This window comes from Rhinolophus ferrumequinum, chromosome 14, assembly GCF_004115265.2.
Source record: "Rhinolophus ferrumequinum isolate MPI-CBG mRhiFer1 chromosome 14, mRhiFer1_v1.p, whole genome shotgun sequence".
NCBI lineage: Eukaryota > Metazoa > Chordata > Mammalia > Chiroptera > Rhinolophidae > Rhinolophus > Rhinolophus ferrumequinum.
The window spans coordinates 68,662,453-68,734,541 of NC_046297.1; positions in this window are offsets into that span (position 1 = coordinate 68,662,453).

Here is a 72,089-nt window from a genome sequence, read left to right on the forward strand (position 1 = left end):
GGGCAGTTTTGTTTCTAGGGGATACTTGGCAATGTTTAAGATATTTTTGGTTTTCACAGCTATTGGGAGGGCAAGCTACTGGCATCCAAGTGTGCTGCTAAACATGCTACAATGCACGGGGCACCTCCCCATAATGAAGAAGGATCTGGACCCAAATGTCAGCAGTTCTGAGGTTGAGAAGCCCACTGTCCAGTGATCACCTGAGGGAGAGAACCTGGCTGAGTCACTCTTACCTCTTCTGGCCTCACATACTAGGCTGCTCAGACACCATTCTTTAATGTGTAAATGGCTGAATGAAAGATGACGGTACCTCGTGATTGAGCCAATATTTCTAGTTTCAAAACACTGAGACTGAACACTTTTCCAGCTGCTTGGTTGGTATATGATTTTATGCCAGGTTTATTCTGGATATCAGCTATCAAAAGTAGTTGTGATGTGACCACCGTGTTTCCCGGAAAATAAGACCTAACGGGAAAATAAGCCCTAGCATGATTTTTCAGGATGACATCCCCTGAACATAAGCCCTAATGCGTCTTTTGGAGCAAACCTTAATATAAGACCCGGTCTTATTTTGAGGGAAACATGGTATGAGGAGCAAATTTATTATTGAGCAAGAAATGGGTTGCAGATTAAGTGTCTTAGCTAATCTCTTGGGCATTGCTCTGTAGTTGGTCTACTCTTTGTTGATCCCATAGAATTTTATCTGTTCCATTGGGTGGGCTTTTTAGTTCCTGGTACCCTCTTTGTTTCAACCTGAGCTCGCCCTGATCTTGGAATGATCTCCAGATAGTTGGATCAAGGTGTGGCAAAACAGACCTATGGGAGTCAGCATTTCCACATCTCCTGTGTAGTGAGTTCAACAGGGGTCCCCCCAAGTCCTAAGCCCCCAGTATTTGTAAATGTGACCTTATTTGGTAAAAGACTCTTTGCAGATGCAATTAAGTTAGGAATCTCAATATCAGGTCATTTTGATTTAGGGTGGGCTCCACATCCAATGACATGTACCCTTATAAAGGGAAGGCCAAGAGAGCTTGTCTAATGAAGATGCTTCTGGAAGGGACTAGCATTTGAATCGGTGGACTCAGTCATGCAGATTGCCCTCCCCAGTGTGGGTGGGCATCACCAATCCACTGAAGGGATGGATAGAATAAAAGGCAGAGGAAGGAGGAATTCACCCCTTCTGCCTGACTGCTGAGCTGGGACACTGGTCTTCTCCTGCCCTCTACTCAGCATCGTCTCCCCTGGTTCTCAGGCCTTTGGACCTGGACAGAACTACACCACTGGGTCTCCTGGGTCTCCAGCTGGCAGAGGGGAGACTGGTACTTCTCTGCCTCCATTAATCCCTGCTCCTCTGGAGAAACCAAAAACACTCCCTCAGAGCCTTCAGAAAAAGCCAACCCTGCTAACAACTCAATTCCATACTTCTGCCTTCCAGAATTATGAGAGAATACGTTTCTGTTCTTTTAAACCACCCAGTCGGTGGTGATTTGTTACAGCAGCCTTAGGAAACTAATACTTCTGCATCCGTCCTTGTGCTTCCGGGTCCCAACTCCTCGGACGGCATCATCCACCTGCCTGTTGTTCGAGTCTGAATCAAGTTCTGACTCTTCCACCCCCACTGGACCTGCGGCATCCAGCAAACTTAACGAGTTCTCCAAACCTTCGCCCTTAATAGCTCTTCACTCTTTCCCTGCACTCTGCTCCACCCTGCACCGTCCGGTTGGAGGCCTCAGTAATGTCCACTTCCGTTACTGCAGCAGCCCCCACCCCAACTCTTCTCTCCGCGCTCGGCCCGTCTCCCCTCCATCCTGCTGCTCTCAGCTGCAAAGCTGACGTGATCCCTCTTAAAACTGCATCACGTCTTCCGTGGAGTCATCAAGAACCATTCAAACTCCTCAGCATACATATCTTTCTTGATCATCCTTTCATTAATTTTCTTTTCCTCTTCATTTTTATGATTTAAAAACCATTTAATTAGCCCCTCCCGTGCTCCAGTCCTTGTGCTTGGCTCTGGGCGTACACGGAGGAATCAAACCAAGTTTATGCCTGAGTTGGGGGGAAAGATACAGATAATGACTTCATTCCAATAGAAGTAAGTGAAGGATGAGAAATGATTGGTGTTACGAGAGTGACTGATGGGAAGTGGGATTGCTAAATGGCTAACCTAGTTTGGGGACAGAGAAATCCTCCCCTGAGGAAGCAGTGCTGACAGCTGGGAGATGAGCTCACAGAAGAGAGGAGAACGCTGTTACTGTGCCTGATGTGTGATTCCACAGCCCTGGACGAGAGGGGCAAGGAGTCATCAGGCCTTCTCAACATTGGCCTGATGGCAAAAGAACAAAAAACTCACAAACACATCATCATCTCATACGTTTTCTTAAATGCAAAATCTAATACGTAAAGAAAGCCTCAAGCTGCAGGAGACATGGAACTGAAGCGAAATAAATTGTGCCCCACGCCAGGAACGCGGGTCTCCGGCCCCGGTTAACGAGCTCCGCCCAGCAGACGATTAGGGGATGGGGAACAGCAGACACAAAAGGAAAATGCGGGTTGCGAACAGTTGACTTCATTTTTCTGCCCTCATAGTAGCCTCCAAGGTCAGCTTGTTTCCCGCTCGCCCTGCCCCCAGCTCTACTGAAGTATAATTAACAAAATAAATGGTAAGGTATTTAAAGTGTACACTGTGATGCTTTGATATGGGTAACATTGTGGAAGAATGCTCCCCATCTGATTATCATACCCTCACCTCACACCCCGAAAATAAGACCTCGTCGGACAATCAGCTCTAATGCGTCTTTTTGGAGCAAAAATTAATATGACCATATAGTATAATATAATATAATATAATATAATATAATATAATACAATACAATACAATATAATATCAGGTCTTATATAACATAATATAAGACTGGGTCTTATATTAACTTTTGCTCCAAAACACACGTTAGAGTTGATGGCCGGCTGGGTCTTATTTTCAGGGAAACACAGTGTCCATCCCTCTTGTAGAACACAGTGTTAGTAACTACAGCCCCACGTTACACAGTAGGTCCACAGGCCTATTCATCTGGCAGCTGACAGTTTGCGGCCTTTTACAACCTCTCCCTATTTCCCCCACCCCTCAACCCCCGGCAGCCAACCACTTTTCTACTCTTTTTCTACGAGTTAGATTTTTCTGCTTTTTGCTTGTTTTTATTCCCAAGTATTTCCTTGAAATCTCTGTAGGCCAGTGTTGTGTGCTGGGAGATTAACCTGATTTACAGGAACCAAAGAGGCTGGTTTGTATTGTTAAGGGAGTAATCTGGCCCAACGAATAAAAACCAGTCGAACATCGAGAATCATGAATTTGCTTTGGGCTCACAGACAAAGTAGAGAGAGCCTTGTGGAGTGCAAACAATAGCATTCTTGTTAGACTGTCTGGGTGGGTCCTGGTTCCTTGTCTTATAAACCATTATACAAATTGATTAACTTCTTTGATCTTCAAATTTCTGATGTATGCGATGGGGACAATGAGAAAGGGCCCTGACACATGGGGAGGGGGCGGGAATGAACAATGAAGCAGAAAACGTATGTGAACAGGGACTAACAAAGCCTTACATAAATGTAGCTCATTATTGACATCTCTGGGCCTCAGTTTCCTCACTTATTAAAGGGAATATTAGGCCAATGTCTGAGGTTGCTTTCAGTTCTCAGGTTGCCAGCTTAATGAGGGCACAGTGTGGTCTGCTTACATTACAGGGAGCAGGTCCTGACCCCCTAACTTGCGATGCGTTAATGGAGAATAGCACAGAACCAAGATGAAGAAGCCAGAGTCTGCCCTCAAAGTGGTTCACAACATTACGGGTAAGATGGGCAAACAAATAAATTAATCCCAGTAGGAAGTGAAGGCCAAGGGTGGGAAGTGGGGAGCTGTATGTGCAAGAGGAAGTAGAGAACAGCCTGAATGCACAACCGCCTTTCTCAAGGTTCCATACTGGATCACTTCTAAAGCTTTCAATCTTGGCATCTCAGATTGGCACCTGGGGGGGGGTGTGTTTGTGGGGGTGGCAGTTTGGACATCCAGTTTTTCAATTCCCTCTTGGTAGTATTGTAAGAAACGAGTCCCACGGCAGGAAGGAAAGGTGTGGGCTTTCAGATCTCATCCTAGCAGTGAAGTCCTAGGTGCCATGCTTGCCTTGCCTCTCAGGTCTGAGGGAAGATTAAGTGTCTTACTCAGAGTCAAAGAATCGGGAAGTACTTTAGAGTCGGGCAGATGGGTTCTTAGGGAACCGCTAGTCCATTGTGAGAAGTAGAAGCCCCAGGGATGAGAGCTCTTTCTTTACTATGAAGCTGTCTTCTCCAAACCTTCTCCCTGCTCTGTGTCATCTACTGTAGCTTCGTAACCTTGACTGCACGCTGGAATCATGGGGAGAGTGAAGGTCTCCAGGCTGAACCACTGACCAATTGAGTCAGAATCTCTGAGGGTGGGACCAGGATATCAGTATCCTTAAAGCTCCCCAGGGGTTTGCAACGTGCAGCCAGGCCTGACACTTCTCTTCAGCTCTGGCTTTCCCCATGTTGCTCAGTCATCGACATCCCACTTCTATCCTGAAGACTCAACCCTGTCCGATTCCCGAGTCAGGGTGAGGAAGACAGGCTCACCCCAGGGGTGGGGTCCAGAATGGGACGCATGCCCGTACCCAGTACCTGGGGCCACCCAAGTCCACCTCTGACTTCACCTCCTGTGTCTGTCCCCCGACTCACTCTACATCGGTTCGCCTGGCCTCCCTTTGGTTCATCTAACAACCAACCACAGCCCCACCTCAGGGCCCTGGCAGCTGCGCCCTCCTTTGGCTCGCAGCTTTTTCCCTTCGACAGTTGAACGGTGGCTCCTTTTCAACTATGCCGAGCTCGGCTCACAGTCACCTTCTTGACCTTTTCTCTTCTCTCCTCTCAGCCCCTGGCCCTCTCCCTTGGAATCCCTGGTTTATTTTTCCCATCCTACTGACTCACTGACGTTATCTGCCTACTTGGTGATGGTTTATTTCACTCCATAAGGAAGTAAACTTGGTGAAAGTGGGGCTTGTTTGCTCCGGGGTGAGGACCCATGGTTGCCTCCCAAGAGTTTTCATAAATACTACAATTGGTTGATTTCTTCTGCCGCTCACCCAGGCTGTTACCCTCACAGGTACCATTGACCTATCTCCCTCTTTGCTCATTTTTGTTTCCCCACGGTCCTCCTCCCCCTATAGTTCATTACACACAGGAGGTGGGCATTCACTGGCTTGGTGTGACCTACAAAATCTTCCAGCACCAAGGGATGGACCCAGAAAGTGTTAAATATATAGAATCTTACACTCACAGAAGCAACATATGCCTTGAAAACCATTTTTTTCCCTCCCTTCTCCATTATCACCAAGTTTGGGGAAGATTTTTTTGGAACAAAATGTTTTAGTGATGAGCTGTTTGTATGCTCTGCTGCATTTCCTTCCTTGAGGGGATTTATTAACTTAAAAATGGAAACTCTCCCTTGTGAAAAGTATTTAAATATGTTTTCAAAACATGCTGGACTGCAGTGTGCAGACCAGTGATAGCCAGCGCCCCCTCCTTCTCTCCAGCCCCTCAGCCCTGGGGCCTTTCCTGCGGGCACACGGATGAGGGGATCTCCAGAGCCCAGGTCCTGCGTGTAAAGCTTGAACCATCTTGGTCACGAAATAGGAAGGGATACAAGTAAAAGGAACTGGAAAGAAATTTTCGGGCCCTAAACCTGCACAACGCCACAAGGAACGAGGGCAGAACCACCTGAGCCAGGACGACAGAGCCTACTACAGGTGATGCAATTACACACAGAATCCACAGCATCCCCTTCCCTGGGCATTCCGCACTCTGCAGAAGCATCCCAAACTTCAAAAACACAAAACAACTTTTCCATCTTCCATCTGTTCTCTCACGAGACTCTCAGACAATTAGGAGCAAGGGGTTCTGATATGATGGTTCTTGCTTTGGCAGAAGGAAACTGAGACTCAGTAGAGTGTCCGGGTGACCTGCCGAAAGTCACGCAGGTGATGGGCCTGTAAACTGCAGCTCACACCCGCAGCCCTGTGTGCCTGAGTGCATGACGGGTCCCTGGGTGCCTGAGTTCTGGCAAAGCAAGGCGGTGAGTGATAGAGTGATGGTCACAGCTGCTCGGTTCAGCTGCCAAGTCCGGATTCACCGGGTGGATGGCCCCTGAGTGAATCGCTTCCCCTTTCGCACTAGCAGATGTTTGTTCTGAACTGGGTGACCAAGATTCTTTCCTCTCCTCCCATCCTGCGTCTCTCCAACACTTTGGATACCGTTCACCGTAAAACCATAAAACCATAGTGAGGTCTTATTGTTAGAGTTACTTTGAGGGGTTTAAAGGAATTTAATATAAACATGGATGCCTAAATTCTGACGATAAGATTGTCCCTGCGTAAAGGGCAACTCTTTGCTGGGACTTATACATAAAAAGGAATTAAAATTAAGGGGAAAAAAATGGAATCAGAAGCCTTAGGTACAACTCCTGGCTTGTCTCTGCTAGCTGGTCACCTCTCAGAGCTTCAGCTTCCTCATCTGTGAGTCGTGCATGGTATTAATACCTTCCTTTCAGGGTCATTAAAAGACTGCATGACATAATGGACGTGGAGATGCCGCGCACAGCAGGCTGGCATCAGAAAGTGGAAGCACCTGGTGCCTGGGATGGGTTTCCCTGCCCCCCTAAGCTTGATGTCCCTTCACGGTGGGGGACCCGCTGGATGCGCTCCCTTTGCTTATTTTCCAGCTCCGCTCCAGGCACAGTCGTGACCCCTCTGGCAGGAGGGCTGACTACATGACAATGGACATGGTAACTCAGCTGAGACCTAACTTTGCTTTAGAGAGCAGTGTGCTCACTCACAGGCAGAAGGCTCTGGGCGCCGCAGGTCTCTGGCCCTGTGTGTGGCAGGAAGGTGGCCCTGGGCCATCCCTGACTAGGGCCAGGAGACAGGTTGGCCTCCTTCTGCAGTTCATTTAACAGGCTCATTTGGCCCTCACGCTCAGGGGACGTTTTGACCTCGATCTGCCTTGCTATTCATGCAACTGCTCAGTTTGTTGAGAACCTGAGTAGGAAAGAGGAGCGCAATTTAGTGTTGCACCCCGCCCCCAAGGCCTTGAGACCCCCAACCCAATTCCCACTGGACTATGCCTGGACTTATTCCTTGACACCTGACTTTGAGAAAGACTCTGCATCTCCTTTCTGGGATCCTTGAGGGGAGCAGGTGACACAACCTCATCCGTCACTTCCTCCGCTGTTTCGTAACCCTCCCTGACGCGCTCTCCGTCTGGGGCTAGCCTACATTCCACCTGTGCCATTTATTAGGCCCATTCCCTCCAGGCTCATGGCACCTGGCCTGATTCAAGGGAAGATGAATACCGTGCTCATAATCCCTCTCTCCTTTCTTACAAAGTCACCCTTCTGCCTGGAATCAGTCGTTCTTTAGAGAGAGTGCCAGAAATGCAGCGTTTGTCGGGTTATCTTTCCCAAGCACAACCAAATCTCGGATTCATAAACTACCACAATTGGAAAAGCGTACAGGACCGACCCTCTGGATAGGCTGGGCCTCCCTCTAGGCACTAAGCTCTTAAAGATGCTGCAGGTCAGCTCAGTCTGCTCCTTTGTCTGGTGTGGCTGGGTGCACACAAGCTGGCAAGTTTATTACAGACACGCACGGTTCCAGGACTCCACACCCGGCCCTGGCTGATTAACCAAGCCTTTCCAGGTCCAACCACAACACATCACAGAACATTCCAGGTCTGACAGCTCCTGGGGAATAAGTGTCTCTGTGTGTTCCAGAGATATTCCATGGACCCTGGGTAATAATCTGGTGACTTGTGCTGGGAGCTGAGCCCTCTATTCAATTCAAGGATGACTTCAGCTCTTGATTTCATTAGTTCCTCCTCTGACCAGAATCCTTTGCTCTGGAATTGAATTATCTACCCTCGTCATTGCAGCTCACTGTATCAGTCAGGATAGGCTCGGTCGAGCTGCAGTAAGGACTGCACAATCTCAGTGTCTGAATACATCAGTTAGCAGGGAGGGCTCTGCTCGTGGTGGCCATTTGGAGACCAGGCTGATAGAACAGACACCATGACAAATATTACCACTTGCCATGTCAGAAGGAATGGGGATTGAGATGAATTGTGCATGAATCCTTGAACCTTATGCCTAGAAGTGACCCAGGTCACCTTTGCTCGGACGTCACAGGCCAACAAGTCATATGGACATACCTAACTCCATCAGTGGTGGAAACAGCAATCCCGCCATGGGTCTGCAAGCAACGAGCCAGAAACATTGGGCAGACAGCAACAGGGATTTTCACCTCACCAGCTTTCCTTCTCTGTCCAGAAAAGGAAACATTCTATAAACCACCTATTAAAATGGGGAAACTATCCAAGCACGTATTTTAATTCACTTAAAGGGGGCAAACTTTGACCCAATTAGGGAAAGAGATTTTCCCAAGATCACACAGTGAGTCAATGGCATGTTATTACTAGACACCAGATCTGCTGACATTTGTTTTTTTCCCCTTTTTGGACCACAATGTCATGTGGACATATTGTTTTGTGGATTTATCCATCTCCATTTGGGTTTCTGAATCAATAAGGCTGTTACCAATTTTAGCACGATTGGCTGGGGGTATTGATACTGTGGTTGACAATCAGTGAGGGACCTATTTAATTCACTAACCCCCACCCCCCGGGCTTGGAAAATGGAAAATCAGGATGATTTTCATCATGGGAACATGCATTTGCATCTAAAGAGCAATGCTGCCTGTATGTCCTCTGAAAATGCCCAGCCTCAGGGGTAAACTGAGCTCCCCCAATGGTCCAGGGCGCTTAAGTAGGAAATGCCATTGGACAATTAAATCAGACAATAATAGCAATAGCATTGCAAGTCTTCTCAATGCTGTGTGCTCTTCTCCTTGTTATGTGTTCATGAACTGATTTAATCATCATGCTAATTTGGCAGGTAGGGATTGGTAGCCACCGGTTTACAGTTGAAAATATTGATGGTCACAAAGCTTAAATTACTCGCTGAGAGAGTAAAACTAATGATTAGAGAGAATAACTTTATCATTATCACCATATCCACTTATTGGCTAGAAAATCCCAGATCAAAATTACTGTGGTCATATATTATTTTTCAGTCGTCTCCCCAAGTGGTGCCGTATACACCCTATGAGTGGAGGGAGCAGGTCTGTGTTGTCACCATCAGAGCCACCACTCCTAGCGCTGTGCCTGCCACACTATAGACATTCTATAAACAAGAAGTTTAAATAATTATAGATCCGGGCTTGCCTGGGTCCCTGGCAGAGACGTGAGTTTCACCTTCTGCCTGGTTTAGTCAGTTTGCCTTGGATGCTGCCTTTGCCCTCTGCCATCTCCTTCCCTCCGTAAGCCCCATCCATTTCTTTGGCGTATCTTTGGCATCTGCACACTGCATATCTTCCTTTTAAAGTTTTTATATCTCTCTCCCTTGTTCTTACCCTTATTCTTGCCTCTCTTGCTCTCTCTCCCTTTCCAGCCCCTCTCATCCTTGTGTTCTCTGCTTTAATGATCAAGATATAGAAGCGCCACCTCCAAAACATCTGAAGAATGGCTCATTGCTGGGTAGTTTGATTCTGAGACGAGAACACACGCCTTGAGTTCACGCCAGGACCCAGGCTTTGATGTGGCATCGTGCGACCTCATTTACCGTTTCTGCTCATTAGTACGCTGAAATCCCCTTTCATTACTTCACTCATCCAATTTTTATTTTGTAATTTAACTGTGGAATGTAATAATTGGGTTTAGCGTATCCAGGCCTTCCTGCAAATGGATACGGCCTGAATCTTTGGTCTGGACTGCCCCGTGACTTGTTATTAATGAGTGTTATTAAGGAGTGAATTTATCAGGTGTGTACTGTGCCCACTGTGTGCCAGGCATTGCGCTGGTCACGGTCACGTGATGAGTAGGACCAGGACACACGCCTTCCAGCAAAAAGCTCACCAATTATTGGGGGAGAGAGACACATAAACAGAGAGTCATTTAGTCTTGTTGGCTGAGGTAGGTACACTCTGAGATGGCCCCCAATTATCCTCACCGTCTGGTGTTCGTGTCCTTGTGTAATCACCTCCCTGTAAAGGACCCGTGACGTCCTCTGTGCAATGGAAAACAGGAAAGATGACCGATGGCACTTGATCACGTGATATGAGTGTAATGCCCATCTTGCTCTCTGACACTCCCTTGCTGGCTTCAATGAAGCCATGGTCGTGAGAACTGCCCTACGGAGAGGCCCGTGGAGTGAGAAATGATGGGCAGTCTCGAGCCAACAGCCAGTAAGAAACCGAGGCCTTCAGTTTGATGGTCTGCACGGAAGTAGGTTCTGCCGGTAACCACTGGAATGATGAATGGTTGGGATGAGAACTGAGCCCTGGCTGACGCTTCATTTGCAGCTTTGTAGAGACACCGCTGAACTGGGCTCCTGACCTACAGGAAATGTAAGATAACGCGTGTGTATAGCTTTAGGACTTTAAGTGGGTGGTAATACCCTTATGTGGCAGTGGATAACTAGCGCAGAGCTTGAGGACATCTTCCTGAGGAAGCAATGCATGGACGCTGCCTGAACGCAGGAGTAGGGGTTAGTCAGGTAGCAGGGGTAGGAGTGGGGTCCTCAGGGAGAAGGACATTTACCACAGGGGCCAGAAAGGCCTGGGCTGTTGGGGCCCCCGAGGCAGCACCAAATGAAATGGCTGCTAGTTGACGTGCTCTGATTTGCAAAAACGTCTGTATTATTAGGTTTGGCCTGCTCTAATTTAAGCCCAGTCCTACTTGGGCTTAAATTTGGACACGGAGAAGATCCTATCTACTCTCACTTTGACTCATCTAACATGTTTTGTTTTTTCCCTTAAAAAATTTAAGACGGTCTGCCTTTATGAAATGTTCTTCATTTCCCTGCATACATTTAAAAGGTCGGCATTTCTGCAGGCAGGTCCGAGCCTCACAGACGTGGATTTCACACGGTCACGGCAAAAGAGAGCTTCAAGGGCCACAGAGTGCTCCCACCTCGCCGAGCCTGCTGCACGCCGGAAGGACACTTTGGAGAGTGGCAGCCAAGTCAGCCTTAGCTGTCAGTACCCAGGCTTGAGCCGCGAACGGTCCCATTTCCCACTAAGCCCCTTACCTACGTCTCCTTCCACGTGCTTCCTGTCTCTGAGCCCATCACGTTCCTCCTGCACAGATCCAGCCCCTGCCTGTGGGCCTGACCCCAGCCTGTTCTGCGAGGTCTCATCATCACTCACCAATCACTTCCTCCCAAGTCCGTGACCTTTTGCTTCCTTCTGACCTTTTCCTTTTAGCCTGCAAAGATGGCCCAGCATGTCCACCTCTGAAACAACATTCTCTCTGGCCCCTGTTCACATTTTTCAGGTTCTGCTGTTAGTTTTTCAGTCTCCCTCTTGTCCTTCTCCAGGGTGGCCCTTGAATGAGAGGTGAATTCTCCCTGGTTCCTTTTCCTCGCCTCCCATCTCCTCCTTAAAGCACTGAGGGCTGATAGGCTGATTCCCGTCCGCCCAGCCCTGCAATTCGCTGGTACCCGAGTCTCAGCTTCTCTGCAGCAGGTGACCCGGTACACCACACCCGTTTCTTCCTGCTACTTCCTTTGCCCTGGACTGCCATGTCAGAGCCCTCCCCTTGTGTGATCCTTTGCTCTGATTGGCCCTTCTCTCTCTCCTTTATTTGTCCTTCCCCCTCTGTTCCCCAATCTGCCTCTTAATTAAATAAATATCCGTGTTCCTCTGAGTCTGTCCTTCCTGCCTCGTGTCCTGGGTGGACGGGCACCTCTTCTCCTGCATTTATCCTCCATCATACACGAATGGCCGTCAGATCTGTGTTTCCAGCGCTGACCTCTGTGGACCGACCACACTAGCCTCATCGCCAGACACTCGCACATGCAAGAAGCTCTGTTTGTATAGAATTGGCTTCCCACGAACACCAGGGCGCTGGGGCTCCCTCTGCCTTTGATTCACCCCATTGCCTGTGCTGCGCCCCCCGCCTGCCCTTCCTCAACCTTGCTTACTTCTACTCATCTTTCAAGACTCAGTTCAGGCATTGGCTTCTCTTAGAAGCCTCATGAGCTTCTGGCAGGGACTAGATAACCTCCCCTCTTCCCACCACGTTCCCACTCTGGTGGCATTGCTATTTCTGGCTGTTTCTTATTGCTTCCCATTTGTCTGTGAACTTCTGGGAGGGACTGGCTTCCACTCTTCTATAACCAGAGACTAACACTGTGCTACTCACTCATTCATTCATTGAAAAAGGAATGTCATGGTGCCCTCCTAGGCCCTGGGGATCAGTGGACGGGTGATAGTCACAGCACGTTGGGAGACACAACAGGAAGGTTACAACTTCCTGGGACTCGTGTTTGCAACGGGGTATCATGGGACTTTGGAGAAGTGCCACCTAATTCAGACAGGGTGGTCGGCGAGGTTTCCCGAAGCTGAAAACTGAGGGAAGGATAGGAGTCAGCTCGCTGATGCACTTATCACAGGAGGCAGAGAGGTGGGGATGTTGCAGGTGGAAGGCACAACTGTGCAGAGGTGACCGAGAACGTGAGTTACTAAAACAAAGTGAAAGTAGCCCCCCCGGCTCGATCTGATGTTTGACATGGGATCTGCAGAGAGAGAAGGCTGGAGAGGATGTACAGCTCTGACGGCAGTGTGGGGGACGGGTAGAGAGGGCCAGAAGGCACCAGGAAGCCCAGGAGGAGGGTCTGAGGCAGCTCAGGGAAGAGGGGATGGTGCAGAGTGCTCTCTGATTCTGGCCTGTATTGATCTGCCCTCATCCGAGGTGTGAACAGACAAGAGGCCCTGCTCACCTCCCTGCCATCACCTCTTTTACCCCCCAGCACCGAGCTACCCTTGTTCTTTGCTCCCCCAGGCTTTTGAACTTGCTGCGCCTTCTGTTTGCAGTGCTCTCTCCGGGTTTGGGCGTGAAGGGCTCTTGCTCACTCTCACATCACAGGCGCTCACGACCTCTGTCCCTCTGCGCCACAAGGTCGGGGAGCCGGGCCACTTCTCAGGATAGAAGTGGCTGAGACACATCAGCATCTGCCTCTGACTACAGCCAGCCTGCGGTCTTCCTTCTTAATAGAGGATGGAACCACCTTCTAATTCACAATTCTGCTGTTGGGGCTTCCTGTATCTGGAGTGTACTCTGTGTTGGTTTTGAGTGACCACACTGACTGCGGGTTTTGCTGGCTTCAAGGAACAGGAAGAGAACAGATGTGTCTGCTTCACTTTTCTCAGTTTGCCTTGATCAGAAGCAATCAAGGCAATGGGACTGCCGCTGGGATCTGTGGGGAAATCAAGCTTCCGCTGGCCTTCGCGCTGTCTAAGCCGAGATGCGTGAGAATTACAGAAGGCAGCCCACATCGCAGCTGGCCCAGACGCAGCCTTCCTAAGGCTGATAATAATGGCAGGCTCAGCAGGACAATTTAGAAGGAAATTTATCTGTTTCTGGAAGCACGGAAAAGAACCAAGAGGGATATTTATGTGAGATGTTACCTTCCCTGTGTTTTCTTTCAAAAGCTCTGATGATTTCCTTTTGTCTTTTTGTGCAGATGCCCAGAGATGTGTCTCCAGCCCACCTCCCCTAGCAGCACATGACTTTCTGCCTTGGTAGCCTGATGCGGTGGGCTGTGGAGAGGGGCGCCACAGGCAGAAAATGGCTTTCTCCCTCTAAACAGAAAATCCTTCCATTTGCTCTGCCGTGCTCACCTCTCTGACATCGCCTCTTTTATTCCCCCAATTCCCAGCTACCGCTGTACACTTTGCCCCTAAGACCTTTGCATGTGCTGTTCCTTCTGCTGGGAGTGCTTGTCCCCCTGGGTTTCTGCACGGAGAACTCCTGCTCATTTGCACATTACCGCCAGAATCAACTTCTCCTCAATGTCACCTTCCTCGATCGTGACCGTTAACTTTATGTGCCGATGTGGCTGGGCCATGGTGCCCAGACATGTCATCAGACATGACCCTGGCTGTTTCTGTGAGGGTGTTTGTCTGTGATGAGTCAACATTTAAATCGGTGGACTGTGGGCAAAGCAGATGGCCCTCTCTAGTGTGGTGGGCCTCATCCAATCAGGTGAAGGTCTTTATAGAGCAAAGACTAATCTCCCCTGAGCAGGAAGGGCTTTTGTCAGCAGACGACCTTCAGACAGACTTCACTGGCAACACTGCTCTTCCCTGGGCCTGTTGGCCCTAATGGCAGGTTTTGAACTTGCCAGCCTCCACAATTATAGAAGTGAACTCCTTAAAATAAAGCTACACACACACAAAGACACACACACGCACCACACACACCCTACTGGTTCTTTTTCTCCAGAGAATCCTGACGGATACATCACCTGCCTAAGGTCTCGCTTCTCCTCCCCCACCAGTTGCTCTGCTTTATCACTGCCCTGTTTCCATTCCTAAGACTTGTCACTCTCTGAAGTTATCTTGTTTATTTCTTTGCTTCCTCATTCACTGCTTTTCTTCCCCAATAGATCGTGTGCTCCCAAAGGAGAGCCACTGTTCTTGTCCTGTAGATGGTTCTAACCTCAGAACCCAGCACAACTTCTGGCCCCTGAAAGGAACTCCGTAGATAATTAAGTGAAATGAACGAGGGCTTTTGTGCTTAAAAACAAGCATGCACACGAAAACGTGCACCCAATCGTTCACCGCAGCATTACCCCTCATAGCCCCAATGAAAACAACCGAAAATGCCCACCGATTGCTGCATGGGTAAACGAAAGTGGCAGACCCATCGTACGGACTATTATTCAGACATGAACCTTGAAAACGTGCTCAGTGAAAGAAGCCAGACACCAAAGGCCGCATGTTGTATGATTACACGTAAGTGAAATGCCCACAATAGGCCAATTCACGGAAACAAAGCCAATTAGTGGTTGCCAGGGGCTTGGAGGGGGGAGTAGAAATAGGAAGGGATGGGTACGAATGGGTACAAGGTTTCATTTTGGGGTGATGAGAATGTTCCGGGATTAGATAGCGCCGCTGGCTGTGCAACACTGTACATATACTAAAAGCCATTGAAATGTATACTTTAAATGGTGACTTTTACCTCAATTAAAAGAAAGATGTAGGCTTCCACTCTCTCATTTAATCCTGACACCCACCGTGTGACTGGATCCACCAGTTAAGACTGAGCAGAGAGTAAAAATGACAGTCCTAGGGTCCCACAGCTGGCAAGTAGCAGAGTCAAGGACGCCATCCACGTGCGTCTGGCCACAACGGGTTTAGAATCCACCTGCGTTTGTCCACACCCTTGAAATGCTTCGATTCAGTTTCCTATTGACTGTGATCATGGGGGCTGCTTGATGGGTCTCAGCCTTCCCCCATCTTCCCTTCTCCACCACGGTGACTATCAGTGAGGAAGCATGTACCTCGCCATGGAACTCTCACCCCAAAACTCCCTGAATGGAGGCCCGAGGCACCCCTAACAGTGAATACCTAGCAGCAACGGCCCCTTATCTTTCAAACGATATCACTCACCCCCATGTACGTTACGGCATTATCCACGATGGCCAAGATATGGAAACAACCTAAGTGCCCATCAATGGATGAATGGATGAATAAGACATGGGACACACACACACACACACACACACACACACACACACACACACGGAATATTATTCAGCCATGAGAAAGAAGGAACTCTTGCCATGTGTGACAGCTTAGATGGACCATGAGGGCATTATACTGAGTGAGATAAGTCAGACGGACAAATACCGTATGGGATCACTTACATGGAATCTTAAAAAGCCAACCTCGTAGAAACCAAGAGAAGAACGGCAGTTACCAGGGGTTGGGGGATGGGGGAATGGGAGAGATGCTGGTCAAAGGTTACAAACATGCAGTTAGAAGAGAGTAAGTTCTCGAGATCTAATGCACGCAGTGTGACTAGTCAGTAATATTGTACTACATACTTTTCAGTGGCTAAGAGACTGGACCTTAAATGTTCTCACCACCAAAAAGAAATGATAATTATGTGACACGATGGAGGTGTTCGCTAAGACACAAGGGCAATCATATTGCAATATATAAACGCATCAAATCAACGCATTGTACACCTTAAACTCACACAATGTCATGTGTCCATTGTATCTCAATTAAAAAATAAAACGAACAACTCCATCAGCCACTAGTCTCTCCACTCCTCTCCCTTTGAAACCTGCGCTTACTCACTATTAGCTATTCTCTGTTCCATGAGTAGTTTTCCTACTGTCCCACGTGAGCAACTACTCTCAATAGAACCCACTCTCTGGACTCCCCTTCTTTCCTCTCTTAGCTAGTGAAAGTCTCAGCTCAAATATCACCTTTGTGGTAGGTTTCCTCTCTACCTGTCCATTGCAATTCATCTTTTCATTCCCTGCACTACTTTTTCTTTTTCCAGCAGCACCTCAGCCTTTGTCACCTGCCATTTCTCGCTAGATGGTGGGGTGTTGAGTCCTGGGGAAGAACTCTGCTCTTGGCAACCTGAGTGTTGAACCAACGGAGGGTACTGTAAGGAGTAAGGCAGTTGGAGGCCGATATACCTCTGATAGGGAAGAAAGTGGCGTTTATCTACATCTGTGGGTCAGGAACTTTCCTAATTGTAAACACCCCAGAGTTAGGCAAACACACGTGGACTCTGAGGAAGCCTTTTCACGCTTCCTGGAGGCCAGAGCCTGGTCCCTGGAGCAATGGGCCAGAATTAACGCTCCCCATATGTACCTAGCCCCTCTCAAAGGATCCGTTTGAAGGCTGTGGAAGCCTTGAGTCCCAGACCCAAGAACCCCTCCAAACCTGCTGCACATGTGCTGGGACGGAGCGGCAGAGGGGACGACGAGAGGCAGGAGGGGTGGGCCGGCGGGCCCTCGGCACACGGACCACACGTCACACGGGTGGAACAGCCCCGCCCACTCCACACAACGCTCGCTGGCCTCTGTCACTAGGCTCTGGCGTCGGTGTAAGAATACAGCGTGAGAACCATCAAGGTTCAACCAGTGCATAAAAAATACCTTGCATGTTCTCACTACGAAAAAGACATGATAGTGCTGTGACATGTCCTTTGACGCATACAAATGTTTAATGTAGATGAAGTATAATTTATCTATTTTTCCTTTGGTTTCTTGTGATTTTGGTGTCTAGCTAAGAAACGGTTGCCTAATCTAAGGTTATGAAGATTTATACGTATGTTTTCTTCTAAGATTTTTATAGTTTTAGCCATGACAGTTAATGCTTTGATCCATTTTGAGTTAATTTATGTATATGATGTTGAGATGAGAGTCCACCTTCCTTTTGCATGTCAGTATGCAAAACTTCCTTTTGCAAAACAGTATCCAAGTGATGTCTCATCTCTTGTTGAAAAGTCTGTTTTTTCTCTATTGAATGATCTTAGCACGCTTGTTGAGTAAAGAATATAACGCATTTTTTTTCAACTGGGTGAAGTACTGAAAAAAAAATGACTAAATTATCTTTGTCTATCCTTACCATAAGTGTCAAGGTCATTATCATAATCTCTATTTTAAAGTTAAAGAGAATGCAGCAAGGATCGTTGAAGAAACTTGCTTCAAATCCACCTGGCTGGCTAGAGGCAGGATTGGGATGAAAACTCCAGTTCTCCTGAGTCCTACATTATTATTCCGTTATATATGAGTTACATCCATCCAGATCAATGACTATCTATTGTAAACCAGTCTGCATTATTTAAAATGTAGAGAAATTATTTTAAATGGATAGAGAAAAATCTATCAATTTTCTACAGCCCACGGGAATTGAGACTACACTTTCAATTTCAAAATAATAATAAAGCTAGAGCTATTTCTAAGACTGTTTCATATATTAGTTCATCCTCACAGCAACCCTATAGGGGGGATAAGTCTATTTTCCCCTTCCATACGTCAGGAAAAGGAGGCATGGTGAGGTGACGTAACCCACTCAAGATCACACAACTGGTGGGTGTGGCCAAGATGGATTCAAAGGATGCCAGCTGAAGCCCTGAGAGTGGGCACACATCACTGTGTGCACCTGCCCCTTGGGTCTCCTTGGTCGAGAACCTATCATTCGCTCTTAAACCTAAAGTCTTCTTGCAGGGCTTAACATGCCCACAGAGTGGAGGCGTAAGCTCATGAGTTTTGGAGCAGGATGCCGGGGTTTGAGTCTTATCACTGCTTTTTACTAACTGTGTAGCCATGACAGAGTTATTTAAGCTTTCTGTGCCTCAGAGACTCATCTGTGAAATGGGAGATAATTACCTATTTTATTGGGTTGTTGCTGGAAATAAAAACATGTAAAGTGCTTATCATAGTACCTGGCACAGAGTGAGGGCTCATAAACATTAATGGCTGTTGTTATTATTACTGTTATTTGCCAAGATGGAAAGAAATGACTGAGGAAGGCATCGTGTGCTGTGCTGTAAGCCCTGGACTGGGAGCTGGGCCACCTGACTTCCAGTTCCAGTTCTGCCATCCAGAGTGGTGCAACCTTGATTGGTCAGTATTTACAGGGACTGAGTTCCCTTAGGAAACAAGCTTGCTGATCAGGCCCTCTATGCTCTGGTCCAGGCACGTATCCACATTTCCTCCCCCTCCAAATTCCTGCCCCCCAATGGCTGGCATGCCCTGAACCTATCACTTAGGTCCCCATACCTGCTCTTTTCCAATTGCTGTAGGCTCATGCGTTCAACTCCTTTTGTGAACCCAGTGCTTGGAGCATAGTAGGTGCTCAATAAATAGCTCCTGACTCACTGTCTGCTACTTGTCACAAGCACATTTGGCATCTCCTAGGAAGCTTGTCACAAACACGGCAGGCTGGTGAGTGCCCCCAGGTCTCCTTTACCCTGGATAATGCTGAGTCATGTGCCAACCACCCACTCAGCCGTCATTTCACAGAGAAGCCATCCCCCCAGAAAGTCCTCATCTCCGGTGTCCTCCCCCACCATGTCCTGGGTAACTCTCCAAGTCTACCTCTCTGTGTTCCAATCAGGAAGCCAACGGCAGCTTCTGTAAGGGCACTTCTCGGGGAACGTGGTGATTGAAGCAGATCATGAGTGAGGGAGAGAGATTGAGGTGAGTGAGGTATGGAACAAAGACTCAGGAATAAAAGAACAAAAGTATAAAAAAGGGGGGCGGTTGTTTGTTTGGTTGATGTTTTTTTTTAAACACTGAATTGTGTACCTCTTCTTGCTTAGGTGGCTTTTATTCTGCATCCAGGGATGCAGGCTCTTGGAAGTCTTTTTTCTTTCTTTCTTCTTTCTTCTTTCTTTTTCCTTCCTTCTTCCTTCCTTCCTTCTTTCCTTCCTTCCTTTCTTCTTTTTCCTTTTTTTTTCCTTCTTTCTTTCCTTCTTTTTTTTTTTTTTTTTTTTTTTTTTTTTTTTTTTTTTTTTTTAAGTTTTTTTTTTGTTTTTGCAGGACCCATCAGCTCCAAGTCAAGTAGTTTCAATCTAGTTGTGGAGGGCGCAGCTCACAGTGGCCCATGTGGGGATAGAACCGGCAACCTTGTTAAGAGCACTGTGCTCTAACCAACTGGGCTAACCATCCACCCCGTCTTTTGGTTTCTGTGAGGAGCCCCCCCTATCCCAGCTCCCTTGGCACACCGACTCCTCCTCTGTCCTTTAGAAAGAGTGAGGTACACACCTCATGCCATAACAACTCACAGTTTAAAAGCCCATGTGGTATACCAGGGACTGTGTAATGGTTATATCTGAGTTATCATACATAACCGCATAGCCAGTCCCACAGGGAGCATCTCTATGGGTCCTGCTTTGAAAGTGGGTAAACTGAGGCTTAGAGGAGTGAGTGAGTGGGAAATTGCAGCCTCCCACGGGTTAGGGTGGCTCAGGGTCCCCCTTAACCATGCCCCCATATCCTGTCTTGCCTCTTCATTGCGTGGCAAAGGAAAGGGCTTTTCCAGGCCCCTCCCTCCATCTGAGGGGGGAAGGAAGGCGAGGTCCCAGAGCTCGGAGGGGTCCCTGCAGAAATGGGCCGTGGCTGAGCTTTGCTGAGGAGGCAGCAGAAAGCCTTTGGGCTGCGGTGGTTTCACTTTCCCACTATTAGGTGGGGACAGTTTCCTCATCTCTTGTTCATCATACAAAAATTAAGGGTTATTATTTTTAAAGACTTTAGCTCCTGCCTCACGTGTGCTCCTTACACGTGAAACAGAGAAGGCAGGCCTGGAGGAGGACATGAAATCTTAGGGTGGATTAAAGGGAGAGGAAAGGTGGATGCAAAGAGCAGGACAGGCCTGGGACTGGGCCCTCAGCCGCACTGTACGCCTGAATTCTGAGAAAAGCGGACAGAGGCTTCCAGGGCTTAGACTGACAGAGTGCAGGGGTCACGTGGGCTCGTGTCCGCCAGTACCATAGCCCGTCGTCCGTTGTGTCCCTGTGAACAGACTCGTTTCTCTGAACCCTGCTGGACTCTGACCACTCCAAGGCAGGACTTTGCTCTACTGCATTTCTAAGGCTTAATCAGCACATGAAGGGTACACACATATTAATATGGGTTGAGGGGAGGCAACAGCAAATCCTGGCCAAAGATAGAACTGGGAGATGGGGCCTGCCTGTGTGACGTGCACAGAAGTATTCTGTGCATCAAAGGCCCGACCTAAGTGGCAAAGAGGGAAAGGTCTGAGCCCAGACGTCAGTGTTCACGAGTCCACTTGCTCCCAGATCAAGCCACACCGTCTGTTATCAGCTTTTGTTAAAAAATAAAGCTGCCATTGTGACCTCTATCTGTTTATTTATCTCTTAATTTGTTCTTAAATTGGGTGGAGAGTGGGAGAGCTGTTTAATTAGGCCACTTGAAACTCCAGCATCATTTAGCTTTACAATAATAATAATTATGATTATTAGTTTGCATCTCAGTGTTTCTCAAAGGCTGAAACCTTGAAACGTGTGCACTAGTGTCACGTGTGGGGGTGAGAGACGCTGTTAACATGCAGATTCCTGGGCGTTTTTCCAGACCCAGTCAGAATTTCTGAGGGGAAAAAAAGAACGGCCCAGAGTTTTTCATTCTAACAATCACTCCGGTAATTCTTTGGCAAACTAGACGTTGAAAGCCACTGCATTTTCTTACCTAATTTCCAGTAGAATCACACAAGGGAGGTAGACATATGTACATTACAGACAGCGGGTGCCAAAAAATATATACACATTTTAAGAAAGGAAAAAACTATTAAAATTGTAACACTCGACATACCCCGATAACAAAAGAGGACTACAAGTCCCGTGTGACGTCTGCCATGACAAGAGGCGCTCAAAGTGGTTCCCATCAGCGTCCAGACACTTCTGATGATGGCGAACTACTGCTTGAGCAACGTGACCAAAGTGTCCACTTGGAAACATTTTTTTGGCACCCCCGGTATATGTATATAATAGATACACATATAAATATGAATAAGTAAATATATATTTATATATATATTTTATTTTACAGGTGAAGGAGCTCAGGCTTAGAGATGAAAATCAATAATTAACTGCCCACTGCTACGCAGCCTGAGTGGCAGGACTATTACATCTGCATTTCCTCGTAACTTATCTGCCTTGCTTTCCCCAAATTCGAGCTGTTCTGTGTCCTTAGGACTGTGTAGAGCTCTGAGGCTCAGAAGATGTACTAAAATGGTTTCTGAACTCACATTAGCTATAATTTAATTGGGTACACTGATGAAAAGGGAGCAAATGATTTGGGGTGTGGGCACATGTTCAAAGATAAGGGGCATATATGTCGTAGGAGTAACGGGAGTTTGGGGAGAGGAGAGCAGATGTGGCCTCAACTGGAAAAAATCCAGGAAGAAAGTAGGACTTCTGATTGATTGTCTAGAATGAGTCAGATGGGCATAGGTGAGGGGAGTGGAAAAGAAGGTTCCAGGTGGAGGGGGTAGCCTGGATGAAGCATCTTAAGGAAGTGTGAGAGCCCTTCCAGCCTGTGCCACATCAGTCACACAGCTGGCAGGCTGTAATGCCTTGGGCCTGGCTTATTAAGCACATTTGAAAATTGGGTGAATTGCTTGATTTGGTAAAAAATTACACGGTACATTTAATCAGGCCTCCTTTAAGGAACAAATGTCATTAAACACCCCTTAATTAGCTACCCCTGCAGCCTGACTGGGTGAAAATGATATCCTTGACAAACTACAAAACATTTTTAAGGTCAAATATGGAGAAGAAAAATACCACTGGATGCCCTCGGGTAATAGGCCCATAAAAGCTTGCCTCATTTTCATTCACTGAAAAGATTCATTCTGGATTGCAGCTAATCAGAATGTGATGGGCTTTCTTTGGAGCAGAATCTTAAGACCAAGGTGTGTTGGTCTTTATGCTAAAGGAGAGAAAAACAAAAGATCCAGAAAAACAGACACACACACATTCAATAATACACTTGTTTATCAGCCTGCTGATTTGTTATGGGAATAAAAATGTCTACTTGCGCTATTAACTCAGGATACTGTGGGATATTATAGCAATCCTGGTCTGGCTATGCCGGGACAAAAAGCAAATCAGAGAATGTTAAAGAGATGAAGGGGACGGCGCTATCAGGTTTCTTCTGTGTAATGTACACTCTCTGCACAGAGAAGAACACACATCATATGTGTGCAGCCTAATAAAATTTCAGCTGAAATCACCCGTGTCCCTAGCACCGCCAGATCAAGAAACCAAGCCCCCTAATACTTTCTTTCCGTCCTCTCCTGCTGCCTCCATCCTCTGGTAATTATTGTCCTGACTTCTCACAGCAGAGGCTGATTTTCCCCCGCTCCTTTTCTTCATTTGGTGGCACCATGCAGTGTGTACCCTTCAGTGTCGGGCTGCTTTCGCTCAGCAGTGTGAGATACTCATCTGTGCTGCTGTGTGTGCTGCAATTTCTTCACTCTCATTGTTGTATTGTGTTCCGCGAATACGCCACCATTTATTGACATATTTTCAGCTCATGGATATGTGGGCAGTTTTACATTCCTAGGTACTACCGTGTTTCCCTGAAAATAAGACCTCGCTGGACCATCAGCTCTAATGCATCTTTTGGAGCAAAAATTAATGTAAGACCCGGTTTTATTTTAATATAAGACCGGGTCTTATAATAGAATAATATGATATGATATGATATGATATAATGTAATATAATATAATATAATATAATATAATATAATATAATATAATATAATACCAGGTCTTGTATTAATTTTTGCTCCAAAAGACTCATTAGAGCTGACGGTCCGGCTAGGTCTTATTTTTGGGGAAACACAGTATGAACAATGCTGCTTTGAACATGCCTTTTGTTGGCGCATTTTGGCGCATGTTGGCATATGCTGGTGTGTGTTGGCGTATGTTGGCGCATGTTGGTGCATGATGGCGTATGTGGCTCTATCTAGACATAAGACTCCTGTGCTTAGCATAGGCAGTGTAGCTGGAGTGTACACGACATCATGCCTTGTGATAGATACATTGGTGGCAAGAGCATTAATATGCCTTAATAATATATGATATATATAACATTTATAATAATATATGTACATAGGTATGTATGTGTGCGTGTATGTGTATATACATGTACATGTATATAAAACCTATCTGTCTATCATTCCTTTAGGCCATCAGCTCTTTGAGTGCAGGGACTTCTGGCTTATTTTTTTGGCCTAGGGACAAGTGAACTGCTTGGCACAGGGAAATCCCGATATACATTTGTTCAACAAAGGAAAGAGCACTGGGCTCCAATGGCCTGGATTCTAGTCATTTATCCTTTCTGGGTCTCAGTTTCTCCATTTGTCTAACGGGGAAGATTCGTTAATTGAAGGATGCTGACTGAGAGAGTTGGCTTTCTCCTCAAGGAACGTACACAGCAGCGCCCCTGCCCCCAGCCCTTACGTCTAGTGTGGGGAGCGACAAGTCTTGCTTTTCATCAGACTTCTTATTAAAGACAGTGTCTACTTAACCTAGATTAGGAGTCTGACATGATATCCCGCCAACAGAGGAAGGGTTCTAATTGCAATCAGCAAAATCAAGCCACAATTAAATGCCTGCAAACTGTCATGTTCGTGGAAAAAGCATTTTCCATCTCTTCTGGCCATTGCCTCCCTGGCCCCACCCCCAGAAGTCCCTCCAGGGCATTTTCTTATGTTTCACTTCATTTTTAAGTGTTGACTAAATACATTCTTCTCTACATTTAAGATACACCTTTAAGGTAATCCAGACGATACAAACTAGTAAATACAATTTGAATACAGTTTCTCATTTAAAAAAAAATCAAGTAGATTTCAAATAATTTGTTCTCATATTTGATTCCCTGCCCGCTTGTAAAGTAGGGACAATAAGACTTCTGTGGAAAATTTGTACCGTGAGTTAGATCACAAAGTAGTGGACTCCGGGATCACAGCACGGCTTTCAGTCAGCCCATCCCTCCCAGGCCAGTCACTTTCCCAGTCAGAGCTGGCATTTTCGACCGCGCACTGGCTCTGCATCACTCGGTAAGTCGATGCCTTCTCTGGGCCTGCAATTCCTTATCTATAAATTGTGGTTTTAGGTAAAATTATTTCCAGCTTTTACATTTTATTATTCCCCAAATTTGGAAATGATTTTTAAAAGGAATTTGGGGTGAAGTAGATGATAGGATGTGGCAGGTTGCATTATTTTCTCTTATTTTTCTCCGCTTCCTGCATCCTTTGCCTTAAGACCTGTTATTTCCATCCAGACGGGGTGGAGGCTATCCCCACACCCCTTCGGTGCAGAGCACGGTCTCGTGACTTGCCTGGCCCTTTGAGATGTGGGTGGATGGACAGAGCGCCAGTTCCAAGCCTAGACTATAAGGACTATTGCAGGTTTCTGTTTCCCCTTCTTGTGCTTCCATCCGCCCCCATGAAAAGATGTAGCTGCTATTCCTTCAGGCTGGTCCCCAGAAGGAACACATTTATAGCACAGCATTTCCAACCATCCCACTGATCCATGGGCCTGAGAATAAAAGCTCACTGTTGCAAACCGACTGACACATACAATGCAAGTATGTCATTTTGTCAACAAAAGGAGCAATGACAAAACATACCTTTGCCTTGGGTGTCTACTCTCGGTCCGTTGAGACAAGGTGGATGAGATGGATGTCAAAGAGTAAAAACCTGTCCCAGGTAACAATACACGTTGTTAGCATTCTGTGTAACACTCCTTGCTGGGCCACTGACTTACATCACCTCGCTTACTCTTCACAACGACCTTATGAGGAGGTAGGAGCCTTGCCAGGCATAGAGGACAGAAGCGATGCTCAAAGCCTTGCTCAAGGTTAAGTAATTACAAGTAGGGGGGAATCTCAGGCCAGCTCTTGACCACTTTGCTCTGCCCCCTCTCAAAAATGTTGATGTCAAATGCGAGTGGTCTGGTGTGTCCAAATGCATTCTCAGGGAGACCTGTGTGCACTCATAGGTTACACAGAGGGTGCCAAGGGTGGGACTATGCTTAATATTCTGAGCATGATGGAAAGGTAGGACCAGACTCGTGGACCATGTGTGGCGAGACTCTCAGTGCTCACCGAATACTCAGGTACCCCTCTATTGTCCAGGCACCCTGATAGTTGTGCTGGGAGTGTGACTGGGTTCTGCCAAGTTAGAAGTAGGCAGATACACGCTGAACAACTTCGGGGAGTACATCTGTCACTTCAGTGTAACTGTTCTTTCCTCACTAAACAGTGTGACTTGCCTTTTCAGCGGAGTATGGAAATTGCTTGGCTCTTCCATCTGGAGTGGATACCTGAGATATTCTGTTCTCTTCTGGCAACAAGTTAAGATGCCCAAAGTACCTGAAACACATTAGATGCACGTCAAATGAAAAATAAAATGCTGAGCTAGATGGATGACTAGAAGAAAGAAAGAGTGACAAAACTGTATCTGAGAACATAATTGGGAGGTACGATGGGAGATGGAAGCGTGTCCAGACGGCCTCCTCTCCAGAATGGAGCACGCGCCACCACATGTCTTGTTCCTTCTCTGATTTTAACATCAGTGACATTGAAGCAGGAGTTGTCATTTCAGTGGACGATGACGGCAAGTTCGATTGCCAACCGCTCCCTCTGAAGAAACAGCTTATTAGCTTTAGGAGCTCACGGCTACCCCCAAATCCAGTGGGAGCTGCCACGAGTCAGTGCCATTCTTCATGGCTTTAATCTGAATCATTTACATCCTTCGGGGAACTGTATCAAGAGCTTTTAATGAAAAAAGTTCCATTTGAAATCAGCTTGTGCTTTTTTAAAAAATTGCTTTTCTACTTTTTTTCTTTCTTCTTTTTCTTTGCCTCTCATTCTGGAAAGGCAAGTTATAGAGTGTTATAGTTAATTCCGCACACCTCTTGTTCACTGAACAATTATTGAGGACACTTTGAAGAGAGTTTTTTGTTTTGTTTTTTCTTTTCCTACTAGGAAGAATAATAGGACCTGAAATTTAAGCAGACTGAGCCATGGGAGTAGGAGGAGTAGGCCGTGGGCTGGGCTGAGCTGAGGGCTGTGGACCAAACATACCTCCTGTGGAAAAATCAATGTCAGAGAATCTGCACTCAGAAGGTTCTACTTCGAAGAGTTGGAGGACGAGGTTACCGGTTTCTAGGCAAATATGGGTGAGATACATAAGCATAGAATCACCATGATTTGGGCATATAGATGTATAATGATAAAATGCATGCAGTCTCTTATTCCCTCAAGCTCTGCAATAGATGTGAGCTCACGTAATGTACAAAACCAACCTGAGTTAGGGCTCATCTCCCCCATTTTACGGGTGTGACTGAGGTGTGATTTACTACGTTCTGGCTGAATGGGGCTCTTAAGTGGGTTCTCGGAAGGGCTGCCCAAGGATGGTTCAGAGGCTTTCCCTTCCACGCTCTTTCCATAAATAGATACCATCTCTGCCACCACCACCACCACCACCACCATTACTCCCACCACCATTACCATCCTTACTGCCACCGTCACCACCACCGTTAGCACCACCATCCTCTCCACCACTACCACCATTACTGCTACCATTGTTACTGCTTTTACCACCACCACCACCAACACCCCCATTCCCCTCCCTGTCACAGCCACCACCACCACCACTGTTGGCATTACTGTCACCATCAGCACCACCATCATCTCCACACCACCACTATTGCTACCATCACCACGACCAACACCACCATTATCTCTCCCCTCACCACTATTCTCACCATCACAACCATCACTGACACCACTGCCACCTCTGTCATTACCGTCACCATCATCCCCACAACCAACCACCATCATTATCACCACCACCACCATTACCACCACCATGACCAATAGCTCCTTGTACAATGATGTACACTCACCAGAGGAAGACTCAGTGCCCATGCAGCTCCTGGGTGCTGGCATAGATTTTACCTATATGAGGAGGCTGAAGTGTCTACATACTCGGGCTCAGCCTCTTTCCCCATGGTATCTCAGGTCTGCCTCCTCCTGGGGTTCATTTTCCACTAACATCACTCACTTCTCAACTGTCTCTCCCCCGACCCCCCAATCAGAAGAAGGAATCATGTTCTCAGCTAGGGTGGAGGGTGGGAAAACTCGCGTCTCAGTTTCCGCTCTACAGGAAAAGCTTGGTCCGCACTCCCCAGTCCTTTGCCCGCTGTGCTGTCATCCCTTCATTTATGCAATACTCACGGAGACGAGCTGGCTCTCTGGTCCAGGTTTGGTCTATGGGACAGCAGGTTGGCATCATCCAAAGGCTTATCAGCCACAGGACCTCAGACTCCACCCCAGACCTACAGAATTAGAACCTGCATTGTAACATGCTTCCTGGGGGATTCTTAAACACAAACTTCGAGAAGCACTTCTCTAGCTCACTAACTGATGAAGGATAAGTGGCGGGAGCACAAGATAAAAGCTGTGAGTAAATCTGGGGTTTCAAAACTATTTGCCAAACAGAGAAGAGAACTGAGGCTCAGAAGGGTGGTTGTGGCTTCATACCCTGCTGCTCAGAGAAAACAGAGCAAAATGAGACCCTGGACTTCTGCCACCAGAGCATGAGCTCTTTTCAGTACAGCTTGCTACCTCTCCCTGTGCAGGTCAGAAAAGTGCCCTGTACCCTGAATCTAGGGCATGTAGAAAGTCAGTGTGGGCAGAGAACACCCACATGGCCTGGGGTCCACGTTCCAGTGGAGGGTACAGTGCCAGGTCAGAAGCATCCTCCAGCAACGTGACTCCACATTTGAGCCCTCCTTTCACAGCCTCCTTTTTACTTTATTCGCAGCTTAAATCATTGTCTCGTGTGATGTTGACCACTTAATTACTTTTTATGGCTTCTCCCACTAGAACGGATTTCACAAGGCCATGAACTTTTCCCATCTGCTTGTGGCTGTATTCCCAGCATTGTCACACAGAAGATGTTCAAGAATTGGTAGAGCAAAGTGTAAGAAAACAGAGGTCCTAAAAATGAAAATAATTTATTAATATTATTTGTTCAAGTCAAAAAGAGAGACAATTGTCTGCCAGGCAGTACCATAGACACTCTATATATGTTCAATCCCTTATGGTAGTAGGTATTTTTCATATATATGTATCTATCTATCTATCTATCTATCTATCTATCTATCTATCTATCTATCTATATATATATTTGTTTTGTTTTTTCTCCACATAAGGATAGGTGTCCCGAATGACAATGATAATATGTTGCTATCCTTGTCAGACATAAAACTTGAATCTCGATCTATTGACATGGTTTTTTTAGATGCAGAGAAATAAAAAGAAGGAAAGAATAATTTGTTCATCTATTCTAAGTATAAACTCCATGTCTGATGGAAAGGGAGACACTTTCTATGCATCATTTCTCTTAATCTACCCAACATTATACAGAATAAGTGTTATTATCTCAAAATTTCACTGAGAAGGTATAAGCCAAAGACCTTTTGTCTAGAAAGTAGTTGACACGTATTTTGAAATCAAAACTGTTTTATTTCAGTCTGTGTTCTTAATCACATACCATTTTGTCTTCTCACGCCTCTTTACTTAAAGGAACTGATCTCTATTATAGAATACTCAGTAAAACCTCCATGCATTTTGGCAGAAGTTTACCATATACCTTAAGGAAGGAAAGTTAAAACATAGGAAGCTGATTGCAGAGATTTCTTTTAAAGCAACCGTTGTCCTGTTTTCTCTTGGGCCAGCCTGCATCTGCTCAGTCTCCTGTATCTTCTCCTTCTACTGCCTCAAGTAATGAGTCCTTAACACTAGTTGGCTCCTCAGCCTGCAAAGAGGGCCACTTCTCTTCTCCATTCTTTATTTCTTCAGCAGCAGAGGTCGTATGATGCATTTCAGAAAAAAATTTCCAACGAGGATGAAATTGAATTGGGTTTCTGATGGACCGTCTGCGAGTTAAACCTTTCTCTCCCTGGAGGGAGGGAGACCTTGGAGTTCAGATTCAGAGGGCCTTGGATCTGAATCCCGACTCAGGAGGAGGAAATACTTGCTCAGAGGTTGTTCTGAGGCGTGAGTGTTCTGATGAACTGCTTCCCTCTCGTGTGCCCACGATCTGTGCCAGCTGGTCCATGGACGTTTGCCTGATCCATTGAGGATTGCATGGTCTTGGGGAGGGGGACCCGATAGAAGAGGACTCCTGATGCTCTCGTTACATTCCGAGTAGAGATACTGCCACCCAGGTGTGCAGACAAGGGGATAAATGGAGGCTCTGAAGAGTGAAGACCTCTCCCTGCCACCTTACAACATGGGATATGTTTGGATAAAGAATGTTGAAAGAAAAGGCAACAATTGCCACTTTACTGACTTAGAAAGAGTAAGCATTATATATAGCTCAATAGGTTAGGAAAAAGGGATCTTTTGGGACGAACAGACATTAAATATGTTTTAACAAATCTTTAGAGGAAGCAACCGTGGCAAGATCACAGGGCTTAATCCAATGACGAGAGAGTTAGTGTGGACTGGGGAAAGAAAGGCAGACGGAGAGGAGAAATGCGCATTATGTGATCACATGAAATTCAGTGTACTTACAGGGTAAGAATTAATTTGGAAAAAGACTGGCCTAAAGGTTATCCAAGACACAGAACATTGTTAAGCAGGATACACAGCATTAAAAGACTTCAGAGGTGAATGTGAAAGAGAAACATTTGCAGTTTTTTTTATTTCTAAATTATCTGTAGTACCAGTGGCAAATAATTGCTATGCTAATTATAAATAAAACTATTATCTTTTTATTAAAACAGAGCTAAGAAACACTATAGAGAAATAATTTTTAGGTAAAAACAGATAATATTTTTTCTCCCCTGTTGCTTTCAAGGACTCATATTCACAGTGACTCAATCTACTTCCAATTCCCCTGTGTTCTTGAAGCACAAGCAACACCTTTCCTTGATTTTCACGTGGGATTTGCACTTTTCACTAACTCAGACTCTTGCCCCCTGGGCAGTCTCAACTAATGAAGTTTTACTCAACTTGTCGCCTAGTAGTGAATTTATCCACTGGAAAATGAACAGAAAGACAACCTGGGGCCTTTTAGGAGTAATTAATGTGTTGGGAATTTCTATGGAAGTCGAATTGCTGGTTCTAAAATGTACAGTCTAGTTACTGCTGTTACTGGGCCGGTGGGGTGTTGGCCTGGGAGCGGGGGAAGGGCACGGGGGAGGATTCTCTCTTATTACTAATTCTGTTTCCCAGGCAGACTCTTTCGTGCCAGGACTGCTGATTTATCCTCCTGACTCCATGTTGAAGTCGGCTGTGGATTTAGGGGTGATTTATTTTGGCTGCGTTAATATGAGCGACGTCACTGGGCCTAATGATTAAGTATTCACGGTTGGCTATAAATTACTCTCTTTCTTTGCTCTAGATAACAACGGATTATTTTTCACCACTTCTGAGCATGAATTATGAAGGACAGTTACTTCTTTAATCTCTAGCACATCTAGCCATGAAAAGGTTTGTGTCTCCAAGTCTCCCGTTTCAGAAGACAGGCTACGGCTACAGCTTTTTTCTTTTTAAATAAAAAGGAAAGAAAGAAAGAAAAAAAAAAACACGAGTGAATGAATTACTGCTCCTGAACATTTATCTAGGCACTATTGTCTAGTGGGGGAAAAACTGGGTTGTGTGTCAGGAAACTTGGACGTTTTCCAGGGTCCTGCTTCCAATCAGCTGTGGGAATAGCTACAAATTCCAATTTGTCAGGCCTCAGTTTCCTGACCTGTTAGTCAAGAAAGCCAATATACTTGCCTCTCCTTTCAAGTTCTTGTGAGACCCATGAAGACAGCAGCAACACATCATAAGGACAGCTGGGACAATATGAGCGTACACATGTGCTTGCCTGTGTATTGATATGTGTGACGTCTGTGTCGGCAGTCAAGTTATGGAGGAAAGTCACTGCCAGAAACTAGAGGAGTGGTTACTACCCCTCTGTGTCTCTGGGATTACATGTTGTTTTACTTTTCATTGTCATGTTTCCAAAGTAGTTGGACACGTAGTTAGAGGACTGAAACCAGCATAAACTGAAAACTGAACATTTTTTAATTAACAAATAATCATCGACTTGGTTGCTCCTCTGTCAGGATACGCAATTCACAGTTTAAATCATGGTTTAGAATCGTTTTGGTCAGTTTCTCACTAGATAAATATAAAGAGTGTAGATATAGCAAATGGCTTAGTGAAAAAAAAACAGAAAAAAAAAAACCCAAATCAGAAAAGGTCTTGCAGGGAGTAAAGTGAGGTTTCAAGTTCAGAGCTTTTCTCCTGGATTCTGGATTTTCCTTTCCGTGGGGAACATGATGGCTCTTGTATATTTGAACTGAGTCTGACTTCTTGAGAGCACAGCGGTATTTTTGCACTTGTCCGCATTGCATGGCCATGTGGCACGATTAAGTTGATGAATTCAAGTTTGCAGCCAGCTTCTGTCCCAAGGGATTTCCTGTAAGAGGGTAAAGGTGGCCTTCCCAGGCCTTTGGGAAGAGAGAAGCAAGTTGGAAAACACATTCTTGCAACTTTAAAAACCCACTCTTGTCTGCCAACTAGAAACTGCCTCCTAATGTGCCACATCCCACACGCATTCCGATTTAATTTGTTTGCTTTTTCTCGGTGATTGCTCTTTAATTATTGCAATGTTGAAACAACTTGCTCTGTCTCCAAAAATACGCTCCAGTAGGTGGGGGAAAGATGAAGGGGTGCCGCACAGGCGGCCTGGAAAGCTGAGTGACAGCTGCCTGAGGAGCCGTGGTTCAGGACCTGGCACCCTCACTGGTCCTTCACCTCCCAGAGGAAGGACTCAGCTGTTAGAGGCCAAGGTAAGAACCGGGTCCTGAAAGTGGGCTCGGGCCACAAGGTAGAAGTTACAGGTGTATGGAAGCTAAACGAGGTAATATCTAAGAAACTCCCGTGCCTCCAAATACGATCACATTCTTTTAAGTGTATTAGCTTCTTGGGATGGAATGTCATAATGTAGAAAATAATGGACAAGTGCCAGGCCTGTGTTAAGATACTTTTCTGTCACTTAAAATCTTTGGGTCTTTGACCAAGTTTCATAAACTTCTCTGTGCCTCAGAGTTTCCAGCAGCAATATAGGTATACTGATATTGAGTAATGGGGTTACCCTGAGGCTCGAATAAGATTAACTTCTCTTAGTGCTTTTTATGGGGTGGGGTTGGTTCCTCTCAGCTGCTTTTCTGGGCAAACGCCTTTCCTCCTGTCTTCCCCTACAGCTTGGGAACATGGGCCAACATGGAAAAGCAGAAGCCTATATCCAGATCTAGATTCTACTAATCGCCCACGGGTGAGTCACTTTTCATCTGCTAAGGTGGTTGTGAGGGTTCAACGGGATGGAAATAATGACAGAGCGTTTCTTGAGCTCTTACTCTCTATGTGCCAAACTCTGTGATAACCCCATGACACAAATGATTCGGTTTCATCCTTAGGAAATCCTAATATCCTCAGTCGGCAAAATCTCAAATATTCCCAATTTACAGAGGCCAGTGAGAGTCGGAGTGAAAACAGGAAGAAGAAAAAGCTAATGTGAGAGAAGGGAGAGGTAAGGAAGAAGTGGGGGAGAAAAGAAAACAAGAAAAATAGTCTCAAGAAGGGGCGACGCAATGGTAAGTGGAAGCTTACAGATTTCTTCCTTAAGCTCTCTGTGCCCTCGGCTTTGTAAACAGCAAGTTTTTCTGAAATCTGAATGTCAAAAAGAGAAGAAACCAAGTCAGAGAGTCAGAGTTTGAACAGGACAAAAGATTTGTTGGTGTGTTTTGACTGAATCCCCAGATGCCAACATTTTCGATACTCTTAGAAAACCAAACTAGTGAGTATTTTGTTTCCTCCAGTGTCTAGTTTGATATCCCAGACTTGACACTGGCTAAACCGGTGGCTGGAGCTAGCCTCCTGCTGGAATGATTTCAGTGTTCAGCTAATGCTTCCTTCGCTCAGCCAGTACTTACTGAACGTGCTGTATGGATCTGATGTTGGGCACAAAGCGGAATTACAGGGAAGTTACGTAGGGAGGGTAGGCTTACGCTTTAGCTTTTGTCTTTGGGCAGGAGACAGGGTGGGTAGGCAAGATCATGGAATCAACAATTTTGGGATGATTTACAAATGATTTAAAACTCTTCTTTTTTTTTTTTTTTTTTTTTTTTTTGGTTTCAGGTCTGCCACATCAAGAATTTTCAGCCTTAACATTTCGCTTAGTGACTCTGAGTGACACAATCCGGGTAGACGACTTTGGATCGTCTGCAATTTGTATTCTTTGTCAATAGAAGTCATATGTAATCAGATCTGCATCTATGAACGGGGCAACCTGATTCATACCTAAATCACAGAGGTATTCCGAGGGTCTCCCTTTGCAAACTTTCCAGTACCCCCCCCCCCACACACAGTACTTTTTAATTTTTTTTTCTATATTTAATGATGTTTTGGCATCTTAATAATGTTTCTGGCAGGGGAGAGACCACCCCTCTAGGGCCTCACCAATTCTTAGAGAGAGCAAATGGCTCAGCCAGGAGCATGCCTTTGGAATGCAAATGGACCATTCCAGAGTCCTACCTGCTCTGGCTGGGCCGTACAACCCAGGAGGCGATAGCCCTCTTCCTTAATCACCCTGTCTGGCACCAGGCATAGAGGGACCATGCGTGTCGGTAATAGTCCTCCAAAATTATTCAAAGTAGCCAATCCCAAAATGGTTGCCCTTCCCTTCCACCTTTCCTGTAAGAACTTCAATAAAGCCCTCCCTCTTGCACCTGTGCTGCCTGAAGCATTGGCCCTGCCTCACGTGGCCCCAGGTGATGTGCCACTTCCCGTTCCTACAATCAGCTTTGTTTTCCTGGGCCTCTCCTACGTCTCCTCCTGCGGCCATACCTGACTGACCATCCCATCGAACACAGAAGACACACAGATTACTGTTAGACAAAGGGCTTTCTAGTTTACAAAACAAACTTACGTTCACTAGGTAAAAGTCACATCAATCTTTTGAAATGGCTGTCTCTTTCCTCAGGTCATGGGTTAGGGAACAGATTCAGAGAGGGGACAATCTGAGCAGGCTGACCCAGTTCAACGTATTCAGGAGGCAGGCCGGAGACTCAGGTCTTGGAAATCCAGGTTCCAAGTCCTGAGTTTCAGGGTTTCCGCCCTTATTGTAATCTCCTTCTGTAACCTCATCAGCCATGATAGCTGCTAGGTCTTCCGTGAAAATACTGTGGACCGTGCTGACGAAAACAACACTGTAGCTTGTTTTACATGACATCAGAAGACAAGGCAAAGGGAACCAGCATGATCTGAGCTCTGACCCTCTCGTGATGTAGCCCTCTCTGAAACAGAGGTTATTGTCTCTGTATTACAGATGAAAAAAAGGAGACTCCAGGCTTTATTTGCAGCTGAAGGTCATACGGCTGGTAAGTCGGACAAGTGCCACGTCCCTCTGGTAGCACAGCCCGCGTCTGCAAGCCTCTCTAGGTTCTCCAGGCAACACAAGCCCCTTCTCTAAACTCTTTTCATGATGCTTTGCATTTTCTGATCAAAAGTGCCCGGTGGGGATAGACACTGGGAGGCAATTTAGCCAAATATCCTTTTTAGCAAATGATTTATTTACTGCTGCTAGGACAGCATTTTCTCCTATTCTTTCCCTGGCCCGCCTCGCTGCTTCCTGTCTTTTTTGTTCATTTCTCGCCAGGAAGCCTCTTATCTTTTGCTGATTTGGGACCAGTACATTTTGTCCCCATAGTGAATCTGAGACTAATGGGTGCCCAGAAGAAAGGCAAAGCTTAAAGCCACTCAGAAGCACAGTTGTCTTCTCTTGGAATAAACACGGCCTTTTTCCTTACATTTCTAAGCAGGATCCTTCCTAATGACCTCTGTCGGCTCACACCATGCACTTTTTCTCACACATCCATCCTCTTCCCAAGCAAGCATAACTGAACAAACTTGGATGACATGGGGAACAGGAAGTACTTCTGATAAGAATCTGTGTGCCCTTAGTCTTTGCATCAGTTTTAGTATCTGTGAAGCTGCTTCTTCACAGAGAGGAAGGAGGCTGTATTAGACGCTCCTAAAAAGAGAAACAGGCATAGAGTGCCTTGTACTCTGCGCTCATATGCTCAATATTACCACTTTCATTCTATACATTCAGAGGATCACAGGACCAGTGAGTTGTGAGAACAGAACCAAAACTCCCTGAAAGGCTGTATGTCTCTCTCTCTCTCCAGCCTACTACCTGTCCAGATGAAAAGTATGGCCTCGCTTACAAAGTTTGATGGAGGCCACCTAGTAGAAGAAGGTAAGTCCAGTAGAATAAAACCAACCTGGAATGCTGTTTCCTACAAATCACCTTGGCTTACCCAGGTCTATGCTCACGTATCACATGCCCAGGGAGGTCAACCCTGCCACCCTGTTTAAGGTGCCCCTCCAACACTCTCTGCCTCCCTTCCCTGCTCTGTAACCTCACTAACCGACACATTCTATATTATACTTATCAATTTACTGTCTTTCTTCCCTTGCTAGAGTGTAAGGTCCTTGAGGATGGGAATTTCAACTGTTTTGTTCACTGTTACATTCCCAGTGCCTAGAACAGTGCCTGGCACACAGTAGGTGTTCAATGCATATCCAATGAATGAATGAATGAATGGAAAAAGGACAGTTAGGTACCTAGTGGTGAGACCCAGAGTGCTGTACCTGTGCTGCCTCTATCAGTTCTTTTTAAAACACAGAGCCGGCAAATACATTTCAGATGAAAGAACTTGCATGTAAACAGCTACTCAGCTAGCTCTCCTCAGTCTGGATGGCTCTTGGCCATTAAATCTCTGCAATCAAGATGGAGACTTTATGTTCATTCTATGAAATCTTACCCTTGTTAGAAGAGGTCAGAGAGCTAGGCTCAGAGTCTGGGGTCAGGGCACCAGCACGGTCGACTTCTAGGTGAGGGCCTCTTCCTGGTTTACTGACAGCCGTCTTCTTACTGTGTGCCTACGTGGTGAAAAAGGGTGGCATCCAGGATTATATATTAGATATTTACGAACATTGGCAACACACATAACGAATGAGGTCAAAAGGAATGCATTTTGATGAGTCTTCAAAGGACTGAGCGCTGCAGCTAGTGGAATGAGAATAGAAGAAGTATCTATTAGGTCTACCTCATTGAAAGATACCTGGAGACTGAACCACGGCTCCCCTATCTGGGATTCACATTTACTACATCACCAAATGCATGTTCATTTGATACGGAGTTTTTGTCCTGGTGTAAAACGGATACAGAAGTAATTGTGCATGAATTAAATGCACCTCTGGAGGTTCAGCTGGGGAGAGATTGATCTAGTCAAATTAGACTGGGGCTTGAAAGACAGTAACAGTTGAGTGCCTGCCTAAGAAAAGACAACTAATAAATGCATGCATTTTTGAATGAATGACTGAATGGCTATAGCCAAAGTGTGATCATTACCCAAACTGGGTACCTCGAGTTTAAATGCCACGTAGATCGTCTGAGGTTCTGGGTGGTTTTGTCACAAACAGTTGTTTCCACTGGTTATGTAGAGTCAAGGAGCAGGTAAGTCTGACTTGGTATACCTGACACCCTTCTGACTGTCTTATCTCCACGTCGTTCATACACCCTAAGAAGGCCAATGACCACCCAGAGAGGATGGGTTTCCAGGACTCAAACTGGAGATGCAGTCTTGGTGACAGACCAGAAAGAGCAGAGGACTTGGGATCCCACATGGGTGGTCTCCAGAAACTTGGGAAGTTTCCTTAATACACAGAACTCCAGCTGCCTCAGCGGTAGAACGTGATTCCAAACAGCTCCCTGACGATGGCACGGTGGGGACAAAGGAGAACATAGGAGGTCAGACAATAAAGTCTGCGAACTCGTTGCACCGATGTTGCTCACCTTTTTTGATATCAAGGGATTATATTCATTATGAATTTGTACCAATTGGACAAACAGTTAACCAAGTTTCCTATTTGGAAGTACTGAAAAGGCTGCGTGAAAAAGTTAGACGACCTGAACTTTTCACCAACAATTCATGGCTCTTGCATCATGATAATGCACCAGCTCACACGACACTGTCTGTGAGGGAGTTTTTAGCCAGTAAACAAATCACTGTATTGGAACACCCTCCCTACTCACCTGATCTGGCCCCCAATGACTTCTTTCTTTACCTGACGATAAAGGAAATATTGAAAGGAAGACATGTTGATGACATTCAGGACATCAAAGATAATACGACTATAGCTCTGATGGCCATTCCAGAAAAAGAGTTCCAAAATTGCTTTGAAGGGTGGACTAGGCGCTGGTGTTGGTGCACAGCTTCCCAAGGGGAGTACTTCAAAGGTGACCACAGTGATATTCAGCCATGAGGTATGGAGCACTTTTTCTAGGATGAGTTCACAAATCTAATTGTCTGACCTCGTATACATGGAAGTGCTTAGGAAGCGTTTTCGAACTCTACAAAGGAAACACGACTAGAAGAGGCTTCTGAATGTGTGTGGAGCTCAGACACGCCCACATCCTCAGGACTCCTAGTTACCAGGAGAGTAGGAATGAACAATCCTGAGTTTAGCTACCAAAATAACGTAGCCGAGTCTGAATCAGGAAATCTTTAAAACGTTTAAGAGAACTCATTCTCTATAAATTAGGTTAAACATGCAAAGAAAAAAGTAATTTTCCACTCTGCTACTTTCTGGAGGGTATTTAACTATTGGGAGTTATGATTCCGTGAACCCTCAGGCTCATGAAAAATGTGGCTATTTGCATATTGGACCTCGGAGATTTCTCCTCCTATAGCTGCTGCTTTGCTTGTACCCTCAGGGTTGGAAAAGGCAAGTTGTTCTGGGCCAAGCATGTTGTGTTTGGTAAAAACAAGGAAATACATAAAAGTAAGGCAAAGCACTAAAATAACACTGGGTTGGAAATCGGGGCAGTGGATGCCTGCCTCAGCTCTGCCCACCAAAGCAGTATGGCCATGTGCCTGGGTGGGGAAGCTGTCCGCTGGTTGGATCTTTCTTGGCCCTCTCCTTTCTCACGACATAGCCTGCAGCACCTGGCAAGAGAGGCTGAGCTACTTCCTGCTAATGAGGGACCTTTCCCAGGCTTCGTCTTCCACCTTCCACTTTGCACGATCCCTTTCCCTGATGTCCTGGATTGCATCCCTTTGGCCCACCATGGGACAGCTCTGTCCGGACCACAGCGTGGCTACCCGATGTGCCTGTTTTTTGGTTCATATTCTCCCCGAATGCTCTTCTCTGATTGTTTTTTCTGGCTTCACACCCTGCAGCATCCTGACACATACTCCATCCGGATGCCCTAACTGAACTCTTGGTGGTGTTGTAAACCAATGGCTCATAAACCAGGCATTAATCTGGGAACTGGACCATCGTCTTTATGGTCAAATTGACCTGCTTCAGGGACCTTTCCCAATAGCCTGCAGCCATAAACGATCTCTCTCTGTTCTCTGAAACCGAATCATACATTTTCTCGCGTGTGGAACTCAACGCTCTGCCAGCCATGTCTTATTTTCCTACTATACGATGAGCAAGGCAGAATCACCAAGTATGATTCATTTTGCATCTCTTCTCTGCCAGTTCATGGATGGCAGCCATCATCAGATGCCTTGGCTGGCTCAGCCTCCTCTAATGGAATCAGGGCTGGGACCTCTTCTACTTTCACGCACACATGGTGTTTGTCTCTCTGGAAGGCTCTTCTCTTCCTGTATTCAGTTAACTCCTGTTTATCCTTCAGATTCCAGCCTGATCATTACTCAGATTCACCCACAAATCACTGCCCCCGCCACCGTACCGCTCACGTGTCTGACTCATAGCACTTGTCTCAGGTATGCTGTGCATGTTATTGCGAGGCTCTTAGCTCACGATGGCAGGAAGCACAACGGATTTTGCCATCCTATTATTTCCAGCATTTACAACAGTGCTCAGGCCATCTTTGATTTTAAAAAGAATAAAAATGAATGGTCTGCAAATGAGCAACAATCTTGTATTAAATGAATGAATGAATGAATACGCGAATGAATGAACAATGGGTTCATTGTTTTCTTCGGTGACTACGGTAGAGTCTTTCCATCTCGGTCACCCAAAGAGATTTGGGTTCACGTCGGAAACTACAGCCAGGACTCTCAGGGTTTTTCAGCTCCCGCAGGCCTCCTGATGGCAGAGAATTGCTCTCTCTGCAATGAAAACAGCAGGCCTCAAGTTTACAAGCCTGTGCATAAAAAGATCCATTATCCTGGGAGCCAAATGTCACTGCTGGAATGGCTTCCAAACGCTGCCAAAAAGAACATTATTAATAACAGTAATGATAATAATGGTGATCATAATAACACATATTAAATTTTAATTTATATGGCACCCAAGCTCCGTAGCTCTGGGAGGGAATCACTCTCACAGCAGAGGGGAAGGGATGAAGCAAAACTCCAACTGAAAGGAAATATGATACACTTTGGGCCCAGAGCCAAGCGTTGAGCTGCTATGTATGTGGGAAAAGAAAAAGAAAAGGACCTCACCAGGCTTCAGACTAAGTGGGACGATATGAGAGTTCTGAACTTCAGGGCTACGTCAGAGAGAGGTGAAAGCATATGTTTTAGTCTCATTTCAGGATAAGCACCGTTCTCATTTGAACTCAAAGCATAGATGATATGACCCTGGGGACCTCTAAGAGATGCAGGGACGAAACCTGCCCAAAGGCGTCTGAGTCTGTCTACAATGGCATGTGACAAAGCAACATGACTGGATGGGTTGAAAGGTCAGCGGTCCTTGTACTGTTTACAGGGAATGGTCAAACATTTGAGAAGTGAAAAAAAAAAAGTGGATGTTTTAGTGGTTGTGAGGACACTGAAAACCTTTTTCACAGTAATAGAATTCAATGCCTCTGAAACTGGTTAACAGCTAGAAACAGGAATAGCTTTCATTTATTGTGTCAGCAGTGGGTAACATTGAGATATTGGTCTTGGAAGTCAGTCAGATTGCGTTTGGGTCTTGCTTCTTCTGCTTATTCTGTGACCTTGAATATGTCACACAATTCTCTAAACTTCCATTTCATATTATTTGACAGCAATAATAAGATTTAACCTCATAGGTTAGACAATGCTCAGTAAGTGTTAGTATCTCTTATTCAATGAAAAAGTGTATTGATGTATCCAACACCTTCCTCACCTCCATTTTTTTTTTTTTGTAAGACCACTTAACATGTGATCTATACTCTTAATCTCTGACATTTTGAATTGCATGATATTGTATTTTTAACTATAGGCACTATGTCTATTGCCTTGATCGTGGTGATGGTATCACAGGTGTGTGCATATGTCTAAACTCATCGAATTGTACACATTAATGGGTGCTGTTCCAAGTACATCAATTATGTCTCCAGAAAGCTCTTAAAAACAATAAAATATGGAACACAGAAATAAATAAGTGTTCACTGAGTACGATGAAGTAGTTCATACTTAAAACACAATAAGAAGTAATCCAACAAAGCTTCATGTATGTAGAACTATGATTTAATGACCCCTTGCAAAGAGAAGTTCAGTGTCACCATTTTTAAGTTGAATGGATCCGTGGGCCAATTTATTTTGAGACCGAGAACTTGGAAGGTAGGATTCCTGTGCCTGATATCTGGATATGAGACTTGTGGGAGTAGACAGAAGCAGATGATTAATTACTGTAAGATTAATCACTGTGTGACCTTCTTTCCCAGGTCACCACCTCCCCCAGGCAGAGTTATAATCCCAGATGTCATCTTTTTCTACTGAAAGCATTAGAGGCTAAAACTCGACTCTATATTCTGATCTTAATCTATAGTGGATAAAGAACATGATGGTTTTTTATTAATAAATCAATCATACATGCATATGCTGAAAAAGTCTAACTACCAGAAGGATATACAATTAAGATTTCTTTCTCATCAAATGTCTAATACCTTCCTCATTAGCAGTTCCTTGCTCGTCCTTCCATAATTTTTCTTCTTTGATGTTATTTTGAATCTTGATTTAACCAACATGACTGCATATATCACATACACCTTACAAATTGCCAAATTTCACCCAGTATGTTACAATATTAATATCCAATATATTAAATGCATGCTATGTACTGGACATTTTATATGTATTATTACATGTAGTTTTCACAGCAACTTTTGGTTTATAAGCTGTGTAGCCTCTGTCAAGTTTCTTAACTTTTCTGAAGTGGCTTAAAACCACAAAAACTGTGTTCTCTCACAGTTTGCGAGGCTGTAAATCTGAAATCAAGGTGTTATCAGAGCCAGGATCCCTCTGGAGGCTCTAAGAAAGAATCCTGCCTTGCGTGTTCCTAGCTTCATGTGCTGTTGGCCAACCTTGGTGTCCGTCGGTGCTGCCACACCACTCCAGTGTCTCTGCCATCGTCACTCAGTGTCTTCCTTCCCGTGTATCCCCACATGTGGTCTCTTCTCCCTATAAGGACACCAGTCATTGGATTCAGGACCCATCCTAATTCGGTATGACCAAATGTTAATTTAACTAATTATATCTGTAAAAACCCCATTTCCAAACGAGCTCACATCCAGAGGCTCTGGGTGGACATGGATTTTGGGACACACTGTTCAACCCAGTATAGACTTATCTATATTTGATATTATATATCTGTTTGTTTACTATTACTTCACCATACTAAAATATAAATTCCAGAGAGATAAGGCAGTCATCTGTCATGTTTATTGGTGTATCCACAGTGACTTGTGGATGGATAAAAATATCTGTCGACACAAGAAATTCTGTGTTAGGAATGAATAAGTGTAAACAACATACTTTTTAAAACCAAACCTGAGGATACAATATTTACTGTGATTTGGCTGCTTTTTGGACTTATTTATGTATCTTATCTTTGCCTTTTATATTTAACTTTTTCATTGTTTTGTTTCCCTCTTTTTCTACCTTCCTCTAGAAAGATTGAGTTTTATCTAAATCTAGTTCCCTTTTATTATATAACATAATTGTTTCATGGCTCTCTTCCATTGGATTAGGCATTCTACAAAGCCTGAAGTTAACCAGTACTTTTATTCTCCCTCATAATACAATCAACTGTGTAAGCTCCACCTGTTTTTAAACTAATCTAAATTATCATCCTCATTAATTTTTATTCTTACAATCGATGCTTATTTAAATTTACTTTATCTGATACAGGACACTGGGCTTTTGAAAGAATGCAACTGTCTGGAAAAACAAACAAACAAACAAACAAACAACACTGATAATTAGGATTCAAACAAGGATTCAGATACTTTTCTAAAATAAATGATACGTTTGGGGTACACCCCACTAAAGTGACGAAGAATGTATGGTAGCCTAATACAAAACAACTTTTTAAACACACAGATTTATGAATTTTATTTGTTGACCTGTAGTTATTTCCCTCCACCCTTTCTTTCTGCCCTCAATTTCCTTTATTCTGAAATGCATTCTTAAGGAAGCATTTTTGAGTAAAAGCCTACGAGAATTGATCTAAAAATGTCTTTATGTTGCTCTCACTTTTGAATGGTAATTTATCTGGCTCTAGAATTCTGAGTTGACAGCTATTTTCCTCAGTACTTTGGAGACAGTATTTCTTTGTTTTCTGGCATCTGTTGTTGCAGATGAAAAGTCTACTGACAGTTTATTTGTTGCTCCTGAAATTAATCTGTATTTTTTTTCTGATTGTTTTTCTTTGATGTTCCGCAGTTGTCTTTCCCCCCATGGTGAAACTAGGATTTCTTTGTATCATCTCTGACAACTTGTCACTCATCTGAATGGAGACTCATCTTTCCTCAGTGCTGAAACATTTCTTGTCCATGTTTCCTCAAACATGAGCTCATCTCATTCTATTATTTGAACTCCTCTTAGATGTATGTTGGACTTGCTTAATCTTTACCTTTATGTCTCTTTGCTACTGACTTTCCGTCTCTATTTTTCCTACACTCATTATGATTCCATTAGATCTTTCAGTTTACTAAAAGTTATAAAAACCTATCTAATTTCAGCTAAATTTATTCTACTTAAATTTAACTATTTGTTTATTAGTAAAAGTCTTACTTGGGACATTTTGAAAGTTGCTTTCCTTCCCCCACATCGTATATTTATTTAATTTATTTTTATATTTATACTTTAATCTCCTTTATCTTTTTACTTATTTCATACTCATTTTTTCAGGTTTATTTTTTCACTGTTGCTGCTGTTATTGCCAGTTCTTGAAGCATCAATTCTTATATTCATTATATCTGATGATCCATCATGGTAGCCTGATTTTATGAGGCCATTAATTAAAAGAAAATTACCATATTTTTTCTCCCCTATGGGAGTACTGTGAGGAGTTTCCTAATTACTTCTGAAGCAGCCTTGGGTTTTCAATAAACCAGACAATTTTAGGTGCACAGAAAAACTGAGAGGAAGGCAGAGAATTCCCGTGTAATTCCCACCCCACACATGCACAGACACCCTCATTATCAACACCCTCCCCACCAAAGTGATACATTTGTGACAGCTGATGAACCTTCATTGATGTGTCATTGTCACCCAGAGTCCATAATTTACATTACGGTTCACTCTTGGTGTTGTACCCGCTATGGGGTAGACAAATGGGTAATGACATATATCCATTACTATCGGATTTGTTTTTCATGTTAATTTATGATCTTAATGACACAGGCTTGGGTTTCAGTTTCTTATTGGCACCCTTTAACCACATTCAATACCTCTGACAGAGTCAAGCTTCCTTATTATTTCCCAGACCACAGCGGTGATCAATTTCCATGGAAAGGACAACTGTTTGAGAATCCGGAATTTATGCAAGGACTCAGTTCTAGTTCTTTGCTTTCTTATACCCAAAACCATACCTTCTGGATCTTCTTGGATAGCAGAACTCTAGTTCTCATCACCTATGACACACATCCTGGTCCAAAATGCTGAGGGCCCTCTCAGCATCCGTCTGACCTTATCATGCTGATATTAATTCTCCTTTATTCCTGAGACTTGTGAACTCTCTTTCTTTCTTTTGAATTTACTTTATGTCCAATAGTTTGCTATATTTTTTCAGCGTATATATGACATGAGATCAAAAACTATGGTGTATATTTAAGTTAAAAAAATTATTACAATAAAAGACACATTGCCATTAATCCCCCTCAAAATACACCCCCTCACTTCAAACACACTTATTCCGTCATTCTTGCCACTTTCTGAAGCAGTTCTGGAAGACTTTCGTGAGTGTCTTTAGTTGCACTGTTGTGGCTGCCTCGGTGTCCTGAATTGATTCAAAACGGTTACCTTTCATGGTCATTTTGACTTTGGGGAAGAGCCAGAAGTTGCACGGTGCCAGATCCAGTAAATAAGGTGGGTGAGACGTACTGTAATGTTTTTGACAGAAATTGCCGTGCCAGAAGCAATGTGTGACACAGAGCGTTGTCATGATGCAGGATGAAGTAAAGACACTCACGAAAGAGGACTCCCAGAATTGCTTCAGAAAGTGGCAAGAACAATGGGATAAGTGTGTTCGAAGTGAGGGGGAATATTTTGAGGGGCATTAATGACAATGTGTCTTTTACTGTGATAATTTTTTTAAAATTTAAACATTCACTGTATTTTTCGATCACACCTTGTGTATGATTTTATAATGGGAGGCAATTTACGTATATTTTCTTTGACTGCCAGTTGCTAGGAGTATACTCGATATTAGTGTAGTTTCAGGGATTACACACGATGCTCAGGTAGACCTTAGACTATTTTACTTCAAAACAGTAGAAAATGATCACAGCCTGCAAATCCACCTGCAAAGTAATGCATAGCATTACCGAGACCACAAAGAGGGTAGTTTAACAAGAACCTCCATAACAATAGGGGGTTTTACTTTCTCATTTATTTTTTGTATTACTTTATTTTTCATATTATCTGAAATGAACAAGGATTGTTTTTGAAATGATAAAAACTGACTGAACACAATAAACACCAACATCGGGCAAAGAGTGATACCCATGAGGTTGGGAGATGTCACCGGTGTTTCTGCACCTCATTTCTGATTTGGGGACCACTCCTCTGCAGCCTTGGATTTTTGTCTTTGAACAAAGCCACAATTGATGCGGATTTTCCCCTTAGCTCCACCCCATGAATCTGGGATGAGATTTGACATTCGGTTGTTGCTTTTTTTTCCCCTCCCAAGAATATGTATTTACTGATGGATTTGTAAGCACAAAAGGACGGAAGTTCTGTAAAAAGAGGGGCTGTTTCCTCTGAACAGCAAGGACGAGTGGGCAGTCAATCTTTGGTTGGTTTCCCAGACACTGAATTTTTGGCATATCCGACTTTTCTTTCCTGGCAAACACCTTGGTGTCTCACCACAAACAGCAAGCCCTTCTTTTTTTCTCACCTGCCCACAGCCTGTCAATGTCATATGAAGGACCAAGAATAGCTGTACCAGGTAGCTTCTTAATCATCTCCAAGTGAGTGTGTGTGTGTGTGTGTGTGTGTGTGTGTGTGTGTGTATAAAAATTCCATCAGAAATATGAAATGATCTCAACTGTTTCTCATTGACTAGGGAAGTTTTACCAGTGGGTGTGGAGGGGAAAGGAGTCCAAATCTCCTTCACAAATGTGCAAACAGTTTTTGTACATCTCCTCTTTTATAATAAGAGGACTGGAAACGAGGTTAGAGGACTCCATGATAGCTGAGAAAAGCAGTGAGGGGGGTTCTAGAAGTACTAAGGCTTTCTGTACCCAGCAAGCGTTCAAGCTAGTTTTCCTCCAGTCACCAGAATGAGTGCTTCTCTTAGGCTAAGAAATTGGGTCCATTCCCTGTCCCCAGCAGAAATTGATTTTTAAATTCATTTAAAAATTGTTTTAGTCTTCATTTGTAAATATCTTCAGCCAGCAAAATTTAGCTGAATGGGTGCTTGCCTTGAGTAGAATTCCATTTCCTATCTTCCCATGCAGCCCAATGTATTCACATGACCAAGTCCTGGCCAATGGTATGTAAGCAGAAGTGCGGTGTGCGATTCAGAGGAAATGCTCCCCTTCCCTACCTGCTGGGACATGTGATGGCTGATTCTTGAGCAGCCGTCTTGGACTCCGAGGTAGAAGCTATGTGCTGAGGATGACAGAGCAGCAAAATGGAAGGCACTGCAATCGGGACAAATTCAAGAAGCTACCTGAGCTGTACCACCAATCGCCGTACCTCTTTTATGGGGGAGAATATATTTGTGTCTTGCTGAAGTGTTAGTTTAGATACCCTATCATTCTCAGATGGACCTTATCTTAACCGATACACCTTCTTTTAACTGCAATTGTTGTCTTGCTCCATTGCACCATTTAACAGCGTTGAAGACCACGTTCACAATCTTGCCACCTGTTTGTTTCCCTTCTAAGAAATCCGAGAGGTGGTCTTGTAGGAAGAGGCTCCAGCAGAGAGAAGAGGATTTTAAAGTGCTGGAGCTGTTTGAATGTGAAAGTTCCACTGTGATCATTAAACAGTTATTGAACGCAGACATTGTGCATTTTCCATCCTCTGCGTTCCTGATTACCGCATTTTTTGAGTAGCAAATAGCTAATTAAGTTAGAATAACACAAATGTAAAACACACACTCCATTAATGGGGAGTAGGTTGCAATGTAAATTTCACAACTAATTTAGAAAGAATGCCATTTTGAGAACAATTGCCAAAGTTTTTTCCCCATACTTGACTTCAGACTGGGGAAAAACTAGTACTTTAATTACAAGCTAGACAAATACAGTCTGCGGAATCTTGTTCAGTGAGTTCAGATATAATGAGCTTCCAGAAAGCAGTGAGCAGGAAAATGATCATTTATTTATATGGGTTTTGCTTCTTGGCATTTTGTGATTGCATTTGTTTGGTGTACTTGACTATTAAGATTTAAAGGCACTGTTTCCAAAGGAAGGCAGAAGATGCCCAAATCAGTCATTGTGAAGACTTTTCCTGCTCCAGGGCTTAGACTGTCTCCATCACCAGCACCAGGGACACAGAACAATGTGGAAGCCGAGGCAGAAGACCCCTTGTTTATAACAGACAATGTGCTGCTTGTTGAACATTCAGCCACAAGTGAGACTTACCTCTACTCCGCCCAGTTCTCAGTCTGACCTGCCTGTGTAGCCATACGTCTTGTTCCGTTTCCTGGGCACGTGTAATGCTCCAGAGACAGAAGGTAGGACTCAAGACCACTAAGGGTGACAGGTGTTACCAAGGGAAGACTTCCATATTTCACCAGGGTAGCTAACTTAGGATCTCTCCTCCTGCTGGATCAGTGCTGGACACTTGTCTGTTGTCTCTTTTTCCCTCTCGGTGCAAATTCCAAGAACACAGAACCACCTCTGTCTGTATTACTGTGGGGACCTCAGTTCCTGTCACAATGACCAGCATACAGCAAATGTGCAATACATTTTTTTCAACACAACAGATGGCCCCTCCACCTTCAGAATAAAGTTCAGGCTCTTTTGCATGACATTCAAGACACTTCAAAATCTGGCTTTAACCTTTCTTACAAGTCTCATTTCCTCCTTTCCCCTGACGACTGCTGCACAACTATATTGAAGCCATTGTGGTGTCCCAGTCAGGCTTGGATCCTTACACTCTCTGCATCTGCTGAGAGGACCCTCGGTAAACTTTTACGATGTAGCTTAAATGTCATGTCTGTGTGGCGTCTGCCAAACCCAGCAACTTCCTGTGGAGTGACTTTAACAACAGACATTTGTGGACTAGCTGTTCTGTCCCAGGAGCGGCCCAAAGTTCTGAGATGGCTCTTACCAGTACTGGAGGGTGAGTGGACATGAGGCTGGAAACCAGGCAGTGGGCTGAGCTTCATGGCCAAGGGTCAAGCAAGTCCACAGCACAAGCCTTGCCCACGTCTTCCTCAAGAAGAAAGGTGAGCCTGTGGAATGAGAACCAACAGATCTAAGAGCTAGTTGCTTTGTTTGATAAGACTGCTTGTTGAACATTCAGCCACAAAGAAGGAAGGCCTAAGCTTCCTTACTGTCTCATAACTTTGGCTTCCAAGGACACCAACTACTAGTCGTTGCCTGTGACACCCACCCTGTCTCTGTGCCACTGCTCATGCTCTCCTCTGTGCCTGCTCTACCCCGCTCCTCCATACCTGCTTGACCAGCTCCTACTAAACCTTAAAGAATTAGATCAGGAGTCCTCCTCCAGGAAGCCTTTGCCGATTGCCCCTTCTGTTTGCATTAAACGACTTTCTTATGCACATGTCTATCTCTGTTCTTTCTATTTGTAATCAAGTCTTTCACACGGTCAGACCCCTCTCTGAGAGCCCCCTGGAAATCTTGTTGAAAACAGCAATGATATAGAAGCAGACCCTTCCAGAGTGAAGCCTGGGTATTTGAATTTTAGTATCTTCCCCCATATGATGCCATGAATATCCAAAACCACGTCTCTGGGTGGTGAGTTCCTTGAGGCTGGGCATCCCTTATAGACGTGTGTGCTTGACAGAATGACTCTCGGAAGGTGGGCACCAGACGATCATTACCTGAGTGACCGAGTGAATGAACGGCAGTGCCCTAAGTGGCATCGGAAGAAACCAGCTCCCCCGTCTGCTCTGTCATCTCTTCCACTCCCTGCCCTGGGTCCTCTGGTCTCCTGAACCCTTAACTTTCACAGATGCACCCGCCATCACCTGGGAGTTAGCTCTCGTCTCTATGGTAACGTGCTATGTAATTGATCTCCTTCTTACATTACTTGTCTTTCCTCTGTTCTCCCCCACCAGAATATAACCTGCCTGAGAACAGGGATCTCTCGTCGATTTTGTTCAGTGATAGACTTTAATTACACAGAACAGCGTCTCAGCAAACATTTGGTGAATGAATGAATGAATGAATGAATGAGTGAATTAACAAATTTCCTGAAAGGGACCCATTATTGATCAGCCTTCACTCTTGAACCTGATTTGTGCCAATGCACTTCCTCACCTATTGACTCACTTTTAGCCGACAGTCCTCGCACCATCTGCCTGCCTGCCAGTCACCTAGCTGTGCACCCCACTTCTCAGGCTCAGCCCGCAGAGCACCAGTTCAGCCTCAGCCAGGCCTGGTCCTTCCTAAGAACTCCAAAATGTCACTGGCCATTTCTGATGTGCAAGTGATCACGGGAGTGTCCCTTGCCGCAAAGTAGCAGCATTTCCATGAAAGCCGAGGTCTCAGCTGCTGTCTTTGATTTATTCCCAGGCTGCACTAGGGAACCTCCACTTGCTACTTGGAATGCACAGAGCTAGCTGCCCCTGGGAAATGAAGATGGCGCCACTTAGACGCATTGTCACAGAGGGCGCCCATCGCTGCTGCCTCCTTCTAAATGATCCCATGTGTAGGCAAGACAGTTGGGGCAGAATGGCTGGCCTCAAAGGCTTTCTGGCTTGCTAACAAGCTACTTAGCTGTATCTTGTTACCTTAAGGTCACTGGCTTGAAAATAGGCCAGGTTCCTGGTCATAAGAACTGCTTCTGTTTGATAGCTGGGCCACAGGGCGTCTGAGAAATGGTATGTCTTCAAATCTGGCCCTAGTGAATAACTGTTTCTTGTTCTTATGGTGATGACAGACTCAACACCAAGCCTGTCCATTTCTTCTCGGTGGGCATGGTCCCTGAGTAGATGGTAGGAACCAGCCACTTGGAGAGGTGACCTGGGATCTCTGATTGGTGCAGCTGAGCATGTTGTATGTGACTGGAGACCTGAGAGAAATACGGAAGTGGGGGGTGTCATCAGATGGGGACAGTGAAGTGGGGAGGAAGGCCATGGGGTCAGCAGCAGGGTTGTATAGTGGGAACACCAAGGTGGGCTCCAGACAGGCGCAGTTTCAGATTTTGATGTTGCCACTTACTACTGATGTAATCTTGAGTTAGTTAAGAAAATGAATTTTAGACTCTATATTCCTAACCTGTCAAATGGAAATGATAATGTATATCTTATGAGGTTATTGTATGACCCACGTGTGTACAGGTTGTATAAAAACTATAAAGTACTATATAAGATGGAAATTAGATATTCAACTAGCTGAGCCTTTCCCTTCAAGGTGAGAAGTGCCAGATTCCAAATTCTACCTTCAGAAACATCGATCGTCCTCTTATTAACTCAGATGATGTCAGAGGATTCTACCCAGAGATCGTCTCATCCAACCAGCTGTGGGATGAGGAGCTGCCATCTAGAGATGCCCACCAGCTTCTCTGCTTGGGCTTCTATGTGCACACCAAGCTTGAACATGCGTGTGCATGTGCACAGGGCTGGCACTTACACAACCAGAACATGACAGCAGGGGCCTGCGTGGTATTCCAGGATTTTAGTCTAAAGCCTGTGGTTTTTCCCATCAGTGCTAGGTCCACCTCTGGGATGGGCAACTGGGGGAGAACAGAGAGAGACAAAGCATTCTTGGGTCAAACATTAGGGTAAACATAGCCGCATGTGTTTCATAAATGCAGTTATCAATTTCCTAGGAGCCTCGGGGAATGCAAGAACCTTCCCCTAAAGAAGGCTCAAGGAAGGCACTTTTATTTTATTCATTCGTTCAATGATTCAATCATTCAACAAATACTTACAGAGTGACTAGTGTGTGCCAGATGTTGTTCTAGGCCCTGGGTTCCCAGGCGTACATGAGTCAATCAAGGCTGATGGCTTCATAGAATTATCTGGAAAGAGGTAAAGCATTTTCTGGGCACAGTTTTATTTTTTTTATTTTACATGCAGTAGTGTCCCTTTTGGGGCATTGCAATCAGCTCCAGGTATGTTTAAACGAGAATTTTACTCCTAAAAGTTTATTTTGAGAAAAAAATTGCAGATTGCGCAAATATCTACTTGTAAGACTTTTTTTTCACAGCATTATTTATGTTAGCAGACAAGTAGAGAACTATCTAACTGTCCGTCAATAAAGGGAAGTTTAAATAAATCGGCAGCGTATCCTCTGAATGGTATTTTATATCTGTCATTATCGAGTGCATACACTATTTCTCAATTTGATGAAGAAAAAAAAACCAAGGATGATACATGAAAGGTGTATTAAAATGTTCTGGCATAATTTCTCCAAGTCATCAGTTTGCATTGTCTTTGTTGGGCTATAGCGGATAATTGGGTTTGTATCCTCTTTTCATGGGTGTGACCTTGAGAAAATGACCTAAATCCCCCGAGTCTACTTTCTACAGTGGCCATAACGATGACCTTGCAGGGCTGTGGTGATTTTTCAATGAGATAATGTGCGTTAAAGTGTATGTAGCAGAGTGTCTGGTTTGGAATTCAAAGTTAATAACGATCTGTTTACCCATATTGTTTTTTAAGTTATCTGCAATTAATATGTATTACTTCATTACTCAGAATAAAAGCCAATCAATATCATAAAGAACAGACAGGGAGGGGAGTCTGACAGACAGGTCCTCTGACAAGCAGACATCCCAGGTCCTTGCTGTGTATCCACCATAGAGTGGATGATAAATATTATTAGGTTGGTGCAAAAGTAACTGCGTTTTTTGCAATTATTTTTAACTTTTTAAACCGCAGTTACTTTTGCACCAACCTAATAGCTTAACAACCATGCAATGACCATGTCATGGGAGGAACCGTCATAGGAAGTTGAATTTTTCAGAACAGGAGTCTTCAGAAGAGCAATGAACCTATATCTTAAGGTTTCCCATATCCAACGGAGGTTAGGCTTAGAGGGCACAGGTACCGCCGGTGGGCAGATGCTCCTACAGGGGGTGCTGCTGTGTGGGGAGGGGACTCCTCCGCTGGAGGTAAGAGAGCCAGGGATGGGAGCCCATTTGTCCGTGGGGTTGCAGGGAGGATTCCTGCAGTGGGTAGAAGCCAGACTGGTTCCTTTCCATCCCTGCTGTGAGTTCACGACCTACCAGAAAGGGCCTTTTTTTCCATTGTATCTAAGACCTGCCACAACCATACCTGCTTCCCCCAAGGTGACCAATACCCCCAATGTGACCTTTCCTTTTGGCCCCTCCCCTTTTTGCCCAGTCCCACCCACAGGAGCTTAATGAGCTCAAGGCCACCTTCTTCGGTGACTCTGCACAACTCTCACCGTCACTACACGTGGGGGCAACAGCCTGGGCTCTGAAACCGGAAATGCTGCACTTAGATCTGACCACCCTACTCACTGAGAGTGACCTGGGACAGGTTTTACGAACTCGTGGAACCTGGTTTTCCTCATCGGTAAAATAAGGATGAGGAATCATTGATGATGGGCTTTCTTTTGTATAAGAATTAAATGAAGACCAGCTGGGAAAATAAGAAGGAATGCTGCCTCGCCGGTAGACAATGCCTGCCGGTTTCCTCTTCCACATTCCCGTTCTGCTCGCCTCTTCTCTCCTACTTGTCGTCCTCATTTTTTCCCTTCACCTTTCCTAATAAAAACAGAAATCTCTTAATTTTGCCTAGTTCTTTTTAATTTGTAAGTATGTGCTGTGATTCTTTTTCAGTGGGTCCTCACCGAAAAATGAACACGTTTGCAAAGAGCAAAGGGTAGAGAGAAATAAAGGAAGGAAGGAAAGAAGGAAAGAAAGAAGGAAGGAGGGAGGGAAGGAAGGAAGGAAGGAAGGAAGGAAGGAAGGAAGGAAGGAAGGAAGGAAGGAAGAAACAAAGAAACAAAGAAAGAAAAGAAAAAAAAACAAAGAAAGAAAGAGAGAAATGAAAGAAGCAAACGAAAACCATTCACTCGAGGTAGGTAGTATAATCTCAGTTCTACTGGTGAGGAAACCAAGATGAAGACATATTAGGCGATTTGTCTGAAGACACAGGGCAGGAAAGACAGGGGCGAAACCCGGACTATCCCATTATATCAGGGACTGAGAGGATCCTGCCTCCTCTCATTTGTTTGATGCTTTCACTAAATTTAAAAGAAAAATATATGTAAAAAAAAATAGAGTACATATTGGGTTCTATTTAGTATAAATAACTGTTTTTAAGACTGCTACAAAAATCCATGTAGTGATTTATAAATATTACCATTTGGAAAAAAAATTAGAATATCCATTTAAGGATCTTCTGAAACGTCAGTCAGGCCCACTCTTCCCTCCCTTTCACTGGCCTGTTCCATCATTGCAGGCTAACGCATGTTCTGGTAGGAAATCACAGAGGACATGGCCAGATGCTTTGGCCAAAGGTGGCTGGTAGACTTTTCAATTAAAATAAATCACAGTGATTGAGTCATTGTCTGAGCAGAGGTCTTGATGGCCGCAGAAAGGAACATGCTGTGTTCTGAAAGGCTGGGGGGTTTGACTGTGGAGAGTGAGGGAGGAGGTGACACAGGGCCAGCCCCCCATGGGCTCCAGCAACCCCGGGAAATGCGCCATCACCATCATGAAGTGGGGTTGAGCCACCGACACAGTCTTGTTTATTGGACCTCAAACCGGGCAGCCAATTTGATTACAATTTGGCAGACGCTAGGTCTCTGAAGTAATTTCAAACCTGCCCCAATCATGAGTGAATATCAAGTCATAAACCGAAAGAGCGGGGAAGGCAATTGTTCCAACCTCTTCATTTTATAGCTGCACAGACTGAGGCTCACGGGAGTCTGGGAAGAGCAGAGTTGGAGAGGGCTGGCCTGTGCCCGGCTTTTCGTCTGTCCACTTGCGGGGCTTCTGGCCTTGGCCCTGGGCCCCTGTCTTGTCATGTGTCCAGTAATGACAGCACTACCTCTTTCACTGAGGGAACTAGATGTAAAATCCTGAGCAGAAGCCTGGCCTGGAGGAAGAATATGATCCATGACAGTTCAAGTGACTTCCCAGGGACACAGGCAAAGCTTGGAGATGGCAAGGCCAGGGTTTGTGTTGGGGTCTTTGACTCTAAATCAGTGTTCTTCCCACAACCTCCCATAACCTCTCTCTCTCTCTCTCTCTCTCTCTCTCTCTCTCTGTCGCGCGCGCGCGCTCTCTCTCTGTCTCTCACACACACACATATACGCACACACACATTACAAAAATAGTGTGACTCATTGGGCATGATTTAGGTAGCTGGGGACAAAGGGTAGAGAAGGGCTCTGTCTGTGAAAAAGGAGGGCATCACAAAACCACTGCATGCTGGGCTGAGTCTATTTACTTCTTTTGGAGACCAGGAAAAGTGGCTGGAGTCGCCCAGTGTCCCGCCCACCAGCCCCGCCCATTTGCCTCCTCCATAGATTCTGACCCTTTGCCTTCAGGGAGCTACTGGGTGGGTTTTCCTAAGGATGTTCCGTTGAGTGATTACAGCTTTGGGGTAACCTCACTCAGGGGGACGTGCTCTTTGAACGTGGTCATGACTTCAAGCTAAAAGAGTCCAGTGCTAACGGTGACATCACGGCCGTTAACAAATCAGTAAGAGGGGACTTCTGAGGACATTGTCCTGCATCTAAATCTGCAAATTAGGTCAGCCTCACCTCTGTGGTTCTTGTCAATATTCTGGAATCTCTAACACTCACTTTGCTTCACTAAACCCTAAGAAGTCATATATTCAGTCACTTACCCAGTCAGGATATATTAATGTTCTACAAGATTCTATACACAGTTATAGACCAGAGAGAGGCAGAAGGGTGAACTGGATCATTCCAGTGAAGTTGGTAGTTCTGTGATAGAGAGAGATCAAACCCTCTTGGGCACACAGAGGCCATGTCTGGGGCCTGAGGGTCTCAGAGGAGGAACTGCAAAGAAGGTCAGATGAGTGGAAACTCAAAAGAGGAGCTTTCCAAGTGGCCTTGCAGATGGAGACAGGTGCCTGTGTAAAGGAAGTGAGGTTGGAACCCACATGATATGTTTGGGAATTTTAAGTCATTTCATGAGGATGGAGCATAAAATATGTAAGTTTCAAATACTGAGTCATAGAATTCAAGAGGCTGGTGAGGTGCATTAATGGGAGTGACGCCTTTGGAGTTGTGTGGTGTGGTAACCCTAGGGCAATGTCATGAGGCCAGCATGCTGAGGACCCTGGGTTTCTTCCTGGTGACAAAGGGAAGTGAGACGCACTTGTAGTGCAGAGGTTAGGACATAGCCTCAGGCACTGTACCACCAGGGCGTGAATCCTTGTTCCACTACTGGCTGGTGTTGGACAAGGTACTTATCCCCTCTCTGCCTTGATTTCCTCATCGGAAAAATGGGAATAATGAAAGTATCCACTTCATAGGGTTGTGGGGAGAATTTATTGAGTTGAATTAATGTAAAACACTTAGAATTGTGCTTTTCACCGAGTGTGGCTATATTATTATTACTCATGGGTTTTCAGAAGGAGAAGAAGGTGGATAGTCTTCCAGACAAAGACAGGTTAGAAAAGGATGGGAAAGGAAGCAGGGAGACCATTAATATGCAGTTGAAATAATCTGAGGGAGAGAAAATGAAGACCTAAAGTTTGATGGAGATAATAGGGATGGAGGAGAGGATGACGGCCTCATTAGCTGGGGTATCAAGATACACCATCACCTCATTAGTTGAAGTATTGCATTAGTCCGGGTTCTCCAGAGAAACTGAATCAATAGAATCAATGGGGAGAAGTGTATGTGGGAGGGGGGTGGGGGGAAAGGGGGGAAGAGAGAGAGAGAGAGAGAGAGAGAGAGAGAGAGAGAGAGAGAGAGACCATGAAGAATTGGGATAATCGGACATAAGGGAAATATTCATTAACTGAGATGTCGAGTGTACTCACTGTTGAGGTGAATTTGAATATTTACTTATATCTTTGTAAGATGAGAATATTCCTGACAGTACTGTGATTAACCACTGAACTGCAGGGCAATGTTGAAAGAGACACGACTCTCGTCATTGCATAATCACTACCAAATCCCACAAACTCTTTCCGTCTTATTTTTCCCAATGTGGGAAGTTAGAACTTTGGGCCAAGTGATATGTAAGATCTTCCCTGACTTCTCTATTTTTTAAATCTCGGTCTAAAAATATGCAGCATGATTTCTGTGATTGGGCTCCATTTCATCTGTGCAGTGCCATTTTCTTTCCTCTGTTTTTGGCAGGAGGAGTGGAGCTAGCCCTGCAAAAAAGCCAAGTGTCCTCCCTGGGGATGGGGCTTGGCAGGAGGAGCTGCAACAGTGAGCTGGTGGATCCCTGGTCAGGAGGGAGCAAGATGAGAAGAGATTCAGGACTGTCACATATGAATGATGGCACCGTAGCAAAGGTCCCCTTCTCTGGTCCCAGAGCTCCGAGTAGCCATGCCCTAGGAGTCAGGCTTTGTCTCAGAGAAGCACAGAGAGAAGAGGGCCAGGACTGGGGGGACGCCTCCAGTTGCAAAGCCATGATGAACAGTTATTTACGGAGAACCCACTAATGTCAAGAGCTGATCTGGGCTGGGAAGGTAGAAGGTTATCTGAGGAACACAGCCTGAATTAGACCTGGGACCCTCCTTTAAAGAATGGTCCTTAGGGTAGAGTCAACGAAAGAGTGAACCAAAGTGGAGCTTTGGGAATCAATGCTAAGAACAGGGTATGTTGTAGAACGCTCCAAACTCTGAGTTCCAACTTGAAATGCTAAAATTATAGTGTTTGTGTGGCTATTGAAGTCTCATATTGTTGTCGTGCTTAGTATCAATGGCTCGTGCTGCCCAGACCTGTGTGAACAGAGGTTGACCTTATTTGCCACTGGATATGTTTCCATAGTAAGAAGGGAACTTTTACTCCTTCCCCCAAAAGGGGAAAACAGAAAATAAACAATCCGAGATTGAAGCAAAAGTAACTGAACTGATACGTGATTCTGGGAAAAGAAACTGAGCATGTCCAACTCAGTCTCCTCTCCTCTCGTTCAAATCCCCTCCAGAGAGAGGGCGAATTTTCTCTTCATTCATGGAACAAGCTCCTCTGGGGTAGATTTTAGGGAGCAGGGTGGTGTTTTCATCAGCCTGGGCTAGGATGTGCTGCAATAACAAATGACCACAAAGCTCCAGTGGCGTACGAGTATGGAGATACTTCTCCATCGTGAGTCGTCGTCTGTGACTCAGGGTCTTCACTCCCGGCCCAGGGTTCGTGGAGAGTCTCTTTCTGGAAGATTGCTGGTTTCTATGGACTGAATTCTATTCCCCCCAAATTCGTATATTGAAACCCGAACCCCCATGAGATAATTAGGTTAAGATGAGGTCATGAGGGTGAAGCCCACATGGTGGGATTTGTGCCCTTATATGAAGAGACACCAGAGCGCTTTCTCTCTCTCTGGTTATCTGCCATGAGGACACAGCAAGAAGGTGGTTGTCTGCAAGCCAGGAAGATAGTTCTCACCCCACTGGTACCCTGATCTGGGGTGTCCTGCCTCCAGAAGTGTGAGAATATAAATTTCTATTGGTTAAGACACCCAGTCTATGGTATTTTGTTATGGCAGCCCAAGCAGACTAACACGCTGGTCTTGTGACAAAACCCGTCTGGTATTAGGACTTCTCATCACAAGTTTTACTTAGCACTTTTGCTTACATTTTCAATACTCCTAAAAGTAATAATTAAGCCTTCCAGAACCCTAGATTTTATCTTGTACAGAAGCTAATGAGCTCATTCTATAAAGCTGAAAGCAGTTGGCAGAGTCTTAACAATATGTACATAATATCTATATCTATAACCTATACCTATATCTCTATCATTATCTATGCATCTACGAGTATCTATCTATCTATCTATCTATCTATCTATCTATCTATCTATCTATCTATCTATCTCAGAGTGGAGGCAGGACTGAGTTGGAAAAACCATGTATGATTCCTGACTCTACCACTTAGAAATGGACTTGAGACATTGAAAGAGAAAATTAAACAACGTAAAGGAGCCAACAGTAGCTGAGGAACTAATTCTTTACTATATTCTTCCACGTCCACTACCTCATTGAATCCCCACAAGTACTCAAAGACGTAGACACGGAATGTGTTTTTGGGCTGCTGGCCCTGGGGAACAATCCTGGCTCTGCAGGTCGTTAGGCCCATGTTAACTTGGAAACAGTACGCTGTTTACCAGCAAGTGCCTTCTGCTCTCCGAGCCTTGGTTTCCTCACCTATTAACTACCACTCATAAAATACTACTGCCCTAGACTCCCTGCAAGGCAGCTATGAGTAAGACGTTGAGGTTCGTGGACTCTGGAATCAGACTGAGTGGGATCTCAGCTTCCCCACATACTGCCTGCTGGGCGTCAACCAAGTGATTTAACTTCTCTGTGTCTGTGCCCTCGTTGGTAAAATGCAGATAATATTAATCCCTTCCTCAGGGTATTGCAAGATGGAAAGGAGTTGATTTAGGTAAAGTGGTTAGTACAGGGCCAGGCACAGGGTAACTCTGGCAAAATATTAGCCATTATTATTATTACTATTAAACTAAACAATAATAATAATAGCCTTATCATGACTATTATAGCATGCACAATAGACCTTGTTAGCCACCGCACAGCAAGAACAGAGGTTTCTGAGCTGTCTTTGGCTCGAGCACACGTGCTCGGATTAGTACACTAAAATTGGCACAGCGGATGTGTGAAACTTGAATATAGTCATCGTTGTTGGACAAACCCTTCTGGAAACACTGCTAGATCGGGCTCAGGAAGGCTGGACTTCCCTCTGCTCTGCCAGTTGTTTGCTGGGAGCCACAGGCAGGGATGTGTCCACTTCAAGCATCATCTAGACTGGGCATATCCCTTCTCCTTACATGGCAGGCGACTTATGATCCAAGGGCTCCTGCAGGGATTAAATGAGGCAACAGAGCAGGTGCTTCATAAAAGCCGGTGCCTTTCTCTACACTAGGTGTCTGCACAGAAGACTCTGTGTAAACGAATAAAGCACCAGATGAGATGAATCGGAACGTCTCTTTCTCATGTGATACGCTTGGCTTCTGGAGAAACCAGTGTGCTCTTGCAGCAGAGGCAGCTGTGGCTTTCTGAATAGCTGGAAATTTGGCCGTGGAGGCCACAGCAGGGCAGATGGGATAGGGAACCATGAATTGACAAAGGCATGAAGGAGCTATTTAGCTGGGAGGGCGCTGGGCAGTGCAGGATCCAGGCTCGCCTATTAACTTTGCCCAAAGGCTCCAGTGCCTGTGAGAGTCTTTGTAGGCCGACCGGAATAGCCAGGGCCTGGAGAACAACAAAGGGCATTTTCAAAGCCCATTGACAAGGATGAATGAAGCAATCTTAAGAGTCGTGGACACAAGGATGACCAGTGTTCTCGTGGAACTTAGAGATAATCCAGTCCAAGTGTTCATTCCAAAAAAAACCCACAACTAGACCTGAAAGGTCATGTGACTCCCTCAAGGTCACACCGTCTCTTCACTCTTTTGTTCATCCACAGTGTACTGAGAACATGGTACATTCGAGGTCTGGGGCTGGGTGCTGGTAACAAGAAGATGAACAAAACACTCTTTGTGCCTCGGGAGCTCCCCAAATAAGTAAAACCGGTGATTACAAGTGCACTTAGTGACCTTCAAATGTCACTGCCATTTGCATCTCTGTCGAGTTGGCTCTGATGCACTTCGTCTTCCATAATATTGGATGGTCATGTTTCTCATGATGTGGGTGAGGACCAGTATGTGGGATAATGTCTACTCGTCTGCAGATTTGCTCTTCAACTTGCTTGATGCCCCAGGAAGCTGATCTGCAGAGGTCAAATGACTCTCATTGGGTTCAGCCAATGGGATGCCCAATGAGACACGGGAGGAATGGAAGTGGGATCTCTTGCTATACCGTTAAGCCCCAGTTGGGCTGTATCTTTTGAAGGAAGGCCAAGGGGGCCGTTTCCATAAGAGTCTTCTTTCTGAAATCCCATAATCACTCTTTCCCTAATCCCTTCAGGCCTGTGGGTGGTTATACACCCATTGCTATTAGTCCACATGATTACTGCTCAGTTCACACAGCTGACACCCAGGGTAGGGCAACCAGCCTGGACAAGAGGGACCCAAGGCCGGTGGGGAGACGTAGATGGGAAAGCGGTGCCCATAGCTCTCCTCCCAGCTGAGGAGCACACAGACGCACACTTTATGGGTTTCTTCACAGTATAGGAAGGAACCCCCCAGAAGCACAGCCTGGCACACAGCATACAACGTAGACAGCACATTCATGGTAGAACCCGGGCCAAGGGTGGGGCTGAGAGGCAAGAGTCAGGGAGCAGAGCTGGGATCCAGCCAACTATTGCCGGGTCTGCGGGTGGTGTGCCTCGTGGGTTCAGAGCATAGACAGGATGCCTGAGTGTCCATAGGATGGGAGTCGGGGCCCAGTCTTAGTGAGGGAGCCAAAAGGGCAGAGTGGTCCAAATGGTCAGTGACTGAAGACCCACAGTCTCCAGACCCTCTTGCTGCCGGCTGGAAGCTGCTGAGCTCTGGTGATCTACGTGTCACCGTGTTATGGTTGCCTGGCTGGCTGGCCCCTGTGTCCGAGGAAGGCATTTCAGATTTCTCTCACTGGCATGCATTATTTGCTGTGAACTTAGTTCCTGATAAATACCTGTGTACCCCCCATGCTGGAGTGATATCATGTCCCTCATTTTAAAAGTAAGGAAAATGTTTCATGGTGGAACTGTGAAGCACCTGGCACTGCCCTGGCACACAGTAGGTGCTCTGTAAAATTTCATTGTCTTTCCTTCTCTCCTTTCCCTATAGGTATCCAACAAAGAGGTGTTCGACTAAATTAAATTTAGTATACATACCTCATCTGCCTGGGCGCCTCCCTTCCTTTCTTCCTGGGAATTGTCTGTGGCCTGGCACGTATATTCTTCCACCTGGGGTTTGCAATTCAACTGCTAAATGGCATCGTGGGAAACGAAGCTGCCTGGGAGAAACAGGAGGAGAAGTTACAGCTGAGGCTCCGCTTGTCCACCTTGGCTGCTCAGGAAGATGAGAAGATGGAGAAATAAAACATCTCTATTTTCTGAAAGGTACACACAGAGGAAGAAAAATAAAGTCTGCAGCCTATCTATAATAATTTTCAATTTGAGTGAGGTGGTGACCTATAGCTGGCTAATATAATGGGAAAATTTGATTGTGCTGAATCTGAGAAAGAAGAGGCGCAGAATAGTTGTAAGTGGGTGGAGAAGGAGGGGGGTTCTGCTTCTAGGGGCAGGTTGCTGACATCCAGCGGCAGCACTGAGGGAGTGATTGGAGTAACAGAACACATTGTTACCACAGACCCGTGGTGGCAGCGGGACAGGGCCCCCGAGGTGGCTTTGTAGAAGCAAATCACAAAGCACGAAGGGAAAGGTAGGAAGAATAAGCCAGAATGCAGCCTCGTGGTTAGGAGTGGAGCAGACCGGGTTTCAACTCCAACTCTGCCTCTTCCTCTCTGGGTGACCTTGAGCCAACTTTCTTACCTCTCTGAACCACAACTTCCTCAGCTGGAAAATAGAGATTCTGAAGTCTACGTTGCAGAAATAGTTTGAGGTTAAATGTGACAGAGCAAGAAAGAAAACAGCTTATTGCCTGGAGCACAGAAAATGTTCAAAGAATCATCCATTTTAGAGTCTGTTTATCAGGGCAGCCTGGACTCTGTCTGGGAGAAAGGAGGTGTCAGGTGCCAACCATGCCGAGCTAGGCTGGTCTTAAGAGCCTATAGTTGCCAGGCAATTAAAGACCAGTTGGAGGCTGCACTATATGATGTCTATTGACAGACTTTTGTCTAGCTAGAAAAAGGTGAAGCAAGCTTTTTTTTTTTTTCTTTTACTTTTTTTGTTTTCAGGCAGAATGTACCAAATCTACCAGGCAAAGGGGAAGGAATCTTGGCTTGCCTGCCCTGTAGGCTGTATTTCCAAGCCCATCAGAAGCTAGACTTCAGTTAATTCAGCAGGGCTGCATTATGTATTAGAGAGAGCCTGGGTTTTGAGGTCAGAAAGGCAGAGGTTTGAGTTGGGCTCACCGCCTTTCAGTTTTTAATTTAACATACATTCACTGAGACTGGCCTAGCTCATGGCAGGAGGGGAGCGGAAGGTGGCGGGAGGGAGAGGGGACATACAGAGATTAATTAGAGTAGTCAATCTTTCCATGATGGTCAGTCTATCCGGGGAGGAAGATCCCTAAGCAAATGCATATAAAATGCTGTGCAAGTTCAGAGACGGAGGGATGTACAGGAGATTACACAGTGTGCCAAGCCCAGCTTAAGATGCAATATTCTAGAAGGTTTCCTGAAAGAGATAATACCTGAAAATAGTCTTAAGGGATGAAGAGGATTTGAAATTGGGGGTGGGACAATTTCAACAGTCAGAGGCTTTATCTTCTGGGCGCCTCATTTCCCTGAATATGAAATAGAGATCGCATCTATCTAATGGGGTCGCTGTGGCCACGGACACGCCACTGCGTCAGAATTCCGTTTCTCTGAACGTCAGCAGCTGTGAGCATTAACTGAGAGAGACTTCGATAATTTGATAGATACAAAATTGTGCTGTTGTTATATGAGTGCACTTTTTATAATGAGAGCAGTTGAATATTTTTCATGTAATTACCCATTTGTAGTTTTGCTTTGTGACATTCCCACTTTGGCCTGGGCACCTAAAAGCTCGAGCTCTAGAAGACAAGGCAGTGCCTGGGAGAGTGGTTCGTATGCTAGAATAAATGGGATGGAAGAGCATCAACCGTTGTACATGTAGATGGTGAGAAGGTTGACACACTCCAGGCCAGGACATATGCAACTGTGCTTCTGTGAAGCATCACGATTTCCTTAATTAGGGCAGAATTTGGGGCTTGTTTCCCCCTTCACTATAAAGACAGTCTTTTAACTCTGATTATTACACGCTCACTCCTTGATGATCTGCTCATGTCTCCAAGTGCACGTCTTGCTGTGGCCCTGGAGACGCAAAGATGGAAGAGGCACCGCCTCTGCCTCAAGGACCATATTGTGATAGAGAAGATGGATAGACGGGCAGATCTTTTTAAGGTGATATTTTATCTGCAAAGGGGTGCAGGACTGGGCCAAGGGTTGCTCATTCATTCATTTAACAAATATTTATCAATCACTTAGAATGTGGCAGGCTTTATTCTAGACTACGGGTCAGCCAGCATTTTATAAAAATGGTCAGAAAGTAAATATTTTAGGCTTTGCAGGATAAGAGGCAAAATCGAAAGTATTACATGCAGGTACTGCATAACAAGAGAAAAAATACATTTCTAAAAATTTTTAATTAATGATATGTAAAAATAATACTTGCATACATTTAAAAAACAAAACAAAACAGGTCTGCTAATAAGAAGAATGGAATTCCATTTCTGAGGGAGTCTGATTAGGGTTCATTTTCTCCAACATTCTTCCCTTCTTTATGTGGGTCTGAATTTCTGACCTATATCATTTTCCTTCTCCCTGAAGAACTTATTTGAACATTTCCTGTAGGGCAGATCCACTGGTCATGAATTCCCTGCTTTTGTTTGCCTGAGGAAGTCTTTCTTCTACTTTTGAAGGATAATTTTGCTTTATATTGAATTCTGGGTTGGTATTATTGTTTCTCCTTTAAAAATTTTAAATATTTTTCTTGGTAGGATGGTCACTGATGACAAATATGCTGTAATTCCGATCCTTGTTCCTCAACAGGTAAAGTATTTGCCCACCCACACCCCTTGGCTTTTTTCAAGCATTTTCTTTTTTCTGCAGTTGGAATAGGTAGGTTAATTTTTTTTGTGTTTTTTTTTTTTTTGGGTATTTTCGTGCTTGGTGTTCTCTGAGCTTCCTGGACCTGTGGTTAGGTGTATGTAATTAATTTTGCAAAGTCCTTGTCCCTTTTGCTTTAAATATTTCTTCCCCTCTATTGTTTCTTTTCCTTATGTTATTCCAATTATACACATGTTACATTGTTTTAAATTGTCCCAGAGTTCTTGTATGTTTTGTTCTGTTTTTACTTCTTTCTATTTTTCTCTTTGCATTTCAACTCGGGAAGTTTCTACTGACCTATCTTCAAGATCTTTGACTCTTTCCTCATCCGTGTCCAGTCTATTGAGGAATCCAAGAAATACGTTAATTTTACTAGTGTTTTTGACTTCTAGCACTTCCTTTTGAAACTTTCGTAGAATTTCCCTCTTTCTGCTTACATTACCCATCTGTGTTTGCACGTTGTCTACTTTTTTTCTCATTAGAGCCCTTAATGTATCAATCACAGCTATTTTAAATTTCCTGTCTGATTATCCCAACACCTGTGTTATAGCTGAGCCTATTTCTCGTGCTTGCTTTGTCTCTTCAGACTATTTTTTCCTGCCTTCTATTTAACATGCCTTGTATTTGGTTGAAAGCTAGCCATGATGTATGTATCACATAATAGGAGCTGAGGTCAACAGGACTTAAGTACAAGGTTTTATGTTACTCTTGCCAGGAGTTGTGCTATGGTTAATGTTCGCTGCATCTGGAGGTGCCAGAGGCTTTGCTTTCTGCCGCTGTCCTCATGTTTGTGTCCTTGTGGACTCTGGGCTTCCCTACGTCTTCCTCTACAGGCAGAGTCTGTCTCTTTCAGCTGTGACCTACTGTCATCACACCACCGCCCTGTTGATGTGATGAGAAAGCGAGGGGCAGGGGAGAATCCCACAACTTATGAGTAAATCTCAGTCTTTCAGTGGGCCTGTGTCCCTGGGCTGTGACAGTCCCACATGTTTCTTAGCCCTTTCCCCCTTAAGTGAGACAGGAAGGCGAGAGGGGTCTGAGTGGGAGACACGCTTTCCTCTGAATTAGGTTGGAGCTCTGGGAACATCTTTTCCCCCATAGTGCAGGGCTTTGTTGTAGATAAGGGACTGGGGCATTTCATGGGGATTACTCTTCCCTTCCCCCTGCCAGACCACCAGGTGACATTTCTTAGTTCTTACCATGAGACCCAATGGAGTTTCTGGAGATAGGACCCACAGAAGTGCGGGGACCTCCCTCAGTCCCTAAGTCTCTTAGGTTCCTCTCATTTAGCCTCCAGTAATTCCTCCGAGTCATCGTTTCAGGGTTCCTACCCGTTTATGGCTTCAACCGCTTCTGTTGCAAGTAAACATATCTGAGCTGGGACTCTCCAGATTTGGGTGGTGGTTTCCCTGTGACCTCAGTTCTCTGACGGGTCTAAGAGTAATCACTAATTGCCACAATCCTGCTTTTTCTTGCTGTAAGGAGAGCAGTGACAATTTCTAAGCTCTATTGGAAGCTGGCTTACAGGTTGAGCTGAAGCCCAGTTGGGCTGTGTTTGTACGATGGAACACTACTCAGCAGTAAAAAATAATGAACTAATACACTCAACTTTAAGACATATGCTGAGCAAAATACGACTGCTGCTGAAGAGGACATACTGTATGATTCTACTTATGTGAAGTTTACTGACAGGCAGACTAGTCTAGGATGGTGGAAATCCATCAGCAGAGTGGCGGCCTCTTCCCCCGTAACGTGAAGACTGACATCAAGGTCCCTTATTCTCAGGGTCAGTGAATCACGTACAATAAAACATACAGCAGGTGCTGCTCTAATGGAGGCCTGCGTCCATAGCAAGTCACGCCGCTTTGTAGATGGCCCAGGACCCTGAGAAACTGTGCACGGAGGACAGCGAGGCTCCTGGCCCAGGACCCTGAGAAACTGTGCACGGAGGACAGCGAGGCTCCTGGCCCAGGACCCTGAGAAACTGTGCACGGAGGACAGCGAGGCTCCGTTCCCCAGGGAAGTGTCCGCAGGGAAGGTTCTGTGGAGCACTGGAGCACATCTGCACGTGGCTGGAACTGTGGGGGGAGGTGGGGGAGAATGAGCTGCGCTGACCTGCCAGCTCTGAGATCGGAATCAGATTCGCACCAACTCCTGTCCCCTGCCTAACACGGGGACTGTTATATAAGAGCAAGCAGAATGTGAGTTTATGTCCGTCATTATTAATGATGAACTTTGCCTGGAAATATTAACTAATGGTAATAAGTCTATATTATAATTCATAACAAATCATAGATAAATAGATCAGAGATAGATAGACAGGTAGAAAAGGAGGGTGAGGGAACAAGTGAAATGTTGTTCACTGTTGGAGTGCAATCAAACATGATCAAATCAATGAGAAGACTATTGCTATAGCGAGTAGATTGGAGAGGTGTTAAGACTTGAAGGTGTGGGGTGGGTTTATCCAGGCAAGGCATTTGAAATGGGTGGAGTTTCAAGAACTGTTAAGGAGGTCGACGGCAAATGGCAGAAATACGTGACAAACTCGGCTGTTCTGTGGAAACCAGGCTGTGAGTCTAGACAGAGGGTACAGACGAAGGCGCAATCCTCATGTGTGAGCAGATGGAGGGTTAGCTGGTTGCAAATGGAATGTGTGTGTTAAGAGTGATCAGCGAGGATCCTTTGGCTGTTCAAGGTCAAAGGCATGACCCAAGATTCTGGGGGTGGGGGATGGGGAGGCGGTCCCAGCGGTCCCACTGGAATTGAAGAGGGCCATGCAGGGGGTCACCTCCCCCTCCCTGTGACAGCGCTGACGAGGGTTATGTTGGTTAGCTTCCAGGGGGAGAGAAGACGGCAACGTCAAGTTTGGGGGGGAAAGTTTATTTTATAGGAAAATATGAGCAGCAGAAGGGGGTGTGCTATAAAATGAACAGAAAGAGGTGAAACTGGGGAGCCCAGGCTTCAGCAAGAAGAGGCCGGCACAGTAAGAAAAGAAATGGGCAAGAAGCAGAACTAACTTAGCAGAACTAACTAACTAATTGGTGAAAATAAGAGAACATCCACGTGTAGAATAGTTACGGGGCAAGCAAGGAGGAGAATACATCTACGGAAAGAAGAGAATCTCCGTGTTACGTTGCAAGGGTAGGAATTATGAATTAGTGGAACCTACAGAGGGTTCCACCTAAGGGCTGATTCATGGAGGTGAGATGAAGGGATGCACACAGAGACGTGAGGAGAAAGTCTGAGATCACGAGCTGCCAAAGATCAGATCATGCATTACATTGTATGGTCCTCTCTATGTCCCGTCAAAGGATGAACCTCAGCTAGTCTTCAACAAGGATTGACTATGAATACAATTCAATTTAGCGGCTAGTCATCGATTGCCTCCTAGACACAATGCATTATTAGAGCTGTGGGAGCTGAGGAGATGTATGGATCATGCCTCTGCTCTCTATGAGCCCATAGCTTAACCAGGGGACACATGTAAACAACTGACTATGTATAACACACCAGGAGATTAAAAAAAAAGAGAGAGCTCATAGAGAGAGTAACAGCCCACCGTGAGCAACCCCCAGGAGGAAATCTTTAACTCTTGCTGGGCACGTTAGGGAGCCTCCCCGAAGGAGGTGTCGTTTGCCCCATGTTAGGAAGCTTGTGTCTGGGCAGAAGGGAGTGGATGGAATCTGGGCAGAGGGAACAACAGGAACAGAGGCTGGAAGGCAGGAAACTGCAGGGGTGTGCTCAGAACACACTGGTGGGTTTTTTTGCCTGTTTCACCCTCAAGACCAGGGAAGGTGGCTTTGCTGATTGCCCTCCCCAGTGACAGCGTCTTCCCTCTGCCTCACCCCTCGCTTTCTTCCATAAGGCACTGCTCCCGTGTCAGCGCTTACAGCACAGTTTTAAGATTCTCTGTTGACTTCTTCAGCTCCTCACTTAGAATTTTTTGTTCTTGGCCAGGGACCAGGTTCCACTCATCCCCTTATCCTCTAACTGGCATGGTTCCTGGCACACAGCTGGTGCTCAAGGAGTCTAAGGACCACAAAAGGCAGCAGAGGAGTTTATCTTGCATTCATTCAGTAGGCAGTGGTAAGCCATCGAACGTTTTGCCTGTTTCCTAAAGATATGACCAGGAGGATTTGGTACCATGTACTTACAAGGAAATGGAGGCGGTGTGGGACCAGTTGTGTAGAAAAGAGAGTGGTGATGGGGTAGGCATAGTGGGAAAGAGGGTCTCATCATGGCAGCTGCCACATGCGATGCTAATACTTCTGGTCTGGGCAATGATGAGATGGTCACATCACTTATAACTACTATTAAGCACAGAAAAGTCATGGAAGTGAGTCAGTTTGAGGGTAGAATGAAGAGCTTTGTTTGGATTTGTTGATTAGCGTAAGCTGAAGTAAGTTTACCTTAATAATTGGTGATCTTTCTTTTTCAACACGACTGAGCACATCCTAAGTCATGAACTGCATCCTGGTATCTTTTTTCCATTACTCAATGTCAGAAATGCTTGACTTTCACAAGAAGCTATTTTACTTTCTGGGTCCCTCCCCATCTGGATGGTACAGTGCTAATATCCAAACACTCACCTCCAACAGGAAGCATCCCACACCTCCATCTTCAGAACTCCCATCACACGTTGTGTCGGCACCCTTGTGCTGGGATGGCCTGGAAGGGGAAGGAAAGGATTATTTGGTGAAATGTTTGTTTCACAGTAGCAAACTGAGGCTCTGACTTTTTAATAACTTGCCTAAAATCCCACAGGTGGTCAGTGGCAGCACTAAGCATAAAGATTCAAGTGTACAGACCCAGTTATTCAAACCTTCGTCAACCCGATGGATCTTCACTAAACGATGGTGACAGTGGTGTTCCATTAAATAAACTCTAATGAGTAATTATTCCATGTGTCATATACCATCAGGAAGTAGGCTCCACGCAGGCATGTTTGAATATGAGAGATTATTAATACATGTGTTAATCACATTATGCGCAAGGAGAAAGTAAAGGAGAACTGACATTTTTAACCACGTGTTTTCTATCTGACATTGTTAGGAAAGATATAGGCATCATTTTATTTAAACAACTGCCCTGTGAATTAGATGTTATTCCCATTTCTAGATGAAGTAAATGCTTAGAAATGGTAATTAACTTCCCCTAAGGCATACACTAGCATGAAGGGGACAAACTCAGGCCCATCAGATCCCCAAAGCCCCTCTCTCTCAGATCACAGCTTCTTTGACAGGCCACTCAGGTGTTAAATAATATCCTTCCTCACACGAGTCCTACAGAAGTCTTGAAGAGGAGTTGCTGGCTCAGACAGGTTCGAGCTTCGTGTTCAGGCCTGCCCCGTCTTCTGCTGGTTTCCCATCATCCATCTCGGAGACAGGAATGCCATGTGGCTTCTGTCAGTCATGGGCTGATGCCCCAAGAGTTCAACATTCTTCTTCTTCCTCTGCAGTGATGCAAAGAGCAAACGCTAAGATTTGTGGCTGCACCTTCTATCTCTAAAGGCTCTGTGTCTGTTCCCACTTGTGACACCCCAGCTCTACATCCAGGTGGAGAGGCAGTGCCTTCAGCAGTTGCCTGTATCAAACTCACGGTCCCTCCTCTGAGCTGGTGAAGTGGGAAGCGTTCCCCAATGCCCCTGGCTTTTGAGGCAAGAGAAGTGCTCTCAGCAGGGCCACCCATTCTTGTCCCATTACCCAACTGTTCTTCCCCACGATGTCCATTCTGGATCACCTTCTCCCTAGCACATTCCAAGTGCTACATTTGAGATTTATAGGTGGGGTTTTCAAAGCCCTTCAGGTATATGCATTTCTGCCAGAAAGTAGAGCATGATTTAAGGAGCGTGAAATTAGTTTATAAATGGTAGGGTATCAAGTTGCTATTCCTCTTGAGGACGAGGAGTCTGCTCATTTACATTTTCTCCAATGTGTTCTATAAGAATTCACTGCTGGGTTAAGTTATGTTTCATTGAGGCTTCCAATGTACTTATGGAAGGGGGCTGGCTAGTGAAATGAGGGATGATGGATTCATATTCACAGAAAGGCGGGGTTGACCCAGGTAAGACTACTAGATGCTTCTGAATCGAGACTATAAATGCCAGCATTTGATCACTAAGACTTGTGGTTAGCTTCGGCAGTGTGACGCAAGAGACCCCAATGCAATAAAAGGAAAGAATATTGCAGCCCTTTGGTCACCAGAAGTTAACAGTGGAGCATGACACGGGCTGGGATGGTGCAGGAACAGATAGCAGCATTCACCAGCTGAAACCGGACAGACCGGACCCCGTCTGCTTTTTCTCCACAGCAACAGAAATCGACCTAGAGCAGCACGACAGAGCTTCAGGTAGAGGCATCCTAGAAACCACTCAATTTGCTTGTTTGCCACTGGTGTCTCACTGAGTCTTCAGGTTCCCAAGAGGTGACGTAGGGGTAAAAGGGATGCAGACAGAAGGGGCTGCAAGTCCCACTATCTATCAACTGAGCCTGTGACTCCTATCTATTCTACATACTGTGCTCCCCAGCAAGGTTTTGCTTCATCTGAAAAATGGTTTCTACTTCCAAAGACATATTGAAAACTACTGATTCTGTCCGAAATGTCCAGAATAGCTTGAAGCTTTACAGACACTTCCTGAATCTACAAAGGATGCTGAAACACCTATCAGAGGTGTCCCAGAGTGAGAGAGTCTGCCTTAGAAACTCAAACCAAGGATCTGAGTTGGGAAGCAAGCCAGGGAGGAGAAGGCAAGCACGTCTTGCCTTGTCATAAGGTCAGGTGAGCACATCAGCGATCCACATTCTATGGAAATGGTACATTCAGGATCAAGATTGCGTGTGCAGAGAGGAAAAAAGGAAGTTACTGAAGAAGTGGCCCAGACTCCAATCACTTGTTCTTCTGTCCCAACACATTCCCCCAGCTCACGCCTATGGTTTCATTCATGGGGGGTTCCTACCACCAATGGACAGAGGAGAAACCTACTGTGGCATATGTCATAGATGGGGCAGATCCATATGTTGGTGGCATTTGGAGATAGACATTGGAAATGATTTCAAAGCGGCCCTGAAAGAGAATAGTGAGGACAACCCAGCCAGGAGGCCAGGTTGCGCGCAGCATATACAATTGATGGGGAAAGGAACGCGGCCTGAGTTAGAGAATTGTGCAGAATCTCAGTGAAGGAGACCGGCTGGGCTGGTTGACCAGACACCTAAAAGGAGGCTGATTAGAACATTAGGGACAAGAACATTTGGGAAAGAGGCCGATGATGAAACTATGTGTGTGGGCACACTATTTGCTCTTCTTTTATTCACCAGGTTGCATCCACCACAGAAGTGACACTCAACCTCCACGCGGACGAGAGTTTCCTGGATGTCAGCTCTGTCTTCTGCCCTCAGCTAGCCCAGCACCCAGTGCTATGAAATGAGCCTTAGAACCATGACTATGCGTGGGCCTGACAGCGTGGGCTCCCTCCCACACACACCCCAAGGCCTATTTGGGTCTGTAACTGACAAATCTGGTCTGTCAACTGCAGAGGCCAACACTGAGCTCTTGCGATGACGGCCCCCACTAGGGAACCCATCAGCCACTTGGTGGTCAGAGTCCTCACACTCTGCAGGGGACAGGGATCTGTCATTACTGGAACTCACACTTACGCGTTTGCCTTCCTGCCCTCTGGGTCTCTGCCAAAGCCACCATAAGCTTACCGAGGCCCACAATCAGCCTCATCTATGAGACCACCGGACATTTTTGGAGGGGCCCCGGTAGGCACAGTGCCATCATGCCCGCTGGCCCTAACATCCCAGAATGAGCCAGCCTGGTGAAATGATGGAGTGGCTCACGAATGCTCACTCAGAGATGACACCCCGAGGTGGGCTTCGCTCTCCTGGGAGGCAGACAGGGAATAAAGCTCTCGGAGCCACTAATCGCTGCCTCGCAGTAATACCAGTCTGCTTGCTTATGCGATGTTCTCCACCACCTCCAGGCAGTCAGTGTGAAGGGGCTGAGAGAACAACCCTCGGAACGAACACAGGTGAAGACAGTCTGGCATCACGTGCGTCGCCCGCTGTGCCCTGGACCGCAGAAACCTG